Raw genomic sequence first — 72,089 nt, forward strand, 5'->3', positions numbered from 1 at the left:
AATATTTATGCCCTATGGTGTCTCTGAAGCCAGTTGAGCCATGAGTGTCCGGAAGCTAGTCTGTGCCTATTGGAGTGTGTGGGTGTCCATCAGGAAGCACTGCGTAGTGCTACGGGCTCCGTTACACACTTCTAATGCAGCCACTGGAGACGCCAGCTAGTGCCCTTTTCTTTCTGATTACGCTTCACTCCGTTTGATCATTACTTGGCTCACTTCTTCAGATGAGCCTTTTTTAAATGTATTTTTAATGGGAAGGTTATGTTGTTTTAGCATCATTTTATATTTATTGCGTTTTTATAATTAAGTGTTGAAATCGTCATTAGTCATAATTGCGGCAGCAGCAGGGTTGAGTTATTCATTTGGTGTGAGATGCCTACCACCCCCCATATCTCCATAATAAAAAAGACAACAAATGAAAAAAACAACAGATGGGCGATGAGAGTACTCTCAATGTGTGAGTTCTCAGTTGCCATTCGCCCAAGTGCGATTCAGCTCCATGAGTCAGAGAGAGAGAGAGAGAGAGAGAGAGAGAGAGAGAGAGAGAGAGAGAGAAGACATTGGTGGTGAAAAAAAGTCTCACTCTCTCTTTCACTGTCTCTCTACCCCCCACACGTCACCTCCCACCCCCCCAATCCCCCCACCCCCGACCCCTCCAACTGAACAGAAACCAATCTGCTGTTTGGTGTGACAAACCGGATAATAATATCTCAACTGTTGAATCGTCGACATCAGTTACACAAGATATTAATAAAGATATGGAGGTATGACAATTACACCAACCTCCGCCACGTTCCAGATAAAACAAACAGGTTCGGTGGGAAATGAAGCTCTAAATACATGAAAGATAGTCATCATTATATTACAGTGTCACTCAGCCCTCTCTTTTATCGTCTCTCAGATAAAAGACAGTGCTTTGACTTCATAATTGAAAAGAACAGAGTCTGTTATACTGCCAAGTAATTGCAGGTTTTACTGGGGACAAGTAGGAATAATACCACTTAAAATATATATGTATTCTGGTATGGCTAAGTATAATATATATATATATATATATATATATATCACCTTCATTGTAAGTCAATGGAACCACACTTTTTTCCCCCAAGTCATTTATTTATAGCAATTCAATAGAAATTGTATTCCGAATGGCCTCAATCGGACTAGAGCTGTTATTCGGATTATTAACAGATTATTAGGCTATACTAGTGAGCCACATTTACATTAAATGTCTTTAATGAAGTCCAACTTTGTGGAATTTATTTTAGTTTGCACAGTGCTGTGAAGTCCTATAGGCGGTGACTGAATACAACTTAAGCACAACTGAAGTTTTATGTAGTTTTTATTTTCTTTTGTTAACAGATCTGAACTGAGACACAGTAGGATGTGACTACATGTCTTATATTTGAGATGGCAGCTCCCTAATCTGTTATAAATCCAGTTCTGTGTTTTGAAGGTTCAGTATTACTGCCTAGTATGTGAGTGAATAAAACTCCCTTACAGTTTTCTCTCGTCCCAGCAGTTTTTAACATGAGTACATTAAGCATAAAATATGTTCACCATTTTGATTTTAACATTTTACTTAAAAATCCTTATTTTCTATAACATTATAACATTTTCACAGATTAAAAAATGTGATTAATCGCGATTAACTATATGAAATTCTGAGATTAATCGCGATTAAATCTTTTAATGGTGTGACAGCCCTTATATATATATATATACACACACTCACACACACACACACACACGCACGAACACACACACTATATTGCCAAAAGTATTTGCTCGTCTGCCTTCACACACATATGAACTTGAGTGACATCCCATTCCTATTCCATAGGGTTTAATGTTTAATATGATGTCGGCCTACGCTTTGCAGCTATAACAGCTTCAGCTCTTCTGGGAAGGCTTTCCACAAGGGTTAGGAGTGTGTTTATGGGAATTTCTGGCTGTTCTTCCAGAAGCGGATTTGTGAGGTCAGACACTGATGTTAACACTGATGTTATATATGTAGTGTTGATTTTGTTTATTTAATTTGCTATACAATCTTTATAGATTTTATGTATGTTAATGTTTTTTAACTATTTCCAAACTTCTCCTCATAGCAGCCCAGTATTATCTGTAGTGATTATCCAATGCCTTATTTGGCTAATCAAGCCATCACTTAAGTTAAATCAAGCTTGCTGGTGATATTTGACAAATCTATGTGATGGCTGGGGGAAACCTGAATTAAACTTCAAAGTACCTCACAAGATAACTACATTTTTTAAACAATTTCTTGCTACTTTCTACTGTATTTTTGTTCATTTGTAAGCATTCTAATGATATATGGTGTGTTACTAGCATTAAAACTGGTACGTGTTGCCAAGATAAATAAATGCAATAAAAAAGTACAAGATAAATGGTTCTAAACAAGGCCTAGGACTTTTTGTGTCGTAAATATCACTGGATGGATATATACGCATAACAACAACCCCTCCTGCTAGACAGCCCCATGTCTGTCATTAAATGTTAAACTAAACGTGCTTGCTAGTACTACCAGCTGCAAAGCTGAAGCTGCAAAGCTCACTGGCTAACGTCAAATAGTCATTGTTAATAAAAAAATTAAAGCTGTATGTTAGACAATGCAGCCCGTGGCTACTCTTACTCATATTCAATATGCCTCCTTCTTGTTTTACTACATAAATTCTAGTGTCTTTATGTCAGATATGGAGATAAGCTGGCACAGGAGGAATGAAAAAGCTGGAAGAACGAGAGGTGAAATGCAGGCACTAAGCATGGATAGCAGGGATGCCACTACGCCTTGGAGGTGAGAATGTTCTGGATGCTCTCTCTGCATGTGTTCTGCCCTCATGTTCCACCACAGCCTCTGTAGGCAAATCTGACCTCAGATCTGTCCACTGCGGCATCAACACCTTCAAAGTCATTAGCACCATAATCCCTGGGCTCATTAGAGTATTAATCAAGGCCACGAACATCTGTGAGTGCCGCGGATCTGCCTTAACGCAAAGCGCGTGTATGAATGACACTTTCCCTTATTTAGCGACGGCGGCCTCCTCCCTCCAGCGTCCTGTGAACATCACCCGTGACTCCGATTCCCCGCAAGCCAGTGCCTTCCATGCCCCACGTGCGAATCCTGCACAATTAGCAGGGCCTCGCACACCCACAGACATCATCTGATTTCAACCTCCTCCGTCCAATTAACAAAATGTAGGTTGGAAAATAAATGGCAGACGCCGGGGCAAATTAATTATGTGTCCAGCAAGATGTTAGCCAGCGCGCTCCATGCCGAGCTGCCATCGGAGTGCAGGCACTGTGGGCCATATGGCTCGTGTGAAAGCGACTATGGTTTTTCGGGGGGGGGACAGGGGGCACCCCTCGGATTCTCACAGATACTCCAACAGGCATGGACAGGAAGTCTTTAGAGGACAACAATAACGACATGGGATTCTGATGTACGTGTAGGGCTGCTCAAAAAATGTCTTAAGGATTTAAGGAACGAAATCAGAGCACATCATTTTGTTGACATTTCACTGACATTTCTTCCCAAAATGCATTGTTTTTGCTACAGAAAGTAAGCGGTGAATTAAGCCATGCTGATTTATTATGTAACAGCACCCTCCATGGGTCACACTGAGAATAACGTTACACAAACACCACAATCTGGCTGTTTTAGAGGGGCAAATACAATCGAATGTCTCAGTGTGATCTTCTTTGTAAACTGGAAAACGGCTCTGGGACAATTTCAGATGTAGAATGCCCTACAGAAATGGAATTGGGCGGAATTGAATGTAACTGAACTGTATTCATATAAGCTGAAGAATGAATAGCTTGTAACTATAGAAGTATATGCTGTAGAAAGTGTAGTAGTGATGAATAATGATGACATATTCTCTTTACTGTTCATGCTACTGTGTGATGGGTGCTGTCAGGGCAGAAAGTAGTCATTTACAAAATAAAGGTGTGAGTAATGGACTAATCAAGCTGAAATTTTACTGATTTAAAAGTTGCATTACTTTCATAATTAACAAACAGCTGCTTTGAGACACATCTGTTGTAGAAAGCTCTGTACAGACAAAACTGAACTAACTTTAATTAAAGGGCCCATATGTCTCATTTTTCTTGTATTTCAGGTCCACATAATGTTTCTGTGGGTTTATGTAACCAAAATAGTCATTTTCACATCACTATTTTCACTGTTTGCTTTTTATACGCTAGAATTAAACAGACTGTTTTTGGTAGCATGCCTTTTAGACTAATATATGTAAATGATCTCTGTTCTGATTGGCCGCATTGTCATACACCTCATTCAAAAAGCAGTCTGAACCGGAACACTCCTTATAACTTCAGCATGAATGGGTGGGCCAAACTGTTGTAGCGTAAGCAGGCAAATAGATGTAAATAAATAGATTTTATTGACATCACGGAAATATTGAATTCAAAATGTGCTGTTATCAGCTTAGTTGGCGCATATGGACTTCATGGACTGGTATCTTTTTACAGACTTGTTTACAGATTAGATCCTTTTTTATTTAAACAAGTAAGGAAAATTAGTTTTCCATGATGTGGGCTCGCTATATGCATTTAGGACAAAATGCGGATTCCACTGCTTTCTTGAATAAATTTCCGTATAATTTAATGGTTGAGATGTAAACAGAGTGGTTTGATATGAAATGGTTCACAGAAAAACTTACCAGCTCAGATTCCTATACAGGGGTGGTGATGGGAACCAGAGGTCACAATGTTTACAACACAAATATAGCCGTTTTATTTACTATGCATGTTTTGAGTTTTTATGTGTAATGTTGATGATGATCAAATAGTGTTAAATCAGGAGAAAAACAGTTTTGCCTTACAGTGCCCCGAGTTGAATAAAACTAGCTCAGCTGCTTGTTTCTATATCTTTAGGTGGATCTGATGAGCCATTTTTGTAGCATGTAACGTCATGTGATGTAGCTTTTAGAGGCATTAAACTCTCCAGACGTCTGGTTCCTCTTCACCACCTCTTTGAACCAATCTGACCCTGTAAGTTTCTCTAGAACATAGCATATGAAATTACACTGAACCATTTACATATGAGCCATTTCATTATTTTTTAAGAGTGATGGAAAAAAAATATTTAAAAATATTCTTTTAAAAAGGTCTCCTGCATCTTTAAAACGGAATATTTTGTGAATACTGTGAATATATGTGGATAATCTGTATAGATGTACCCTATACATACCCACATGGTCTCAATGTTGCTAAACATATTCTCCTTACTGACCATGTGTGATGGACTCTGGAAAGGCAGGTAGGAGCCTTTTACAAATATTTGTGCATTTAAATGATTTACGAAAAAAAAAAAATCATTCAATTTATTTTCACTAATTAAGATTTTGCCACCCCCCGCGGCCCTGACGGAGAAGCGGCTTGGAAAATGGATGGATGGATGGATGGATGGAAGATTTTGCCAGGAGAGATCTTTGAGGAGCAGGATTTCATTTTATTTTATACAGCGGAGGAATTATCCAAAGGCAGTTGTTCTCCAGTTCGTGGAATTGCCAACACTGGCAGCATTCCCTCATTCTAAATATTCAGTGCTGTTCGCTATTCCAACTTGGCCTTGCATGCATGTGTAAGGTGGCTCAGGTGACGCCTGGATGAACTAGAACTCATGAATGTCACAGCATCCTGGCTTGTACGCCGACCTATACGCTGCTTTATAAACATGACCACTGCCATCTGCCACACACAGACGGAGGAAACAGAACAGGAATCTGTGACTGTGCATGTATGTGTACCAGTGAGCTTTAATCCCTGTCATATACTGGAGGTGGTGGGAACAATTATGCTGACCCGCTGGGCTACATTTATGCTCGCACCCTCTGCAATAAGACTAGAATATTTTAAAGCTTGTGTCTCAGAATACAAGGTCATCATTTTCACACGAATGTTTCTCTTTATCCCTTAGAATTAAACAGACTGCTTTTGTTACTGTGCCTTTAAGACTGGTGTATAAATGACCTCTGTTCTGATTGGCTGCTCTGTACTGTGCATCATTCAAAAAGCAATCTGAACCCACACACTCCTTATAACTTCAGCATGAGTGGGTGGAGCTAAACTGCTGCAGGCTTAAAAGGTGGATGTATGAAAAATAATTGAGTTGTTGTCTGCATATATGGACTGCATGGAATCTTGAATGTGCTAGGTACATTTTAAAAACTACAACTGCTTTGGAGCGGGATTTTGGCCAAACAGCCAATGTTACCACTGGGAAGCTGCATGTTTTTTGCAGCTGTATATTTGTAGTAACTGTCTTTAAATCACCACTGTAACAGAGGTTGTATATAAGATCAGGCTGTATCTCATAAATTCATGTATCATCTAGAATCCCACGTTTACTAGTTGTAAGTACGCTTTGTTGGCCATTCTAGCACAATTTTCCAGCGGGAAAACTGTTTCTGTTCCCGACGCCACTCAAAAGCAGCATTAGTTGACACCACATGGATTCCTAGTGGTTGTATGATATTGATATATTTGAGAGATGCATGCTGGATATGGAAGCGAGAGAATATCAAGGAAAGAAGACACGACAACAAGGCTGAGGGATACAGTGCTGAGGTAGGGAACATTGCAATAACATGACAAATAATATATTGTAGCGTTCACTGCTGTTATTGCACAAGTCATGGTGCTTTATTCGTGAGCTGTCGTTGGCCACAGCTATGGTGCAGATATAAGCAGAGTTTTCTCTGTTCGCTCTCTGACTCCACTCACATCTCTTGTCTCTCTCACTTTCACTGCTCATTACGCTCATGCACACGCAACTCCTAGGCATACTAACCCTGCGCTTCTGTGCTAGTCCTTACAGATTAAAGCCATGCTTAAATGCTGCAGGACAAATAACCCAAAAACAACATGCCAAACATGTCTTGAACAAGTTATGACATTCTAGTTTTAGGCCATTATGCTCCTTTAACTTTAATATACATTAATGTAACAATGCAGCAATTTTATTCCAAGCCTTTTGGGACAATGTTTATCGGTCCATTCTTCACACGGTGGTTGCACAATGTAAATATTAGCTGATATTTTCAAATATTGTAAAAGTGACTGTGACGATATGCCTGGAAATGAAACTGTACAGTTTGGTTGAAACTATGAACATAGTAAGCATAATTAAACATTCATCACTGTCTCTGCCCTCTGATTTTTTCTAATTAGCATATTTAGAACTATTGCTGAAACTGTAAACCCTTAAACATGAATGCATATGGCTTTGATACCTGACCCAGGACTAGTTTTACCTAATTTATGAACATTGGGGTGAAAGGATTTACCCAGCTGTAATTGTTCTCAGGCCAAGCTTGCTCTAAATTCATATGAACTTCGGGCAGGTGTCAGGGCCTTTTAAACCTGACACTGACGGCCTTCAGGGTTTCATTATAATCACCCAGCACGTAGTGGAGACTAAACAGGTGGCAACAGCAGCCATCAAACGTTTGAATGTGTAGGAAAACAAGACACCCTGTAAAGGTCACAGGCAAACAGCAGAAAAAATGGTTATTGTGCCAGCAGTGTATTCATTTCCAACACCTTTTGTGTTAGGCATTTGATTTTTGTGGGGGTTTTTTTCATGGATTTTGTCTCCCTCTTCTGGTGGAGATACTGAACTGCAGCTAGAGGCAAATACAACTTCAATTATAGTAATACAAACACACCACAAAAAAAAAATTACAAAATGAAAAGTAGTACAAAGATAATGCAGGTTGCACAAATGAGAATGATAAACCGAGTATAGAGCTGATCAGGTATTTGTTAATCTATGTTTTTCTTCAGTTGTGCTGCACCACTTCACTTTAAACATGAATTAGCCGATAAGGGATTGAAACATTCATTTGCAATTCAAATCTTGAAGTGCAATTTATATTGATTATCTGCTACAGCTCATCTTTTCAAACGTTAGTTTTTGCTTGAAAGGGTAGAGCTAATGTTTAATGTTGAGAGTAATATTGTTGCTCTTTATTTACACTGTGAGTCCATTACAGCATAAATGAAAATGAAATCTTGTCTAACCTCCATAGAAAAACATTGACAATAGAATGGGATGCTCTGGATCAGCTGCATATGAGCATATCAGCTAGTGGGGTACAAAGCAAAGGAGTTCTAACTGGCATGTTGTTGTCTACAGACCTCAGCGATGTAACGCAGCAGCAATGCAAAGAGTAACAACGACTAATCAGGACTAAACACAACGCAAACTTCCTGTGCTGCCAGTCAAATTTAAGCTAGCTGATTTTAGCTTTGATTAGCACAGAAGCCGGTCCTGGGCTTAAACTACAGGTTTTGCTCTCAGGTGCGGACAAAGGCGAGACTGGTGTCTGGGCAAAAGACGTACTTACAGAGGAGAGCCGATCGAGGAGAGCCGATTCCACCCGTATTGAGGAGAGTCGATTCCACCCGTATTGAGGAGCGCCGATTCCACCCGTATTGAGCTCCGAGCCGTCACCAACGTTTCACCGCGGAGGCGATAACTGCGCTAGAGCCGCTTCTGGAAACTTCGACACAATTCAAAACGCGTTTGGTGAATTATTTAGCAGCAGCTTTTCATTTGAATGTTTATTCAAACCTAATTCTGTAATTTGTGAATGTTGAACTCTTCATATACCAAAACGACAATAAGCATCACTTGCTAACAGTTAACTAAGTTAGCTTACTAGCTTAGCTCGCTAGCGAGTCACCTCTTTTAGTGACTGCTCTCACAAATTATGAGAGGCAATTTTATCTTAATTACAATTTTAAAGTGAGACAGTGTCGATTTCATGGTAACTATAATAAACTAGTGTGTGCACATGTTAGCTAACTAGAGTTACTAGCTAGTGAAATAGCATAGCTAGTTAGCCTAGCTAAGGTACGTATGCGTGAGCTTAGGCTAAGTTAGTAGCTCTGCTGGTCGACCGGTTCACCCCAGCTGACCTGTGCTGACCACGATGGGCTGAAATCTGAGCGGGAGATGTCGAGACACTGACCTGGTGTTTGAATGACAGAAAAGGGGAAACTAGCTAAGCTAGCTTCCCTAGCTAACTAAGGCCTGTGATGTGTGGGGCTGTTAGCTTGGTGGTCCGCAGGCTAACGGCTCACACCACAGAGCAGGTTCGATGCTTCTCTCGCAGGAGTTTAGAGGATAAACCGAAGTCTGAGGGAGAGATGTCGAGTGACTGGTACAGTTAAAGCATTACTCTAATAAGGCCGACTGAGCTTTTATTTGGGAACAAGCTGCCAAGTGATTTTATGTGCTAACAGTCCAATATCACACTAAAGTTTGTGAAATCTGTTCTTTCTCCTCCTCATGTCTCTGTTTTCAGGCTTAACCAGATCTTTTCTTACCTACACGTTTCCTTTACTACCACCAGCATTTCTCAGGTGTGGAAGCAGCTTTTATTTACCTCTCTGTCTCTGGTGTGTTGCTGGTTTGTTTACGCTCATTTTTCTACGTTTGTAATCATCTAAGTTGACTGTGTGTGTCTTTAATTGAACGTTAATTTAATTGGTTAATAGTTAACCAAGAATGTTTCTGCTTTTACTCAAATTACCAACACCTTTCTTACACAACGACTAAGAAGCTGTTTATTTTATCCACCCTGCTTCTCGCTGATTACCAACTCCAGAATAAGCCAGAAAAATATCTCTAAGCTATAAAAGCGGCATGTTTACTAGATTCGAGAGGCTTAAATGCTTCTACAAATGCAGTTAGCCAACATAAATGTGCCTGTGTCTGTTTCAGTTGTTGAAGCGAGTCTTTTAAACCTCTACCTAATGTTTTATCTTTTACAGCCGCCCACTGCTGCTTCTGGTTCTCAGGTGATCAGGAATTGTCCCAGGCACTTTCATTTATAGCATCTTTGTGGTATTGCTCTTTGTAATATCAGTACATATTATATTGTTCACTGTTTGTTTTGTATGGTGAGTATTTATGACTAATGTTGCTCACTTATTTCATCATGTTACATGCAGTCATGAGGAATCCATCTTCATAAACTGCAAGTGACAAAGAAATTGACCAGAGACCTCCACATCTGTCCAGAGCTGAGTATTTTTAACAGGTAGGATTCAGGTGTTCCCTCACTTGCTGTCGCTCTCTCTCTCAAACATACCCCCCATATAAGCTCACTGGTTATTTTACAGTACTCCTGACTTACAGACTGGAGTCCATCTGTTTCTTTGTATACAGTGCCCCCCCTTTCCGTTTTTTACAGTCACCACCAAACTTTGTTTTTTTTACAGTGTAGGTGCACAAGGTGGCTGCCAGGCTTGATGAGGTGAACTACATGGTTGCTAAGATGTATTAGGTGATTTGTTGGCAGTTGTTAAGGTGTTTGTAGGTGATTGCAAGGGTGCACTTGATGGCTGCTAAGCTGTTTCATGGTATATACTAGGATGTACCAATTGACTGCTGGGGTGCTTCTGAGTTGTTGCTAAAGTGTCTGATTGACTGGAGGCATCTGCGCATTTAAGGTTCCTAGTCAACAGAGGAGAAACAAATGCTGATGACGTCATAGTGTTGAAATGTCGTCGTCATCATCGTCGTCATCATTGACTGCTTAATCCAGATATGGTCGCGGTGTTGAAATGTGTTCTTGTTTACTTTTCACTCCCAAACTCTGTCAGTTATAAAAGTGACCTGTAGAGCTATATTGCTGAATTCTGGTTTCTAGTGTATATTTACTACACTGGAGCTCAGTTTAACAGCAGAAGTCCTTGCGTTTATCTTTGTTTATGCATCAATCTAACTCTTACTTTGTTTTCTGACTACAGAGAGGGTCGTGCATGTCCCTACTGGACACGTGATGGACAATATGTGAGTTCTCATGCAGAACTGATGGCAGTACACACACAACTTCCAGTAATCATCATCATGTCCGCGTGAAACTATGCTGAGCATCTTCTTCGGTCAAGTCTGGACTCGGTAACTCGTTAGTCTTGATCAGCCAGGGCAAGTGGCTAATTATTTTCATGATCTTTGTTTAGTCCACTGTAGCTTATCTGTTTTCTGTTTTCTGGTAACCCCAGCTGTCAGTAATTTACTGTAAAGTTGAACTTTGCAATAAAATACTGAAATGTGTCATACAGTTGTACTGGGTTGATCACTCATAGACTCTAGTTATGTTAATAGCATATCTATTGTTTTCAAAATAATTTACTGTATACAGATTTACAGTATATGCTGTTTTCACAGTTGTTAACGGTAAACAAACAAGTTCTCAACAGAGATATTTACAGTTGATAAAAAAGCATACTGTGATGTCTTATATTTTTCCACTGTATATTTTTACTGTGAAGATCTGACAGCCATAGCTGTAGTAAATATAAACCAGTTTTCACCAGATGTTCAGTAAATGTAAATACATTTTCCCCAGTTATTGAGTAAATATAAAGCAATTTTTCTCAGATACTTGGTAGATATTACAAAATTTTCCTTGTTAAATTATTTTTTGTTATTGTATTTACTCAATATTTGTGGGCTACATGAACTCATAATATGGCATACTATTAATAAATATAACATTTAACTGTTGCTTTTATTAACATTTACTTTTTCTTTGTTTAATTCACTTATTTAATGCATTTTAGTCAAAGTTTAGGTAAATAAAATACATTGCTCAAAAAAATAAAGGGAACACTTAAACAACACAATATAACTCCAAGTAAATCAAACTTCTGTGAAATCAAACTGTCCACTTAGGAAGCAACACTGGTTGACAATCAATTTCACAGCTGTTGTGCAAATGGAACAGACAACAGGTGGAAATTATTGGCAATTAGCAAGACACACTCAGTAAAGGAGTGGTTCTGCAGGTGGGGAACCACAGACCACTTCTCAGTACCTTTCTTTTGAATGTTGGTGGTGCTTTCACACTCGTGGTAGCAGGAGACGGACTCTACAACCCACACAAGTGGCTCAGGTAGTGCAGCTCATCCAGGATGGCACATCAATGCGAGCTGTGGCAAGAAGGTTTGCTGTGTCTGTCAGCGTAGTGTCCAGAGGTTGGAGGCGCAACCAGGAGACAGGCCAGTACACCAGGAGACGTGGAGGAGGCCATAGGAGGGCAACAACCCAGCAGCAGCACCGCTACCTCCGCCTTTGTGCAAGGAGGAACAGGAGGAGCTGCCAGAGCCCTGCAAAATGACCTCCAGCAGGCCACAAATGTGCATGTGTCTGCACAAACGGTTAGAAACCGACTCCATGAGGATGGTATGAGGGTTCCCCAGACCTAAGCACATCTGGGACATCATGTCTCGCTCCATCCACCAACGCCACGTTGCACCACAGACTGTCCAGGAGTTGGCGGATGCTTTTGTCCAGATCTGGGAGGAGATCCCTCAGGAGACCATCCGCCACCTCATCAGGAGCTGCCCATGCGTTGTAGGGAGGTCATACAGGCACGTGGAGGCCACACACAATACTGAGCCTCATTTTGACTTGTTTTAAGGACATTACATCAAAGTTGGATCAGCCTGTCGTGTGTTTTTCCACTTTAATTTTGTGTGTGACTCCAAATCCAGGCCTCCACTGGTTAATAAATTTGATTTCCATTGATGATTTTTGTGTGATTTTGTTGTCAGCACATTCAACTTTCAATTCAATGTATTCAATGAGAATATTTCATTCATTCAGATCAAGGATGTGTTATTAGTGTGTTTCCTTTATTTTTTGAGCAGTGTATATTAAATTTTCACTTGTTGCCATAATTTTTTAAAGTAACCATTAGTCACATTTTTTAGTGTGGTGGTCTCACACAGCCGTGCTGCTGGGTTTTTACTATGTGAAAAATGTCCACCACCATTAATGATGTATTCATTAGCGCAGTTGTTATTGCATAGTATAAGGTTTTGGATGTAAGCCAAAGTGATAGGCCACAACCCCAAGAGCAGGTCAGTGGTCAGAAACTACTAAAGTACTAAAGGAGGATGGCTCACACAAATTGTGCAAAAGATGGGCTATAGTCTCTGTACACAACACCTACTTTACATTTACTTTTCAACAAAAAATTTTACAAGATATACAAAGAGTTACATACATAAAATAGGATACAATATAAGTATAGGGAATAAAAAGACATTAAATATCTATATTAAGCTCAAGTTACATTTTGCAAAGGTAGTATTGAGCACAGTTATTTTTTACATGTTCAGGAAAATTATGAAGTGTAAAAATGCACCAACGCTGGTGACTTCAGTTCAGCTTCTTCACAAACAATGAAGTTCCTGCTAAAGCCTGAGTAGACTGATAAATCAATGTGATCAGTTATTAATCTCAGCGTTACTGAGCTCTGCTAAAGCCTGAGTAGACTGATAAATCAATGTGATCAGTTATTAATCTCAGCGTTACTGAGCTCTGCTAAAGCCTGAGTAGACTGATAAATCAATGTGATGATCAGTTATTTACCTTAGTGTTACTGAGCTCTGCTAAAGCCTGAGTAGACTGATAAATCAATGTGATCGGTTATTAATCTCAGCGTTACTGAGCTCTGCTAAAGCCTGAGTAGACTGATAAATCAATATAATGATCAGTTATTAATCTCAGCGTTACTGAGCTCTGCTAAAGCCTGAGTAGACTGATAAATCAATGTGATGATCAGTTATTAATCTCAGTGTTACTGAGCTCTGCTAAAGCCTGAGTAGACTGATAAATCAATGTGATGATCGGTTATTAATCTCAGTGTTACTGAGCTCTGCTAAAGCCTGAGTAGACTGATAAATCAATGTGATCGGTTATTAATCTCAGTGTTACTGAGCTCTGCTAAAGCCTGAGTAGACTGATAAATCAATGTGATCAGTTATTAATCTCAGCGTTACTGAGCTCTGCTAAAGCCTGAGTAGACTGATAAATCAATGTGATCAGTTATTAATCTCAGCGTTACTGAGCTCTGCTAAAGCCTGAGTAGACTGATAAATCAATGTGATCAGTTATTAGTCTCAGCGTTACTGAGCTCTGCTAAAGCCTGAGTAGACTGATAAATCAATGTGATCAGTTATTAGTCTCAGTGTTACTGAGCTCTGCTAAAGCCTGAGTAGACTGATAAATCAATGTGATCAGTTATTAATCTCAGTGTTACTGAGCTCTGCTAATGCCTGAGTAGACTGATAAATCAATGTGATCAGTTATTAATCTGTGTTACTGAGCTCTGCTAAAGCCTGAGTAGACTGATAAATCAATGTGATCAGTTATTAGTCTCAGTGTTACTGAGCTCTGCTAAAGCCTGAGTAGACTGATAAATCAATGTGATCAGTTATTAGTCTCAGTGTTACTGAGCTCTGCTAAAGCCTGAGTAGACTGATAAATCAATGTGATCAGTTATTAGTCTCAGTGTTACTGAGTTCTGCTAAAGCCTGAGTAGACTGATAAATCAATGTGATCAGTTATTAGTCTCAGTGTTACTGAGCTCTGCTAAAGCCTGAGTAGACTGATAAATCAATGTGATCAGTTATTAATCTCAGTGTTACTGAGCTCTGCTAAAGCCTGAGTAGACTGATAAATCAATGTGATCAGTTATTAGTCTCAGTGTTACTGAGCTCTGCTAAAGCCTGAGTAGACTGATAAATCAATGTGATCGGTTATTAATCTCAGCGTTACTGAGCTCTGCTAAAGCCTGAGTAGACTGATAAATCAATGTGATCAGTTATTAATCTCAGTGTTACTGAGCTCTGCTAAAGCCTGAGTAGACTGATAAATCAATGTGATCAGTTATTAATCTCAGTGTTACTGAGCTCTGCTAAAGCCTGAGTAGACTGATAAATCAATGTGATCAGTTATTAGTCTCAGTGTTACTGAGTTCTGCTAAAGCCTGAGTAGACTGATAAATCAATGTGATCGGTTATTAATCTCAGTGTTACTGAGCTCTGCTAAAGCCTGAGTAGACTGATAAATCAATGTGATCAGTTATTAATCTCAGCGTTACTGAGCTCTGCTAAAGCCTGAGTAGACTGATAAATCAATGTGATCAGTTATTAGTCTCAGTGTTACTGAGCTCTGCTAAAGCCTGAGTAGACTGATAAATCAATGTGATCGGTTATTAATCTCAGTGTTACTGAGCTCTGCTAAAGCCTGAGTAGACTGATAAATCAATGTGATCAGTTATTAATCTCAGTGTTACTGAGCTCTGCTAAAGCCTGAGTAGACTGATAAATCAATGTGATCAGTTATTAATCTCAGCGTTACTGAGCTCTGCTAAAGCCTGAGTAGACTGATAAATCAATGTGATCAGTTATTAATCTCAGCGTTACTGAGCTCTGCTAAAGCCTGAGTAGACTGATAGGTCAATGTGATGGTCAGTATTAGTCTCTGAGCTCTTTTGAGGAATTATCAAACTCCTGTTAAGGGGATTAAGATGAACATAAATGTGTTATTTTATTTATTGTAAGGGAATTCATCGATGAATACATTTAGGAATGTGTTTAGTCTTCAGCTGTCATTATTTTTTCAAAGTATTTTTCCAACCCTGCCAATGAGTCAGTATCTCCTCTAATGTAAGTATAATCAGTTTAGATCATTGTAAAATAAATTTTTGAATCCTCATTTTTTTCTGGTTGGTAAACAATCATAGGACATTCAGGGTCACATGTACACCATAATTCTAATGATACATCCTGCTTATGAGAATAATTACAGTTCGATAATGATTTCATACCATTTTTCTGTTTTCAATTTCCCTGTTTTTATTTGTTTGGTTTATCGGCTTTATCTGCTTTTCTGGTACAGCACAACAGAATGTAGCATTTTGAAGGATCATACATTCTGTTTTTACTTGCCTGAGTTGCCATGTACGTGTAGATGCTTATAGAGACTGATTTTTATTTCCATTTTCAAATGAAGTGACTGGACTATGTAAGGGAGAAAGTGTAACAATAGCAAGAAACAGCCAAGACCAATGTACTGTAATGTCAGTCTTCTACCATTGGAGGGCGCTGAGCACAATATTTATAGCTCAACTGTAATTCCACTTTGTCACTGGAGTGCTTGATGAGGTTGTTATCCCCTACTGTGAAAACTGTAACTAATACAAATAAGCCCTGAAGTATGTGTGTGTGTGTGTGTGTGTGTGTGTGTGTGTGTGTGTGTGTATATATATATATATATATATATATATATATATATATATATATATAAAATTGTGCAGTGTGATGTGTCTATATGCATGTGAATGTAAGTACTCAGTATGAGTGACCATAGACATAAGACTGGTAACAATCAAGTGAGCTTAAAAAACAATATGGTCACTTTTATAGTAGTTAGTGGTGTTCCAGGTTAATCATTGTCAGGTCAGATGTGAGACCATGAGAAACAAACACTGTAGTGCATCTATACAGCCTGAGTGTGTGTGTGTGTGTGTGTGTGTGTGTGTGTGTGTGTGTGTGTGTGTGTGTGTGTGTGTGTGTGTGTGTGTGTGTGTGTGTGTGTCATTTATATATACAGTATATACACCCTTCACATTTTTGCAAATATTATATCTTTTCCTGAGACAACACTATAGAAATGAAACTTGGGTCAAATTTAAAGTAGTCGATGTGCAGCTTGTATAGCAGTACAGATTTACTATCCTCTGAAAATAACACACAGCCATTAATGTCTAAATAGCTGGCAACACAAGTGAGTCCACCTCACAGTGAACTTGTCCAAATTATGCTCAACGTGTCAATATTTTATGTGCCCAATCCTCTTGGGCATAGAATTCACCAAAGCTGCACAGGTTGCCACTGGAATCCTCTTCCACTCCTCCATGATGACATCACAGAGTTGGTGGATATTAGACACCTCCTCATCCTTCCACTTGATGTCCCACAGGTGCTGAATTGGGTTTAGGTCTGGACACATGCTTGGCCAGTCCATCACCTTTACCTTCAGCCAGGCAGCTGTCATCTTGGTCTCGTGGTGTTTGGGATCGTTATCATGCTGGAAATCTGCCACTTTCCGAAGGGAGGGGATCATGCTCTGCTTCAGAATGTCACAGTACATGCTGGAATTCTTGTTTCCCTCAATGAACCGCAACTCCACACCATGATGCTACCACCACCATGCTTGACTGTAGGCAAGAGACAGTTGTCTTCGTACTTCTCACCAGGGCGCCACCACACATGCAGACCGAGTTGATGCATAGTGTGGTATATGGTCTGAGCACTCACAGGCTGACCTCTTCTTCTACCTCTGCAGCAATGCTGGTAGCACTCATGCGGCTATTTTTTGAAGGCACCCTCTGGATATGATGCTGAACACATGGACTCGAGGCCTGTTCCGAGTGGAACCTGTCCTGGAAAACCGCTATATGACCTTGACCAGCGTGCTATAGCTCAGTTTCAGGGTGTTAGCAGTCTTCTCATAGCCTAGGCCATCGTTTTGGAGAGCAACAATTCTATTTCTCACATCCTCAGAGAGTTCTTTGCCATGAGAAGCCATGTTAAATATCCAGTGACCAGTATGAATGAATTGTACCCAAAATGCCAAATTTAACAGCCCTGCTCCCCGTTCACACCTGGAACCTTGTAACTCTAATGAGGCCGATGACACCAGGGAGGGACAACGACACAATTGGGCACAATTTGGACACGTTCACTGTGAGGTGGACTCACTTGTGTTGCCAGCTATTTCGACATTAATGGCTATGTGTTGAGTTATTCTCAGGGGATACTTAATCTATACTGCTATACAAGCTGTACACTGACTACTTTAAACTATATCCAAGTTTCATTTCCTTAGTGTTGTCTCCCATGAAAAGATATAATAAAATATTTGCAGAAATGTGAGGGGTGTACTCACTTTTGTGATATATACATATGTATATGTATATATACAGTACTATGCGAAAGTCTTAGGCCCCAAGACACATTTTCAAAATCTGTCACATAATAAGTAGTGATTTTCTGGATATCAGTGTGTTTGTTTAACCATTTCCAAGCCTCTCCTCGAGGAAGCCCAGTATTATATGTAGTAAAAAGCAGCTCCTGGTTTGACCAATCAGTGCTTCAGTAAATTGAGCTCATGATGTAATTGATGATATTAACGAGTCTCTGTGGCGGCTGTGAAGGTGTCCAGGAAAAACATGGACCCAAGAAATTCTTGTTACTTTTTACTGTTTTATGTTTATTTGAATTATGAATATGACTTTTTGTTTAAAAATTTTGCTTAGATGCCTAAAACCTTTGCACAGTACTGTGTGTGTGCATATATACATATACACATATACATATGCATATACACTGCTCAAAAAAATAAAGGGAACACAAACTGTCCACTTAGGAAGCAACACTGATTGACAATCAATCTCACAGCTGTTGTGCAAATGGAACAGACAACAGGTGGAAATTATTGGCAATTAGCAAGACACACTCAGTAAAGGAGTGGTTCTGCAGGTGGGACCACAGACCACTTCTCAGTACCTTTCTGCTTTCTGGCTGATGTTTTGGTCACTTTTGAATGTTGGTGGTGTTTTCACACTCGTGGTAGCAGGAGACGGATTCTACAACCCACACAAGTGGCTCAGGTAGTGCAGCTCATCCAGGATGGCACATCAATGCGAGCTGTGGCAAGAAGGTTTGCTGTGTCTGTCAGCGTAGTGTCCAGAGCCTGGAGGCGCTACCAGGAGACAGGCCAGTACACCAGGAGACGTGGAGGAGGCCGTAGGAGGGCAACAACTCAGCAGCAGCACCGCTACCTCCGCCTTTGTGCAAGGAGGAACAGGAGGAGCTGCCAGAGCCCTGCAGAATGACCTCCAGCAGGCCACAAATGTGCATGTGTCTGCACAAACGGTTAGAAACCGACTCCATGAGGATGGTATGAGGGCCCGACGTCCACAGATGGGGGTCGTGCTCACAGCCCAACACCGTGCAGGACGCTTGGCATTTGCCAGAGAACACCAGGATTGGCAAATTCGCCACTGGCGCCCTGTGATCTTCACAGATGAAAGCAGGTTCACACTGAACACATGTGACAGACATGACAGAGTCTGGAGATCCTGTGGAGAGCGATCTGCTGCCTGCAACATCCTTCAGCATGACCGGTTTGTCAGTAATGGTGTGGGGTGGCATTTCTTTGGAGGGCCGCACAGCCCTCCATGTGCTCGCCAGAGGTAGCCTGACTGCCATCAGGTACCGAGATGAGATCCTCAGACCCCTTGTGAGACCATATGCTGGTGCCGTTGGCCCTGGGTTCCTCCTAATGCAGGACAATGCTAGACCTCATGTGGCTGGAGTGTGTCAGCAGTTCCTGCAAGATGAAGGCATTGAAGCTATGGACTGGCCCGCCCGTTCCCCAGACCTGAATCCGATTGAGCACATCTGGGACATCATGTCCCGCTCCATCCACCAACGCCACGTTGCACCACAGACTGTCCAAGAGTTGGCAGATGCTTTAGTCCAGGTCTGGGAGGAGATCCCTCAGGAGACCATCCGCCACCTCATCAGGAGCATGCCCAGGCGTTGTAGGGAGGTCATACAGGCATGTGTGTGTGACTCCAAATCCAGGCCTCCATTGGTTAATAAATTTGATTTCCATTGATGATGTTTGTGTGATTTTGTTGTCAGCACGTTCAACTTTGTACAGAACAAAGTATTCAATGAGAATATTTCATTCATTCAGATCTAGGATGTGTTATTTGAGTGTTCCCTTTATTTTTTTGAGCAGTGTACATACATACACAGTAAAATACAAAACCCCGGTCAAATGATGTAAAAATAAGTTATCACACCCTCTGTAGAGAACACATCCTGTATATTCTAATGCACACTTTTTTGCATTATTATTTTTTATTATTTTAAACATAAAGGTAAAACATAAAATGTGGCCTGTGCAAAAGTTAAGGCACATTTTAGGTTTTGTGTTGTTTTCCCAATATGTTAAATTCAAATACATAGAAATTGTGCAATACAGCTGTCAGAAAATATATCATGGGCCATATAAATTATTCAACTTGTGTATGTTTGTAAAAGAGAGAGAGAGAGAGCGAGAGCAAGAGAGAGTGATGACACGTGGGCCAGTTTTATCCTCACCACTCAGGTGTAACAGGTCTCTGATGGTTTCGCCCATGTACTGCATGCTGTGTCATGCACATACTTATGTCTCCACCGACATACTTATGTCTCCACCGTCAGAGTGACTGCCAAACTAAACCTGCTCTCACTGTAGGACAGGTGCAAACAGCAGTGACTAATGTTCTCATACCTGACCTATCTGCTTCTGAGTACTCAGGCAGGGCAAATAGAGCCAAAGGAGTGAGGTGGCAATGTCATCTTCAAAGTGACAGAGTCATATATAGTCACATTTAGTCAGCATTTAAAAGGCATCAAATCCTACATTTTGCTTCTATTTCATTTTTTTTCTCATGAGGTGAGGCATTCTTTATGGAATGCCTATGGAATTAAAGAGTTTGTTTTGGTACTGTGCCTTTAAGACTTACCGACATTCATATGCCAAAGTTTGAACGAGCTTTGCTGAGGATTTTAGTGCACAGTTTGTATTACTTGCTGAGTTTAACACACTGGGGGAAAAAATAAAACGTGAGACGTGAAACACAGGAGAAAAAAACCTACTTTACGTTTAACATAAGTCAATGCAACCAGACATTTTTTCAAGTTATTTTAGGTCATTCCTTTCATCAGGAAGTTTACATACAATGTAAAGTGTAATAACACGTATTTTCAAATTATGTCAAGGACTGAAGAGCAAGAGAAATGGAGAATTTTTCTTCTGACAACAGCGATATGTAAGTGATCTCTGTTCTAAATGAGCATTGAATTACAAGCTGCACTTATATTTTATTGTATTGCACTGTGTATTGTAGTGTATTGTATTGTATTTTATTGTGGGGCGGCACGGTGGCGTGGTGGGTAGCGCTGTCACCTCACAGCAAGGAGGGCCTGGGTTCGATTCCCCGGCCGGCGACCAGGGTCCTCTCTGTGTGGAGTTTGCATGTTCTCCCCGTGTCTGCGTGGGTTTCCTCCGGGTTCTCCGGTTTCCTCCCACAGTCCAAAGACATGCAGTCGGGCCAATTGGACATGCTACATTGCCCCTAGGTGTGAGTGTGAGTGAGACACTGTCTGTGTCTGTCTGTCTGCCCTGTGATGGACTGGCGACCTGTCCAGGGTGTATCCTGCCTTCCGCCCGAAGACTGCTGGGATAGGCTCCAGCACCCCCCCGCGACCCTGACGGAGAAGCGGCTTGGAAAATGGATGTATTTTATTGTACTGCATTGTGTAGTGTAGTGTATTGTAGTGTATTGTAGTGTATTTTATTGTATTTCATTGTATTGAATGGCACAGAGTTCTGTGTTAAACTCCATTCCCTTTTCTCTGGATATCTATAGTGACTTTTTGTTTCTAGCAGTATCTGAGCTCAGGACCGTCTTTCTCTCTAACCTATTGGTAACTTTCTCTAGATAGACAAAGCACTTCTTGTAAGTCACTCTGGATAAGAGTGCCTGATAAATGCTGTACATGTAAATGTAAATGGCTGCCATGTCTTGTGCCTCATTCAAAAAGCTGTCCATGTTGAAACACTCCTTATACCTTCAGCATAAATGGGCAAGTTAATGTTCTGTAGATTGAAGAGGTGGATATATGTAAATACACTGTTTTTGGCAACATCACAAAAACAATGAACTCAAAATGAGCTGTTGCAGCCTGGTTTCTGTATGTGAATCATATGCCTGGAGAGCGAGCGGCACACTTTGAAGCTTGAAAATGTTTATATAGTGTGCCAAATTCTTTATTTAAAAAGAAAAAAAAGGAAAATTCAGTTTTCCATTATATGGGACATTTAATGTGCAAAGGTTGCCTCATTAGAGGCAAATGTAGTTAGTAAGCATTGGAAGTACTCCAATTAGCTTCATGCTAGCCTACCTCAAACTGAGTAGAGCGGTTATGTAATCTCACACAGACATGCTTGTGTGTGTCCTGACGCTTTATGTGATACTGTTGTCTATAAACATGGACAAAGCCACAGTACTTCATTATAGCTACTTTAATAGACGACAGTATTTCACGCAGTGTCGTAAACCAGTTTAACTGAATGTATTGAAGAAATATCCTTTGAGGAAAGTGTGTGATGATGTTTCCACAATGCTTCTACCTAAGCTTCCACTGCTTGTTAGCTGAATTTGCCTTAGTATCTCCAGCGCAACGTGGAAGAAGAACTTCAGACACATCTTGGCTGATTCACCCCATTTTGGGAAAGTAGAAAACTGTCAATCTGATTTTTAGCCAAACATTTCCGTTCAACGCAAAGTTCAGTAATTAAGTTCAGAACTGATCCCTCTTACGTTTAAAGAAACAGACCAACCTCGGTAACCTTTCAAGTCTAAGCACACACTAATCTCTTGTTCTAACGTCCAAGCCGGCCCAGAGAGAGCAATGCCATTTCCAAACCCAGGCTAATGTCCAGAGAATTCTGCTGTGTGCATTTTTATAACCTATTAGATGAAAGCCGCAGAAGATTATCACGTCTGATAGAGCAACACGCGGTCTAACACAGGAAGCTCAATTGTTACCACAGGAAGTCTCTGGCTTTCAGCTTCCTTAAGAGCTACTGAGTAAAGAAGCCAGTCGTGGTAACAGAGATTTCAGACGCGGGATCCGTGTCTGGAGCTGAAACCCGAAAACCACAGACAGAGGTGGTAGAAAATAAACAAGATAAACAAGAGTGATGAGGAAATACCACACAGCAGTCTATGGGGCCTACAGCTCAGGCTTTCACCAGTGTATTCAATCGTCTGCATCCAAAACTGCCAACTGCCTTTAAAAAAGCTCTGTCAAACCACCATTAGTAGTGCCTTCATTACTTTAATGCAAAGAACATACTATTTAGTTTTAGGTGCAGCCTGTATTTTCTGCTCGTTTTAGATCTGAGTACATTTCACAAAAGACGATTTCTCAGTGATCACGGGTGACATACGTCAAGATGTATATAAAAAAACGTATATTTTCTAACAAATAAAGATTCGTAAATGATGTTTGGCTTGAACCTACAATTCTAGAAAAAAAAAAATTTTAAACTTTATTTTGCAAAGGTTTGCAAACTTATTTACAACTCAAAAATTTGCAGATGCATTTACATTTACATAGACAATCTATTGAAGAACAATCTCCTGAATGGCTCTTTAGGGAACTAAAAGTGGTTCTTCTATGGCAGTCCTTTAAAGATCTTATTTTGTAACCTTTGTTTTTGAGAGTGTATTAAAAACAGCATTTATTCCTTGTCGGTGAGGTTTCTTTTTGTATTTATTTAATTAGATCAAGCTATGATAGGTCTCATTTAGACCATAATGACAGCTTCTCTGGGTACTTTGTGTTGATTTGGCTTCCAGTGATTCTGCCAACTGATGACATGTCAATTTAAATGTAAATGTAGGTCAAAATCATCTGGCTGGAGAACTAATAAGGGACAATTCCCACTGGACAGTGTTGAAGTAATACATGCAGTCTGTAACTGTTTGAAGACCTCTGGTCAAATCACATGTTTAATTGAATTACTGTATGTTTAGAGTGAGATTTAGTCGAAGTGTAAATAAGTCAACACATCTTCTACAGGGAACAAACTTAAATATATATATATATTTTTTTTTTTTTTGCTTTTTTTTGTACAATTTCTATTTGCTGAGTTTAACATACTGGAATAAAATAAACATAAAACAGAAACTGTACTATAACTTTTGCACAGGCCTCGTTTAGGTTCTGTATTCCACCAAAGTGTTGAATTCAGCAAATAAACAGTAATTGTGCATTAAAATGTGCAAAAAAACATGTACCTTCACCAATGGGGCTCAAACCTTTGCATACAGCTGTAGACCTATAAAGCCTGTCATGGAGAGTTCTTGTACTGTATTTGCTTGTTGTCAGTCGGGCACTTGACAGAGCACAGGGCCACTAATTTGCTGTCTGTCGAGCAGAACGAAGTGACTGCTGTTACTGTACATGCAAATTTTTTACACACACATACTCCCCTTTGTGCCTCTGTATCTTGCTGTGAACAAAGGTAGAGTTGTCTCCCCTGCATCAAAGCCACTTTCCTCTAGTTTCATTAATATAAAGTGACATGTAAATTCATTTTTGAAACCTAAATATTGTGCAACTAATATTTAACCAGGCTATCTATCTCTTAGTCACATTACAGCTTGTGTACTTACAACAATGAAAACCTTCCTCGTCAACAGTTCCAACTATATTTAAAGTGGATGAGCAAAAAGAATAGGTGCTGGATCGCTCCAGCCACGGCTCTGTTATGGCCTTCTCATGTGTCATGGTCAAAATAGTTCATTTACAGATGCTATCAAATTACAGCGAAGCTTTAGAGAATGAGTTGGGGCAGGGCTTTGCCTTCGTGGTGGTCTGGAGTCCTTCATAAAGCACAAGGACCAGCTAAGCTTGTGAACTGTAAATGTTTTGGTGGCATGAGTGAGTGCATTTTAAACGGGGTCTCTTTCTCAAAGACAAAAAAGTACAGAAAGCACAGAACAGTACACACAAATACCGCATATGCTGTGTATGAAGTATGCTGCCTGCCATAAAGTATCCAACATGTTCAGAGGGAATCGAGCTTTTTACACAATACTACTAAAACAAAAGCAAATAATAAAAAATAAAGTAATGTTATAACAGTACCTTTCATACGAAGGTCTTTGAAAGAGCTTTAGAAAAGGAAAATAGTACAAAATAACTAGAATAACAATGTGATTCACATATAATAGTGACCCCCCCCCCCCCAAAAAAAAAAAAAATACTGTGAATACACACACACACACACACACACACACACAACAGAAAAAATAAAAAATAAATTACAAATGAAAAGGTGAAACACTGGATAAAGGTAGTAACAAAAATACTAATAATCATGAAATAAAATGTGAAACAAAGCATAACAGGAATTGGCAAAGATAACAAGAAAGTTCATAAACACTGGACCAGTTAAGTGTAAAATCAGCTTGAATTTGAAATCAATGTATTTTCCTTCCATAAGTGAGAGTGAAGCAGAGCTAGCTGAGTATTCTTGGTTGCTGTGAGATGGAGGTGTTAGAAGGAGGTGAAACATAACTTTGTTGGTTTTCCCCGCCCACTGGTGCACAGTGATGTAATCAAACTTTAAAAGACATTTTAAGAGTCAGCGCTGTCTTTAAAATCATCGAGATGTAAATGAACAAATAAATGATTTTTAGGAAATAATCATCACCGCAACTGTAATGATAACAGCAATAATAATAATAATCATCATCATAACAATAACAACATCAAAACTACTACTATGAACGCGAACACTAAACAACAACAACAGTAATAACAATAATAATAATAATGATAATAATAATAATGGTGATAATAATGATAATGGTGTCAGAAGTGGGTGATGAGTATAGTGATAACTGCGTGCGTAGCAGGGCTGTGTGTGTGGTGGTGATGGGACGGGACGGGGCAGGGCAGGGCTGTTGAAGGTCACTCTAACAGCAGTGAGAGAGGGGGTCACTATTTTCGTCCTGCTCCGTGAACAACTGCACCCCCAGCACACACACGTCACGTGACGGAGTGAGCCGGAGCGGAGCAGCAGCGCGAGCGCAGGAGAGCCGTTTTAAAATATCTGGAGTAAAGTAACGGCTCCGTCTCCAGACCGCAGCCGTTTGAACCGTGGCCCTGACTTTTTAGTGTCTTTTGCTTTTTTGTGATTTTTTTTCCGTCGGAGTGGAAGAATTTACTAAGAAAGTTCAACCGAGGCGCCGCCATGGAGATCGGGGAGTTCAGGCGGAGCGACGGGAAAGTCTTGGAGCCGGTTTTTTAATGACTTTTTAAAGCCGGAGAATATAGAAAGCAGGAGAAACCGCGAGGAGACGCGCTCCGCTGCAGCTCGGCCGTCGCTCGGCCGTCGTCTGCTCTGCTGGCGGCTCGCTGAACTGAATCTGGGAGAGCGAGGAGGAGACGAGGGAGAAGCGCTGGAGCTCGACTCCTCTTCGCCTCCCGCTCGCTTCCCCGATGCTTGGCTGATTTGCTGCAGGACACAGTGAAGGGAATCGGGGGGACGTTGTGGAGGTGGGCTCCTGCTGGCTGCCCGATGTTTTGCTGACCTGTTGGGGGGACAGAGGGACTAATCCTGAGGAGAAGTGTTGGAGTTTGGCTCCCGAGTTTGATTCAAAAGTTGAGGGGGCAAGATGGCGGCCGATTCCGTGCAGGTAAAAACACGAAACTATCGTTAATTCGTCCACCTCTGGCTTTGTCTAACAACACGCATGTACGTTTAAACGTGTTCCGTTTTCACGGAGCCATTTCACGCGTCCTGGAAGCCGCTTTTTGGATACCAAATGGCGAGTTTTCCAGCTCGCTCTTAAAGGGTTAACTGGCCCGGAGGAGCCCAGGCCTAGAAATCATTCACCAGCACAACTGTTGCTTCACTAACTGCAGCGTCCGCTGCCTCAAATGGAGACTGTTCCTCTGCCCGGTCGGTGGTTCTATATAACAGTGAAAATGGTGTGTTGTTATGGACGCAGCAGCTCCAGTTGTGTTAAAGAATGAGAAACTTGGCGTTGAGCAGCACCGACAGGCTTCCAGCTGACACGCTCATACAGAGTTAGACGTATTTTCACTCGGGTCGCTTTCTTTGTCATTTTTGTGTCAGTGTTTAGCCTTTTGGTGAGTGTTCCCGCTGCAGTGTCTCTGGAAAGGGTTTTTTGGACCGAGTCGGTGTGTCAGTGCTGTCACACCCATAGGCTTACTGGCTGATTCTTTAGGTCTGAGGTAATGTTAGAAACAAATAAACCAGCTCGGCCTGCTGCAGCACATGGACCGTCTTTCTGCTTGTTCATATGAACCCGCAAAGCTTCAACTTTCACCAATACATTAATTAATAACACCATTTGGCACTGATTTCAGCCCCATCACATTTTGTAGCGTGCCCCCTGTAGTGCCTGCCAAATCGCATGGCTGAGCTGCAGACTTGGGCTCTCATGCTGTTTTGGAGGATTGAACGCAGGCTTAATGGAGAGCGGGCCTGAAAGTGGAGGGATCTTGGGCTATGTATTGGCGCTGTGTGTTGTAAACGTTCAGCCTCCTGAGGGCTAGGGGCAGGGGGGAAAACTCGAGTCAAAATCTATTATTAGCAGCATATCCTGTACCATACCAGACTGGCAACTCCCTTGTAAACCAACTTGCTGCTGGACAGTGTTCGAATATGTGAGGGGGAATCGGCTCCATGGAAAACTGAGTCATTTGTTTGACTTAAACTGTGCAGTGGTCCTTCACTACCACTGGTTAGCGTTCAAAGGATGTTCACCCTGTGTGTGGTTGCTTTAGAGAACATGCAGCGCTCCTGGACAAAGTGGCATTTGTCATATGTGTGTGTGGTTGGCCAGGCCTTGCAGGTAAGAGTCATTCAGGAAGTTTGTCTTCAGGAGGTGCATAATGTGGCCCTCAGTCTGTTGTAAGATATGCTCACTTCTCAAAACCGACCTGTAATGTTTCTCTTTTCGTTAGCCTGCTCCGTGTCTTCGTTCTGCTGTGGGGTGACGACTTTTTTAAGCTGTAATGATTCTTTTATAATTTTTATAACTTTTTAAGTTTGAACTGTTTTTCCAATAAGGCAGTTTATTAGGTGGCTTGGGTGATTTTTGTGTATTTTTCAATGTCGGCACCACTGGCCCTGCTTGGCTTAGTTTAAAAGCTTGGCAAATTGTTAACCATGTCTAAATGTGGAACTTAAACTGGTCATTAACAACTTACGAGCACTTCAGTGTGATGATTTCAAAAGCTCCTGTCATTTTGTTGGTTTGGGCGGCAGTAATGGCCATGTTTGGGCTCGGGCACAGGCTCCTCCCCTGCCTAATTGTAGTGTGGCACAACTGAAACTCGGCGGGTTAACTGATACGCTGGTGCTGAGTGTTCAGGGTCATACAGGCACCTTGGCTCTGAATGCTGTGTGGGACAGGTATACTCTTTAGTGCCCTTATCTGGACCCAGATCACCTGAGTTACGAAAGGAGAAAGGCTCATTAGCTCAGAGTGACCTCAGCCTCAGGGTGGGAAGTTAGCATAGCACTCATGGATCATGGGCATGGAGTGGGAAAGGGATTGATGCAGAGGCAAGGAAATGAATTGTTAGTTACACGTTTCTTAAAGATGAGATTAGTGTATGGGCATGTGTGGGTGGGTGTGTGTGTGTGTGTGTGTGGGGCTATTATAGAGCTCCAGTCTCCAGGCCGTTGAGTCCGGGCCGTTGCTCTGTAGTATAAGTCAAGTGCTTTTAGTGAGGTCATAAAAACTTATGTAAATCTTAGGCTTCATTCCACTAAGTGTGGGTGATATGGCAAAATGTGAGGGATGATATCAGCATCATGTTTGCATTGGCAGATATTTGGCAAAAAAAGTGTGTGTGTGTGTGTGTGTGTGTGTGTGTGTGTGTGTGTGTGGTATTTCAAACTGATATTTGATAACGTATTTATTGCACTGCAGAAGAGCCCAGTATTTAGGCAAAGCTGGACTACTGTTCTAAAACGTCAGCCGCCGCAAGCGTTACATTTCTCTGTAGTACTAATCCAGTAGTATTTGGTAGTATTTTTACATTTCTACAATGTTTGTGTTGGTATTAGTGTCAGCAGATGCGAACATCAACAGTATTGGCGTTAGACCATAATTTCCATGCTGGTGTATCCCTAAAACATCTTGTGATGCCTGAAGGCCCATTTGCAATATTTTGTTTTCCTGGTTTGAAAAGAAAAAAATGCCCTAGCTGAATTGCTACAGTTGAAAAACTACGATTACAGTGATTTAACTCAGCATTTGCAAAAATAAGCTGTTGAGGAAAGTTCAGGGAAAAAACGTAATTAGAAAATGAAATGAAATTGGCTCACCTTGGTTGTTGTCCTCTTAGTAAGCTCTGAGTAATTGATCTGAATCTGTCTCTTTTATGATCCATGCAATTGTTATCTTTAGAAGAACTAATAATACCCACCATAATCTGAAGAGAACATTGTTTCGGCATTTATGGCAGTAGTTATGGTCTATTGTCATATTACCCAACACTTTGTGACTTTTTATGGGTAGACTTCTGTATGGTAAACAAAGCTCTTCCTTTTTAGTATGATGTAAAGCTATGCAGCATATCCTATATAATATTGACTGAATTAAAGAAACAGTTCAAAGAAAAAGTCAGTAGCCACACAGTGTAGTAACGTGAACTGTGACCCAGTGTGTTAGTTTTTGTATTGCAGTAAAAAATGTGTACCACATTAAGGAGCGGCAGTTTCTCTCAGTGAACACGAACTCGCAGAGCCTTTCTGTCTGTAATGAATGACCCTGAAATGCTACACACTTACATTGTGTGATGTCATGTTGTTATGTGTTGCTGGCTTAAGCTGATAATTGATATTATCGAATATCCTTGTATTTTGTCGAATATCCTTGTACCTGCACTTGTAAACAAGTGCAAATTATTGTTCTTTCGTTCTCTTTCACCCGCCACTTGATTTTATTATTTATTTTTTTTATTGCTTCACCTGGGAAACATGCAAATGAAGCAAAGTATGAGAGATGTACTTTCCTTTAGAGAGTAAAATGGACTGGTTGTTTGCTTCCAACTGAAATAACATGGAGAACCACTGGATGTTACCGCTGGAAGTGTTACATGCGGTCCATGCAGAATATAGAGAATATAGATATAACAATAAATTATTAAGTAATATTTGAAGCTAACTCAACTGATAACTGCAATGTATGGTAATTTTATGACCATTAAGGAAAATGGAAACTATAGGGTAAGGCTCTGTGACGCTCACTGCATTTGGATCACTGTAATATTTTTTAACGTGATAATTCTGCAGAAGATATTTTTCCGTCTAGAATTTACATTGGGGTCCAAGCTTGTGTGTGTTTTTTCCAGTGGGTAGTAGAGCTTTTGAATAGTTTGAGCAAGATGTCCTACTAAGTACTTCAATAAAAAGAGCTCATTTTACAGGTTAATAGCTTTTTTTGAAGGAACGATTGGTAAATTGATGTGAAATGTATCGTGTGTAATTTAGTTTGAAAAACTATCAAGAGTTCATGAGTGAGAAGCTGTTAGTGAGTAAGAAAAGTTCTGTACTTCACTGTCTGGGGTCAGGGAGTTCATAGTAAAAGTAATAGGATGAGTTCTGTGATAAGACAAGAAATCTTCACCTCCAAGCTCATTCACCCATGTGTGTGTCCTGGCTGTTGTTGGGTTTGTCCTTAGACAGCGTGTCCTAATCCACGCTGCTTCATTCATGGGCCTTCACTGCAAGGTGGCTGACAACAAGAGGCTTGTCTGTACTGTAGTCTAAAATATTTGTGCATTCTTTGTGTAAATTGTCAGCTGATCTGTTTTTTTTTTTTTTTAAATCAGTCTGTCTTTGAACCTTCCTCTGCTCTTGCTGGTAGCAGTCAGTTTCTCTGTGTCACTAGCAAGCGTAGCAGTGGTGTAAAGGTCTTTTAACCTGTACGTTTTATAGGGCACGTGGCCACCTGTTATCCGCTGTGTGGGAATTAGTTTGTTATGCAATGTGGCGGCTGTGTGCCCCTGTGAGTGGATTTGTTTCTGAGCCAGTTCCTTGTTGCTGGGTGGAGCATTGAGAAACAGCAGGAGGGAGGCCCAAGCAAGGACTTCCAGGCCGTTCCTGATCGGACGAGGAACTTTTTCCATCCACTTTGGACTTTTTTTTTTTTTGGTAATCAAAGCACCTGTCAGTCCACCTGTTTGTGACTCATCCTCGAGTTTCACAACATGTTACTTTACGCACTGCCTCACCTACTTTCTCTGTCTTGTATACAGAAAGATAACATATTACAGCAGTTAGTGTTTTTTTTACACCTAATTGCTGAATGTGGTAATCTGTATACTACAGAAGCACCAGCACAGGTTGTCAAAAAACCCAAAAACAAAACTTGTTTTTTTTTATTTATTACATTTTATTTATTTATGAATTTAAATAAACACAATAACTGCAGTGGAATAAAGAATGCACAGCACTTTCTTTCACTGTCCATCACAACCGCTTCCCTAGGGTGGGTGGAGACATGCAGGTCAGCTAAATGGAAGAGAACGGAGGAGACTTGGCTACCAAAGTCTGTCTATGCCGACTTGACTCTTATTGTTCTACCATGTAAATCACCCCCAGGCTTTAGCTTCAGTGTAAGCAGCTCTGCTCAGTGTCTTAGCAGGTTTGTGCAGTACTCAGTACTTTTTGAAACTGTCTGTATACAGAGCTGTTTGTAGAGGCTGCGTTTCAGGTATAAATTTTAGGATTTGTTTGTACACAATGCCCTATTGAAACGTTCAGTGTGAGTCACCAAAGAGCAAGGTTTCTGAAATCACACATTGTATGTGTGGCTTTAGTGGACATTTAACTACAGCTCAACCAGCCAAACAGGGTACTCTCAACAAGACATAAAATTCCAAATGTAAGCTCGTCGGATGCAGCAGCCTCAGATATGATTCCTGCTGTCGCTGTGTTAGAGACTGTTGTTGAAAGGGAGAAGTGTGGAGCAAAGTGATGACTTGTACTTTACTTTCAGCTGTACAGAAGCGTTTTTTTCTGCCTGCTGTTCTCTAGTGTGTCTAATGTAGCATAGCTAGCAAATGCACTTTGTTTAAAATCAGCAGGATTTTAATGATTAAATTTGACACCTTGGATTTACACCAACAACTACTTAATTCTAAATAGGTTTCTAAGTAAGGTATCTGACTCCGAATCAGTTAAAACAGAAAATATGGACTTGCAGATCAACACCATATGTTATCACACACACACACACACACACACACACACACACACACACACACACACACACACACACACACACGTGGTTATTAAAACTGTTAACATAGCTGTGGAATACAACAAATAAAGTTTAAGTTTGTAAGGCCAGGATTAATTTTTATTTTTTTTTTGGTTTAAAAATGTGAATATTGCTGTGAATGATTCTACCATTCCAGAATGAATGTAGTTGACTTGCCAGCTTCAACACGATGCATCATGGCAGAATGAATTTCTTTCACCTACCAAGAGGAAGCAGATTCAGTACAGTTATATGACCTCATCTCTAAGGTATTAGTGGAAACGGAAGCACAGCATGCAGTATAACTGCTGTTCTTGTCTTCCTTGTGTTTCTGTTGCTGCTGTTCATTGGTTGTTATGTGTTGCACTGAGTGTTTGGATTAACAGAGGTGACTTGATGGTGTGGATTGCAGTCTGTCTGAGGCCTTGCTGCGCCTTTGTTATTTTAGGATCTCCCAACCAGAGTGGCCGTCACCTGCACTTAACCACAAGATTATCCCACGCCAGGCTTAACAGGACCTGTTTCTGCCAAGGCTAGCTTAGATTCTATTCTGATTTCCATGGGCGAGCCTCTGTTAGAGCAGCACACAGATTAGAGCTAGACTCCTACTGTTTGTGTGGGGATGTCTGCATGTTTTGCTCTGTCTCTGGTTCTTTAAGACCGGCTGATAAGCTGTTTTTGTGGAACGGAGAAGATCCTTTGAAAATGCTGGGATCCTTGTGTCCTGAAGCAGTGGTGGAGGTCTTGGTAAGAAATACTCTGTCATTTCTGGGTTTTTTGCAGCTGAGTACTCTCACTTTTCTTGATGTGTGCTGCACGTATTATAGTTATTATGGTCATTATGTGCTCCCTACTTTATTTGTAAGTGCATTTCTCACTTATAGGCCAGGCTGTTCTTGGGTTTTCATATTGACTGTCCTTGGAAGAGCAGCACGAACGCCAACTTTTTACTGCTAATCTTATGGATTGTTAAAAAAATGGCAGCATGCAGAATTCCTCTCTTACCACAATCTTTACATGACACTATTTTAAGGTGCTTCCAGTTTAAATCATATGGCTTCGCTTGGGGTTTTGGGCTTTGTGTGGCTCTGCCCGGCTGATTTGTAGCAGTTACAGTCCTCAGTTGGCGGCCTGTGTGCGCTCACCCCACCCTGCTGATAGCATAGCCAGTGAAAGGAAGACCCAGTGTCTGCAGTTTGGATATAAATCAGAGAGGCTTTAAAAGGGTCTCCTCTTAGGGTTAGGCTTGTGGGGTACTTTCAGTTCAAGGGAACCATATGTTTGTGTGATCTTTGTCTGACAAGAGCGTGAAAGAGTAAGCAGTGTAGTCTAGCAAGCCTTTGCTTCTGTCAAGATGGGGTTTTACAGGGTTTTTCAAATAGTATGTGTTTATATTTTCAGTCTTGACCAGGTCAAACTGTAACAGCTGCCGTTTTAATTACACATTATTAACAGCGTGATCCTAAGGTTTAAGGGTGGAGATTAATTTGTAGAAAATAATCATAGTGATCGAAACACAGACCGCTATACATTCCCAAAAATGTTCAGTCCTAATCTTGACATCTGTAGTATATCACAAGTGATTACACTTCTTATCACAGCATCAAAAAACACCTTTCCTAGTGATTAGACTGCTACCTGGCAAAAGCTCTGAATGAATGAGTTTTTAGCAAATGCGCTGTATCTGCCTTCCTGATAAAGTCTGTAGGTGGTCTAGCAAATCTGCTCTCACCTAATTTAACGATTGTGAAAGATTTTTTGGTTTTCAGCTTTAGAACCTGGAACTGAATACTGCAGTATTTTACAACTTCATCTCCATCTGCCACATCTGTAGCGTACGATCAGTTGCCCCTCACGAGAAATTCAATATCTTGACTAGAAGCTGTCAACTCGTGATGGAAGCCAATGGACAAATGCTGAGATTAGGCTAAAAAACGCTGGACTGTTCCTTTAAGTCATGTCAAGTAATCAAGCTGTAATAAGCGGTGTAATCACAATATGATATTCTGGCCATGCTGTAAAGTCTCTGTGCTTGGCTTCACTTTAGGCACACTGATGCTGGAGCGGTTAGAGAGCTGGTTTTTTAATGTATCTTGGCATCCCTTAAAAATACTGACAAAATTGTTGTCTTAGAGAGCAATTATTATTTTATGATGGGGCGGATTTGTTGTGTTTGGCTCTTTGTAAATATTAGTGTCACGTTTTATATTTAATCTCATGTTGGGATGCGATTTTTGTATTTATAGCATCTCTGTCTTTGTGTTGCTGTGGCATGGTTTGTCAACATTTCACTGTCTTGTTCATCTGGTTGGCGTTTGTTGAGGTTTTGTTGGGTCCGTTACCTGTCTACGGTGCAACTCTGAGGCTTTTGTGCTTTCCGAGTGAACGCCATGAAGGGCTTAGCTTGTACTTGATGCCATTACGTAATAAACACAATCGGAGAGTGAAATGTGCCCATATAAGAGGGTATTAAAGATTGAGACAGCTGCAACAGCTCATTGATTTTTGAACGGTGTGGTATTTTAAGGTCCTGTTTAGTTCTGAACGGTATTGTTAAAGTTCAGTATCACAATATTTTCCATTTCAATACTGTTCATACTAAAAAAAATAGTTGTGTGATGCCAACTGGTATAGACTGCGATTATACTGGTATAGACAACATATTGCCCAGTGGCAGTTACACTACATTTTAAACATTCTGTAATCTTCTCTATCTTTCTCATCCTTCAGGGTGATGCTCGAGCCCATATGGTGTCAGATCGTCTGGGCCTGGGCCACAATTTGGACTTGTCAGACACCATGGTCCAGCAGAAGCTAGATGAGATCAAGGATCAGATTAAACGCGAGATCCGTAAAGAGCTGAAGATTAAGGAAGGAGCAGAGAACCTGCGGAAAGTCACCACAGACAAGAAGAGCCTGGCCTACGTGGACAACATGCTAAAAAAGTCCAGCAAGAAGGTGGAGGAGCTGCACCAGGAGCTGCAGGAACTGAATGCCCACATTGTAGTGAAGGATCCAGAAGAGCTTCTAGGTACAACTCACTCTCTTCTTTAGCCAATTTAGTAACCCTGCTTTGGTTTTAAACCACTTAGTGTGTAACTGGATGTTTGGGATTCACTATCAGGTACTTAGTATTGTGGGCCACTGTTGCATCTCATTCAGTTCCATCATTTATTCCAAATGTTGCGCTTTGAAGGAAAGAAGGATGTCCGTTTAGTACTGATCCCTAAAGGACTTTGGAGGAAGTGTCTTGAATTCACTGTCATATAATTTTGTCTCGGTTAAATTATTGCAGAAGCAAATTCTCAAAATTATGATTAGCTTCAATTCTAAATATTAAGCCTCCTCAAACAAGTGTCTCTGAGAAGAAGTATGATCTTCAGTTACTTGAAAGAAAACTGAATTAAAATAATTGAAATTATTCCACCTCACAAATGATTTCTGCTGGCCATAGCTGTTCATTGGAGAACTTTCAGCACCGCACAGAACTCTCCATTATATTCCCACAGTTAGTTTCATTATAATGATGATCCAACATGACGTAACCTCACTTAGGCAGATAAAGGGAGTGACTGTGTGTGTGACTGTATCTAGAGGAGAGGTTCATTACAATGGTGGGAATGTCCAGAAACGCTTGAACATTTCTAACGTGGTCATCATGATAATTAACTGCTTTTTCAAACTACGTATTTTAGGTTCATATCATGCAGCCCAAATTGTGAAAGGTTTAGTACTGATCCTGTATATTGGACCGGTCCATCACCACATGCTGCTTTATTTAATGCTTTTTTTTTTTTTTTTGGCGATCTGAAGTTTACTGCTGTTATTTACTACTGTTATTGCTGTCAGGGAGACGGCAGAGCACAGCCGGCTTTCAGACTGTGTTTGAGGGGCCAGGATTGAGAGTGGGATTAGAGAGATGGAGAAATTAAGGCTGGAAGTGTCACTCTAGCCCAGACTCCTACTGGTGTCAGTCACGAAAACCCTTTACGAATCCCATCAATATAAATGATCAGATATACAATTGCATCAGTTTTGGAATGTTATAATTGCTTATAATCGATTATAAGAATATTGACTAGTGATACTGCGTTTTTTTTGTAGTTGAATCGAATCATTATCAAGATCAAATAGAGGACATTTATACAATTACAGTGGGAAAATAAGATATTTGTGTGTGACATTAAACGGGAAGCTCCTTCAGTACACACAGCCTTGCACAAGTGTCGTTAATGACACAGGGATTAAGACTGCAGTGTCAGTGAGAAATTAAAGTGCTACTTATTTATTTATAGTTTTACTGTTACTGTTTACAGTCATCAGTTGCCCAGATAGCAATCATGAATGTTCTCTTCATTTCGAAGGTGTAGCAGTATCACAACGTTTACCAGCAGAGCTAGCTGGGTAATGATGGCGGTGTGCAAGCTGACATCTTCACATGTGGCTCAGTGTTTTGTTTGTTTCCTTCTGTTTATTCATGTTTAACTATGGCTCTTGCCCACATACTAGCGTAGTAACCTGTAACGTGAGAAGACATGGCTCTCTTTTGGCTAAATCTGGAAACAAACTCTTAATCCCTTGTACCTGTGAAATCTTGAGCCTATAAGCACTCTCCGCTCATCAGAGCGATTTCAGACATGCCGTAGTTTGTTGTTGGTTTCGTTTTCTTTCACATGCTGTGGAGATTACAGGAAGGAAATTTACAGTGTTTAGGTTTTTGAGATGGTTTCATGAAGATAATGCTGCACTACATGTACTTTTTTCAGCCAGACCGCTCTGTTCCACACAATTACGCTTTGTAGACATTCTATATTTGGTTTATATATTTCCTGTGACGGTAAAGATAAGTCTCTGTTGGTCAGATGTGTCATGTGTTCCAGTCATGTTCTAGATAGATATAAGCATAGACTAAATGATGCTCAAAGATGTTATACTGAAAATATCTAAATAATACAAATACATACCACTCAGTATCTGTAAGACAATTTGTGCAGCTGCTGTGTTGTTTAAAACCAGCTTTTTTTTGTATAGGAAAGGGTCATAGTTTGTTTATTTATTTATTTATTTATTTATTTATTTGTTATTGGATTTTTTTTTTTTAATAAACATGACTTGGACAGACAGATAACAAATAATGAAGAAAGCTTGTTTTGTAACTAGGACTTTGAAAGAATTAGTACGATTGTTTTTCGGTAATAAGACTCTTAGTTCTAGTAAAACCAAGCATATACTGCCCACTTCGTAACGGGTTGCGAAGACGTGGAGCAGAACATGTTGCCTTTTTGTCTGACACGTGACTCACTTGGCGTTGAGGCAAATAGTGTGTAATGCTCATAAGGAGTTTCCGCTATGAAGCGCTAAAAATCCCAGATGGAATAGGATCAGACTCATTCTCTTTTTTTATGCACTGTGCAGCAAAAACACAGCTTTTGGATGGATGTGAGCTTGAGAAACAGATATTATTCTATTCTGCAGAGAACTGGAGAAGCGTTGTTCTGCGAACTGACAAGCTGTCATGAAACTGTAGAATGAACTTTTGCACTAATCTGTGAATTTCATGTGAAGATTAAGGTGTGTGTGTGTGTCTGTTGGTCATAAATATGTCAACGAAGATAAAGCACAGCATGTGAATGAAGGAGCCAGTCAGTACCTGGTAAAGTTGCTGTTTGGCTTGTGCACTACACATCATGAACTACTCCTAAAACACAAGGCCAACACCTTTGAGTTGTCAGGTTATGAGAATCTGTGGTTTCTGATTCTCTGCAAGACTCAAACAGGAATGTCTAAATGGGTTGGCACACAGAACTGCATTGCACAACAGTAATAGTTCCCTTCTCTCATTGGCTTCGGAGCTTGTTTGGTTAGTAGTGCAATTCGTACATATTTCTTCCTTAAGTGTGTAGATCCCTTCAGTGCTGTGTTTGTTCTTTAATCTACACCACTAGACCAGAGAGATAAAAAGTGGGACACATTTGAGCAACAGTCGGTTTCCTTACAAGCAACTTGCAGGACACTGCTACAAATTAAGAGTGTAATCTGTGTCTTGCAGCTGATATTTGTAAACAGTTCAGCTGGAAATGCAGTGAGTGGAGATAGCTTTCCAACCTATTTACGTCAAAATATATGCATCATAATAATTATGTGAAAAGAGACCAGCAGATATCAGCTTGATAAAATTTAAATCCGTTTTATTTATATGGCTTTAGGGATGTAAACAATTACCCGTTTACCAACGATACACATTGTATTTAAGTTCTTGTAAACAGCCGTTTCTATTTGATTAGGCAGGTTTATCATTCAGGTTGAAGAACGTTTTTATAAATTGTACACGTGAGTGCATTAGGCAGTCGGTTCCATGTAATACACCTACTACTTTTCATGAAGATGATAACCCGACTACAGTGATGTCCCTCATCCACAATGCAAGCAACAGTCCACAAGCAATAAGACCAATAATGAATATAATTGGTAATTGATGTTTAAATGGATTGCTTTCTTGAGCAATGCTGGTTGACAATTAATCTGAAATATGATGTTTTTTATTTATGACATCTGCAGGATGTTTCTGATGTGTTTATATATGTTTTGAGTTTGTATGATCTGACTATGTCCTGCTCTCATCGCTTACGTTGTGCGATTGTAACACTGTGTTTAAACGAACCCCTTTATGTGGAGGCTGTACCGTAACCTGGCTAGTATGCTGTGAGTTGTTTATGTGGACACCAAAAATGGACTGTTATGTGTGCATTCTGTGAGTCATGTACACAACCCAGTAACAGGAAAACACTTATGATGAAACCAGTTACTTCAATACTTCGAGCTTGTTTATCTACATTAAAAACCTCTGTATTTTAGGCTCTGTGTTTGTAAGGCATACAAAAATAGAACGTCGCTGTTACCTTTGCAGGTGTATACGTGTCTTGGCATGAGAGTATGATCTCATCGCTCTGAACTTCAGTTTTGTGTGCGTGGTTGTTTGAGCTGGAATCCGGTGAGAAAATTTGCTAGTCGTCTGTTTTTGTCCCATGCTCTCGCCCAGCTTATAAAGTGTTTGAAAGGGCAATGAATTGTAGGCATGCCACAGTACATTTAACATTTTGCAGTAGGTTTTTTGTATTCTCCAACTTCAATCTCATATTTTCCAGCCTGTCGTCAGCAGGAGTCAAGGTGTTGTCAGGAAAACTCAAGGAAAAACAGCTAGTACCCGTCATTCCTTCAGTTTATTTTGTCCCCTGAAGTCTTCCGTTGCTGTTATTTACCCACTCTGAGGAAGCCAGGCCGTTCTGACAGAGAGGCCTTTTTCCTTTTTTTTTTTTTTCTTGACATCCCAGCTCACGTTTCTACCAGAGAGTATTTACATGTCTACACAAGTCCAGTCTGTCTACCATATCACAATTGGTTCTGTTTATTCCACATTTCAAAATAGCAGTCTGTATGAGTCAGAAGGAAATCCCTACTGCAAGTGAATCCCATTAAAAAAAACCCGAGTAATACTTCATTAGCTTCTTTGGGGAGACATTGTGATTTGCTTGAAGGTAAACGACGACTCGCAAATTGGTCTGTCGAAATGAGATGCCCTAAGCCACTCGTCAGACGTCAGCCCTGGCAGACCACAGCGCTGCAGAGTTTTAGCATTCTGCCCATTAAAACGCACCTAATTGAACGCATCAGCTGATTAACAAGGGCTACATGAGTTAAATTCATAGTGTAAGGCCTGGTTCACCCACATTACCTGTGTGACATGAGTGATGCAGCAGCATGACTGCTACAGCTTGCACACGTTGGCAGTTCCTATATAAAGCTTTTGCACCGTGGAGTGCAACAAGTCTTTTTTTGTGAAAGTTGGATAAGTAGTTGCATCTGTTATTTTACTCGGCTTAATTGAAAAGATCTCATCAGGTTTCAGACTTATTCAATTGGACAGTCATATCAGGTCATTTAAATGTGTGTATTTAGCATGAAAGTTTTAATTAGTATTTCTTTTGACAGTGGTCATTAGTAGTATTCACATTTTGACACTTTTGTTTTATTTATTATCATTGTTTACTTTGCTGTTTTAATGCATGCCGTGTGTGGGATATGGGGAAAAACTCTGTAGATTCTGGGAGGCGGGATGTGTATAAGAGGCCTTAGTAGAATAAAGCAGTGTAGAGCTGTGGCCTGAATTGGTTTGGTATTCCTGCTATTCCTTTTCTCTAAAAGAATTCACAACACTTTTTTTTTTTTTTTTTTTGGAAAAGAGAAAACCTTAGAATGCCTAAGTTTCAAGCCCATCCCCAACTACCTTGTTCTCCTTTCCTATGTTACTGAATAAGACAGAAACATGAAAAACCCTGAGCAAGAATCAACAGTCAACATCGGAAATAAACTATTTAGACCCGTCTGTTCCGTCTGTAATTTTGGTAACCTTTGTTTCTCTGTTGGAGTCACGCACCTCACCAAGTTCTCTAATCTCTTCAGAGGAATTGTTGCTTCTGTGTATTCTGCCCAGCCTTCTAGCATAAGTAATTCTACTTCAACCAGTTTTCCAGTTAAGCCTCATCTTGGACCAAATTATGCTGTCATTGGGGATTTTCAGTTTATAAATGCTTTGTAGTCTGATGCTGAGCTTCAACAGTGTCTGGACATCCAGTTGATGGTTCCCCTGTGCATGTTGCTTGTTATTTATTTATTTATCCCATGTGTCATAAAATGCACCTAATTGACGATCATATAATCAGAGTTTTCAATGCATTCTTTTCCATGCAAAGGCTTTCAAGAGATTCATAAATCTTCTGCTGATAAAAGAAAAAATAGGAAGCCTTTGAAAAGCCTTAAGCTCTAAGCTTTTACAAGATTATCTTTTGTTTGATGGCGTGATAAATGTTTTTGTTTGTGTTTCAGTTTCCGAGTGCCCTCTAACGCCAGACACCCCCAGCAGCGAGGCTCGGGCATGCACCAACGGCAGCCGCCTGGCTGCACTGAAGAAACAGAATGACATCGAGCTCAAAGTCAAACAAGGAGCGGAGAACATGATACAGATGTACTCCAACGGCTCGTACAAGGTAGTCTGCTTCTGAATCCCTCTCAGTCTGTGTGTCAGAATGATGAAGTACACGTGTCTTAATGGTCTTGAGGACTGTGAGTGTAAAGTATCACTTAATTGCCATTTTAGGCCAAAACCCTGAAGCCACAGTACAAAGACATTGTTAAAAATAGTGAGACTAAATTTTTAAGAATGCTTCTTACTCCAGTGCTGTCTCAGAGATGATGCAGTCTTTGATCTCTCTGAGCGAGGTTGTGTTCCATCTTATGAAATGAAAACAGATGTGCGCAAAAACATCCAATAATGGTCTGTAAAATTACTTTAAAACATAAGATGAATGGAAACTGACCAGACCAGCTCATGGGCTACATGTGTACTTTGTGTAATGGTTATTACTTCATGGGAGCAGCTGACGTTAAAGATTTAGAGTAGAGCAGCGTCCAGCTCTTGTTTCAGGATTAGTGGGCTTTGCCACTGTACATATGTAGGTGAAAAGCCCAAATATATGTTCTTTGGACGAAAGGGAAACATTACATTTCATAAATAGTGCATTTCATTGAAGCAGTGTTAGACAGTCCTTTCTCTGGTGTACTGGGCCTTTCACATGCCAACCCAAGCAAGAACACACCCACCACCTGGTGCAGTGCGTGGGGCTTTGAATTTTTTTGTGAGATGGTCACTCTCTGCACGCGAATGTATGCCTGTGTTTCATTTTTACATCATCTTTTCTCTCCTCAAGTACCAGTTTTAACACCCTGTTTTCCAGAGGTTTATGTCTTGGTTGTTTCTCATTGGCTTTACTTTACTGTTCTTTGTGCTGTGCCTGTTTATTACTGTGTGGACATTAGTCTCACAGTTCTTATTTTCCATCTGTATTGTCTTTTTATCAGTGCATTCTCCTCAAAAAAGTCTGTTACCAATACAGACATGTGCATTGTCAAACCATGTTGTCTGTATAGAGCAGGGTTGCCCAAAGTATGGCCTGCCAGAAAGGTACCCTACACTCACCCCGGCACCCAGTGAGAGAACAAATGTTTCTACACTGTGTAATAGGGATGCATCATTGAAAGAGGAAGATGTTTGCTGTGAACACGTAATTTGCAACTGGACTAGGGATGTGTCTAGCATGATTTTTTTTATTTTTTTATTTTAAATTAATTTTTTTTTTTTTTTTTTTTTTTTTTTTTTTTTTGCCAATGCAGATTAAAATTTTTTTTGCAAAGCTTGCATCTGTAAAAAAAAATAATAAATGAATGAAAAATAACATGAGTCATGTACTTGCACTGTATTGGAATGCATCTGCTGCACCTGTGCAAAAAGGTCATAACACAATTATTATACCTTATTATGCTAAATAGCCAGTTGCTTCTTGCTTTCAATGTAGCTCTTTATTTGATTCATGTTATTTAGCTCCCGATTTTCATTTAATTTAATATAATTTAATATGCTGGTTTGCTCAGTTAAAGAGCAAATAATGTTTATGTGCAGTTTTGTCTGATTGCTGATCACTGCAGTACTGGAAATGTGCTACTGTGCTCATTTAGTCAATTTTAAGGGAGAAATATTAAATTAAACTAATTAAAATCAGCCTACAAAATCAACGGTGGTCAGTTTGGCTGTACAAATCTGAATCAGTCTATCCCCATTATGAGTAACTTTTCTATTTCATCTAAGTTTTTTTTTTTTTTTTTCTTCTTTTTTTCTAATCATTATTATTTTGGTTAAAAAATATAGTGCCATGTTGTAAAATACGTTTTTTTAAAACCTACCTCATTTCTTTATTTGTATATTGCCTTCTGATCCCCTAAGCCAAAAAGTTTGGGCACTCCAGTATAGAAACTGTTGTAAATGGGTTTTGCTGATCATAATATTGTCTGCTGAATGATGTGAAGGAATTCCCTTGTAGCTGCCCTTGTAAAGAAAAATGCCAAGTAAAGAAATATGATATTTCATATTCTAATGGCCTGTGACTGCCTCTGTCTGTGATCTGTTTACAAAACATTCTTCAAAGACTTGAAATAACTTTTTGCTTGTAGTGTTTAAGTCGTGGTCTGTGACATGCTGGAGCCTGCATGCAGGTTCCCAGCTGCTGTGAACTTCCCGTGGAAGTGGAAAACACTTCCTGCAGGAAAGGCCTCCGAGGTGACGTCTGCATTTAATGGCTGTCTAGAAGAAGTCCAGCCCTTCACAGGGCTCTGACATATTTACATGATCTGGATGTATATTGTGAGAAGTAAACAGTTAGCAGTGTGATCATTTACTGAGCAACAAAATAAGAACCAGTCAAATAGCTGACCCCAAAAGTAAACAACGTGTTGCAAAGAACGTAGCCTTGCTCTGGACAAGCAGTTTGAAGCACGATGAGTCTGTTGTTGTCTACAGGTGAATTGCTTGTGTTCCAGGTCTAGCATGTAAACGCACATTCAGAGACATTAAAGCCATCTATCTGAATGCTTTATTATGATGTACTTTCCTCTTGTTTTGCTGTGTGCAGGATCGCAAGCTGCTTGCCATGGCCCAGCAAATGCTCCAGGACAGCAAGACAAAAATAGAGTTCATCAGGATGCAGATCCTTAAAGCTAGCCAGACCAATGAGATGACCTATGACAATAATGATGGTAGGGACAGTCTAATGTGTACACTTGAGTTTGCTTTTTGCTTTTTGAGTTTGTTTTATTTAGATTCTGATATTTTGACAAATAATCTCATGTTTCACTTCTGTGGCATGCAATAAATGATGTGCATCAAAAGACTTAAATATGTAGTACCTTCACTGCAGAACGCCTTTACTTTCATTATAATGCATTCCAAAGAGTCTGCCCGAAATTTCAGAGATCCGTTAAGTGTTTGCTATTCGTTTCTCATGTGCATAGATGAGGTGTGTTTTAAAGAGACATCTTTTCACATTGCACACAGCTGTAGTTAATGTAATTACACTCTGGCCCTTCAGTGTCTACAAACAAGTCCATTATCAGTCCCCTGGACTTGCGGCTGGAGGAGCTGCGTCATCACTTCAGGATTGAATCTGCTGTGGCAGAGGGAGCCAAGAATGTGATGAAGCTGCTGGGTTCAGGGAAGGTGACTGAGAAGAAAGCCCATTCAGAGGTGCGTTCCGTTCACCAGCGGTTTTCCTTATGACAATCCAGCATGTGCCTTGCTTTATTTATGTGAGAAACCCAACAAAGCCTTCATGGAATTCTGCTAATTGAGGTATTTAAATCTAATTCAAGCACTTGGGACCAGGAACTGCCATCCAGGCTTGGAGTAATGAAAGAAAATGTTTAGTAACAGGGCAGCGTGAATTCTTACTGAGGGTCTAGCAATGCTAGCAGTAGTGTCACAGCTGTGTGTGGAATGTTTATCAGACTTTATATTCCATAGCATGTAATGTCTCATTCAGACTCCTGTGCTTTTACAGTGAAGCTTCATCTCCGATCTTTCAGCATAAGCAGAGTCATTATGGTTAACTTTGTTAACTTTATTAACTTTGACATTGTACATATACTTAAGCTTATAGATTGCTGAAAGCTAAAGATGGTTCATCAGGATGCCAGTCTCTAAATCTAGTCAGACCAACAATATGAGTTATGAGAGCAATGTGTTCATGTCTTTTTATCCTTGAATTTGCTCTGGGTTTCACAGTATTTATTTATGCCTAGACTTCCACTAATCTCCAAATGCAAAATAAACTAAACATCCATCAAATGATATCGCCTCTGCTAGGTTGAAAAAGTACATCATTGTTAGGCATCAGAGGTTTCATCCATACATTTGGTGCTCTGAAGTATCTGATGATGGTGTAATTCTTTGTGTCTAGGCCCAGGCACGCTTTAATGAATCTAGCCAGAAGCTGGACCTGCTGAGGTTCTCCCTGGAGCATAGGCTAAGCGAGCTGCCTAAGAACCATCCAAAGGCCAGTGTAATCTCAGAAGAGCTGGCCATGGTTGCTTCTCCTCCTCAAAGCCCACGGCAAAGCATCATCTCCTCACAAAACCAGTACAGCACTGTGGCCAAACCTGCTGCTCTCACCGGTAAACATTGCCTTTGACTCCTCCTCTTGACTCCTACTACTCTACAGCCAATCTGGTGGATGTTCTGTTAAGGCTGACAGATTTTACACAGAAAATATGACTTGAAAAGATGTTATTGATGTTTTCCATAATCTTTTACTATTTTAAACATTTTTGCATAGGTGAGTATGTGTGTTCATAAGCTACAAGGGAGTCTGTAGGTTTAATTGCTGTTATTACTATTATTAATATTTCAGGCAATTTTGTTTGCATCTGTTACACATTTGCTAGGTAAGAAGTTGTTTGTCCTCAAGCTACCAGAGAACTTTTAGTACCGTGGTACTGTAACTGTCAGGGTGGGGTGCTGAAGGTGAACACATATTTAGCTAATGTGTCAACCGCAGTCAGGTTTTCAGTTCTGCACGCACATGACTCTTAACCCTTTAAGAGGCCTGTTCCTTCTTTGTGATAGGGCATATCAAAAAAGCCAGCCCAGCTGAAATAAAATGCCCACTTGAAATATTATTTTAAAAAATAATGTTTTTTACTTGAATCTTTAATGCTTCCTTTCAGTGTTTAATATAATCAATTCATTGTAATTCTGAAATATATATATATATATATATATATATATATATATATATATATATATATATATATATATATATATATATATATAGTTTGCTTATATTTTTATGCTACATAGTTTTCTGATGGAGATTTTTCCGTGTGTGTGTGTATGGTGTGCAGGGACGTTAGAGGTGAGACTCATGGGCTGTCAGGATCTGCTGGAAAATGTTCCGGGCCGGTCTAAAGCAGCGTCTGTGTCCCTGCCTGGCTGGAGCCCCAGCGAAACACGCTCCTCCTTCATGAGCCGAACAAACAAGAACCGACCGGGCAGCAGCAAAAACCTCTCCAAAGCAGACGAGCTGTCCAGTTGAGTGCCTTTCATCGTTTCTCCATTTCAAACTAAGATGCTGAATTGTTGGTTTGAAATGTATGTGGGATAAATTACTGACATTCTTGGAGAACTTTGAATCATAGCCATTCATGACTGTTCAAACAAGGTCCTGAATTTAAAAGAAGGCATTTTGGAATCACATTTTCTTGTGATCATCTATATTTCTGCCTGTCTTAGTCATTAGGCTGTTGTAGCCAGAGCTTCAGATCTGACTGTGAAATATTGCTGCGCTGTTTATTAAAACGACAAATCACTATGCATTTGTTTGTCTTCATGGCTAGGACTGAAAAGTGTAGTGTTTGTGTTTTGCATCATCAGATGAGATCAGTGCTGTTTTGAAACTGGACAACACAGTTGTGGGACAAACTACCTGGAAGCCAGTTAGCAATCAGTCCTGGGACCAGAAGTTCACGCTGGAGCTTGATCGGGTAAATGGAGCAATGTTATTATGTCCCTCAAACACACTCACGCACACACATACACAGGCTTAAAACTCATAATCCCCTCAACACAAGTAAATGCCCACCTTCACGCTGACGCCCACATGCTCTCTGCCCTCCGTCACCCCCACCACCTCAAGAACTACCACAATTAAGTGTAAGAATGTTAATCCCAGACTTGGCCCAGTATTTATGAAAACCTGTTCTAGCCTCTGTCTTCTTCCTTAATCTCTTTTGTGCTCTATGATGTGGTTGTTCTTCCTTGATTGGTGGCGGTGTTTAGTCACACTTACATAAACCACCCTGAATGGAATTTCAGCAATTGTGAGGTGACTGACCCACTGTGTGTGTGTGTGTGTGTGTGTGTGTGTGTGTGTGTGTGTGTGTGTGTGTTTATTAATGACTGCTTGAAGAGAACAAGGCAGGCCAAGTTGATTGAGCGCACTCAAGCGGTTCTGGTACTAACATCATGCACATAATCAGAATTGGCCTCTATTGCTTTTATAGTGATTTTCAGGGGCATCTGTATATTTATTGATTTGTTTTTCTTACGTGAGTTTGTGTGTTTCATTAAATTATTGGTTGAAATGATGGTTATGTCACAGCAGGCAACGTGAGGCCAGTAATCTGTAGTTGAGCAATGAAAGGCTGAATGTAACAGCCAGACAGCACTAAAGCTGCTGTTAGTTCACTCTGCCTGTGAAAGTCAGGCTTATGGGTGGATTAGCAGATTTGTTGTTAGTAATAGCTGTGTTGGGCTGCTTTCCTGATCCTCAAGCATGTATTTTGTAGTTAACTACAGAGGCGAATATTTTTTTTTTCTTCCCTTCAGCTAGTCTGGCCTAACCTTGATTTCCTGTGGCTTTTACCTTTTCTTTTTTTTCCATATTTTTTTTCCTTCCTGTCAAAACTGTTACATTATTTACAGTCCGTTGCGTTCCATCTCAAAGTTTCCATCAGCTGCATTTATTTCTGCTGTGTTTTGATAGAAGTTTTTGTTCTCGTTTGTAGTCTCGTGAGTTGGAGATATCTGTGTACTGGAGGGACTGGCGCTCTTTGTGTGCTGTGAAGTTCCTGCGGCTGGAGGACTTCCTGGACAACCAGCGCCATGGCATGTGCCTCTATCTGGAGCCACAAGGAACGCTGTTTGCGGAGGTGCAGTCATGTTTGACTTCTTATACGTGCACATGTGCATCTACAGTAAGGGTGTGAGCTGACAATGAATGTTTGATTCAAAAGCAAGAATTGTTTCATAAATTTTTTCCAGTCAATGTACAATAATAATACTGCATGCTGCTCTTCATATAAGAAAAGGTGCCACAGCCCTCAGCAATTTGTTTCTCTAGTTTGAATTCAGTATAGCTTGTGCACCAATAATTTTTTTCCCAAATTAAGAGCTTTGTTTGGATTCCCTGCAAGTTCTGCCTCATTCTTTACTGTCTAATATGCAAATTATTCGTTCTAAGTGAAAAGATAGGAACTGTCAGGGTAGTTAAAGCAAGAGCATGCTGAGTTGAAGCAAAAAAGTGTCTGACTGGCACTTCTGAGTAGAAACTAGCTTTACTGCCTCGTATCTGTATCAACTCAATGTTGTTATTATTAGCCACCTACTGTACTGAGCATCCGCAAGTCTCCCACTTACCAAATTCTAAAATTAAAACAAAAAAAGATGCCCGTCATTTGGTTTACTTATGATCAGCAATGCATGAGCAGTGGTTTGTACATCTTTCTTTGTGTTAGATTGTGCTACCTGACCCACCCGTGCTGTGAGGCACATAAGAGAAGAGAATTTCACATGTATTTAAAAAGTCTTTGTTAATGCAACATGTTCCGTTCATTTCATAGCATTTATATTCGATTTTTGACTGCAAACAATTCCAGCTTTTTTTTTTTTCTTTCACGATCGATGCAATCGATTCTGGAGGAATATTATGATACATTAAGAAAGCAAATGAATTGTAACACCACTTATCGACAGACAAACTCCTTATATGTGGCACAGTTGGCATTATGTGGTCTTTTCTTTTTGTTATTATTTATTATTATTATTATTTCGTTATTTTTTTGTTTATTTATTCTTCATACAGGTTACGTTTTTCAACCCAGTTATCGAGAGGCGACCAAAACTACAAAGGCAGAAGAAAATCTTCTCAAAACAGCAAGGTAAGTTGAAAATATGTCCCTGTCAGAGAGCTTACTTTGGTCAAGGTATCCTGCCTTATTAAGGAGTCGTGCTTTGTCTTAGAGGCTCCATCACTTTGTTAATCCTTACAAATGAATTCACTGTAATGTGCTTTAAACAGATTAGTTTAAGCATCCAGCGGTTTGGTTGATGACCTAGACATTGTGTAGGAGGCCTGTTCTCCCTCTGCAAGGGGCAAACCTGTAAAGCTTTCAGAAGGGGCCAATTTTGGCCTGTTGATGTCAGGTCTGCAAGCAGGAGTGTCGTTTTTGTGAAATGATTTGTGATGATTTGCTTCTGTAAAGCTGCTTCTCTGTTCCCTCCAGGCAAAACATTTCTGCGCGCCCCTCAGATGAACATAAACATTGCCACGTGGGGTCGTTTGGTAAGGAGAGCCATCCCGTCCGTCAACAACTCCTTCAGTCCTCCCGTGGCAGAGTTGGGGTCAGCACTGAGCCCTGAACCAGGGCCACACCCAGACTCACCCTCTCTGTCCAGGTATATACACAGTGCTACACCCTGTCTAACTCGCCTGTCAAATCAGGTCTCAGTGGTAGTTCAATATGATACTTGATATCTTGATGAATGATTTGAATGTAGATTGCTACCATAAGTACATATCTACTCTACCCATCCATGCTTCTTGCGTTCTTTCGTAACTAATGTTACTGTAACATTTACAAACTTTACAAATCGCTGTCAAAAATGCCATTTAACCTAGTATGAAAATGAACGGCACAATTATGGTGCAGTTTTTGTCAGAACAATTACATTCACAATATGCTATTCATGTTAAATAAGTATTTGAAATACAAGGCCACATAATTAGGAACCAATTGCTGTTGCGCCCAAAATAAATACAAATATTTGAAATTAATAACACATTTTAAATGTGACCATTTGGGGGTGGGGGAGTTGTAAGTTATACACGGTTCCTGCAGACCCTCTAAAAGTCATATGAAGTCTTATAAATATATTTGAAGTCATAAAAGAGTCTGAAAGAGGTATTTAAATTTAGGAACGTCCAGGCATATTTTAATGGATGAATTGTCAGATAAAATAAGTTCAGTCCAGTTCCAGTCCATTGCATTGTTTTGGTTTTTTTTTTTGTGCTCCGTTTTTCTTGGTTGTAGCAGAGGTGTAATAAATGGACATTTAGGCAGTTTTTTAGAAGGTAACAAAGTAGTTTAAATTATTTGGCCCCTCAGGGACAAAGTTTATTCAATTCAAATATTTACAGTACAACACTACTATGAGGTCTTTAAAGATATTAAAAAGAATGTAATTCTAAAACTTGTGCAGCAACCCTGATTGTAATTTCTAATTAAGTTGAATGTGATCTTTGCCAATATAGCAACAGTTGCTGTGAAAGAACCTGTTTGTGGGTAAAGCATGGACATGTCAGTTCCCACAAAGTATTTGGTAACTAAACGTGCTGCATGCTGCCACCAGAACCCCAATGCCAGCCCTTGTTCATTTATACAAATGTTTTTTGCCACTCCCCACCTGAGATTACTTACTTGATAAAAGCCTATTGCAGGTTCACACACCAAGTTTCCTCTTGTGGTCTTCTTTGGGGATGATCTTTGTCTTAATGCGTAATCATCTACAGTATGAAACATCCAGTGGAAACTAGTACTAAAGTTAAGTCATATACAGTTTAAATGCCAGGTTTCAAGCCAGGTTGCAGTGAAGAAGAAATTGAGCCATCAAAACATGCATAGTAACACACACACACACACACACACACACACACACACACACACACACACACACAAAAAACATACATGCTCTGAAAAAACATACAAAAAAATGAAGCAGAACCAAACATGCTCCTATTCTAGAGAGTATAACCTACATTTGACTTGCTGAGTCACAGTAATTAAACTGTCTTGAACAAAATATCCAACTAAATATCTCAGTAATTAGTATTGATTTAAATATAGTAACCACTCACTCAGTGTTTAGAAGTGCTTGTGACTTGTAGATGCCTTACTTTATCTGTACATGAATGCTCTAATGAGACGTCCTTCAGTAAGGAGTCTGGTTTGACTAGAGAGTCCTGGCCCAGACGTGGCCGTAGTCCAGGGCTAAAACGGAAATTGGACCGTTGTCAACAGTGTTGTGATTTGACCCTTTCCTTTAGCGACCCGACTGTGACCAAATTAGACTTTGACAAAGGAGCCACTCCTCCCTCGAACCGCCATTCTAATGCTGTGGAACTAGAAGTGGAGCCACCATCGCAGAACAAAATCCCTGATGGAAATGAAGTGCAGGTACTAATTTAATTTAGGCATATAAATTAGTGCTGGGCGGTATAAAGGTGGCACAATGCAGTTTTTCAGTGTTAGCAGTACTGCTGGATGATAGATAACAGAAGCTTACTTAACTGCAGTGCATGTCATTTGCTTGGTGCTTAAGATTGTTTGTTTGTTTATTTTGAAACAACATTGAAAGGTCTTTAAAACTCCTTTCTGGAAATGTGGTCTGTGTCTGTGTAAGAAAGATCACCAAAACAGTCCAATCTAAATAAGATGCATCAGATCTATAAGATATACTTTTGCATAGTGTAGCAGCACTCTAGAATATTGTTCATTAACTTTATTACACACTTGGAAACTTAAATATCACCTGATACATTGATTGATTTTTAATTTTGAAAAAACTAATACTGAATATTTTCAGTATCACTCAGCACTAGATTATGCCATGTCATGCTACTACTCTACTAGTAGAGTACTTCTAAGTATTTGAACTGTGGTACATATTTACTTTAATTGTAATCATATGTATTAGTTGCTGTGTTTTGGGGGGTTAAGGGGTGTCAACTGAGCTGCATAGTCTTTAGGCCTGTTCTCAAGTGCTTCTTATCCTCAGGATGCATTAGCTACCTTTGACTTCCTGAATGACAGTCGGAACAGTACGGTGACCAAATCAGACTATGACAGTCTGGTAGAAGATGAGATTCAGCAGCCTGATCTGGAGCTCACCAATCTCCAGAAAACTGAAATAAGGTGTTGTACCCATCCTTTCCCTATACACATACTGAAGAGGTAGAGCGAAGAAGCCCTGAATGTTGTTTCAGCTATATGTTTTAATATTGGTGATTTTTTTTTTTTTCACCCACAATCACTGTTACTGCCAGTGCCTGAGAAATGATGTATATATGAAATAACACACATAACAAGATATAACTTTTTGAGTTTTAATCATGTCAGTTTGAAAAATTAGGCTTATTTAATATTGATCTATTTTTAGGGAAGAGCCTGAGGTCCAGTTCAGTCTCAAAGACTTCAAGTGTGTTGCAGTTCTAGGTCGTGGACACTTTGGAAAGGTATGCTCAATTAAGATGTGTTTACAGACTGGGAAAAGGATTGTACATTGTTTGACCGAGTGCGGTATGTCTGAACAGTTTTCAGAGGGAACAACTATTAATCTAGCTTTGTTTCTTCAGCCTTCATTGTCTATCACTGTGGGTTTTGATGTCATTTAGCTACAGTTTCATTGGCTAAGTCTAGTGTCCTCTATAATTCAACAGGTCTTACTAGCTGAATACAAGAGCACTGGAGAAATGTTTGCCATCAAAGCTTTGAAAAAAGGGGATATTGTTGCTCGGGATGAAGTCGACAGGTAAAACATTTTCACAGCTACTTGTGCCTAAGTGTCCTCCAGACAGATCTTGTACAGTCCCAAAAAAGTCCCTGCCAGCAAGTGCTCCTAAGGAAAAAACACTTCTTAGCAGAGCTGAGCCTTTTTTGGCCAGATGTCTTCCAGAACACACTTGACTGCATTGTCTTGGTGAGGGATAGGGGTAGGTAAACAAAGCAGCACTTAATATAATCTGTATATTTAAGGGCTGTCACCATTAATCGATGAACCTGATTTCTTGATTTTTAAAAAGCCATCGATTAATTCTTGATGAATTGGCAAGGATTATGATGTTTGCATGATAACAATGCATATTTTAAATTGATCTATCTTATGATGAGAAATGGAGCCTGACAGTCATAGTGTGCACACAGTGCAACAGGTATTTTTTGGTAGTATTTTTACATGAAATACTGGTCTGTTTTTTTTTTTTTAGCAAAGGCAGAAATGATTTATATTTTTGAATGAGTATTTAAATACTCTCCTTTAATCACCTTTAAAAACAACCTTTATTTTAGTCGTCTGTCAGACAGAACAGATACGCTTCCATTTCAATCAGCCTTTCAGATCACATTGGCTATGCTAGATTCTTGTCTTATATCCATCAGCCTTGAGCATAAACTCAACACTTTGTCAAATCTCAGTGCTTTGAAATATACACTCACCGGCCACTTTATTAGGTACAAGGTTGGACCCCCTTTTACCTTCAGAACTGCCTTAATTCTTCTAACCCTAACCTATTCAATTGCTTGTTAATACAAACAGCTAATCAGCCAATCACACGGCCACAACTCACTGCATTTAGGCATGTAGAGGTGGTCAAGACAACTTGCTGAAGTGCAGACTGAGCATCAGAACGGGGAAGAAAGGGGATTTAAGGGACTTTGAACGTGGCGTGGTTGTTGGTGCCAGACGGGCTGGTCTGAGTATTTCAGAAACTGCTGATCTGCTGGGATTTTCACACACAGCCATCTCTAGGGTTCACAGAGAACGGTCCGAAAAAGAGGAAATATCCAGTGAGCGGTCAGTTGTGTGGACGAAAATGCCTTGTTGATGTGAGAGGTCAGAGGAGAACGGGCAGACTGGTTCCAGATGATAGAAAGACAACAGAAACTCAAATAACCACTTGTTACAACCAAGGAACGCAGAACACCACCTCTGAACGCTCAACACGTCAAACCTTGGAGAAGATGGGCTACAGCAGCAGAAGACCACACCGGGTGCCACTCCTGTCAGCTAAGAACAGGAAACTGAGACTGCAATTTGCACAGGCTCACCGAAATTGGACAATAGAAGATTGGAAAAATGTTGCCTGGTCTGAAGAGTCTCGATTTCAGCTGCGACATTCAGATGGTCGGGTCAGAATTTGGCGTAAACGACATGAAAGCATGGATCCATCCTGCGTTGTATCAGCGGTTCAGGTTGGTGGTGGTGGTCTGATGGTGTGGGGGATATTTTCTTGGCACACTTTGGGCCCCTTAGTACCAATTGAGCATCGTTTAAATGCCGCAGCCTACCTGATTATTGTTGCTGACCATGTCCATCCCTTTATGACCACAGTGTACCCATCTTCTGATGGCTACTTCCAGCAGGATAATGCACCATGTCACAAAGCTCATATCATCTCAAACTGGTTTCTAGAACATGACAATGAGTTTACTATACTCCAATGGCCTCCACAGTCACCAGATCTCAATCCAGTAGAGCACCTTTGGGATGTGGTGGACCTGGAGATTTGCATTATAGATGTGCAGCTGACAAATCTGCAGCAACAATATGGACCAAAATCTCTGAGGAATGTTTCCAACACATTGTTGAAAGTATGCCACAAAGAATTAAGGCAGTTCTGAAGGTAAAAGGGGGTCCCAACCTTTTACTAGCAAGTACCTAATAAAGTGGCTGGTGAGTGTATATTTAAAATAATTTACTAAAATGTAATGATCTTGATTGGGTCATTGCTGAAGAGCAGCTCCTGTGCTGTACTAACAGCATATGGAGGACACTTTTCTGGTACAGTGGTAAATTTTGTGATTGTGATTTTGTTACAGTAATAGGATGTGGTCCTACACATGACTTCTTTCTGAGGCATTGCTGGTCTTTTTGCTCCTATAGACATGTGAAAAGTGGTTTCTTGTGCCGAAGTGAGGCGTGGTGATTTTATAATTAATTATGTTATAGTAGCATAGTAGTACCTAAACTAGCTAGAATTGATTCTTATCATTTATTATTATTATTATTATTTTGCGTATGCTAAAGCTGCACTGAGATTTTATTTGGTTAAAATTTAAAGACGTAGCATTACTGAGCCAGGATAAAAATACACACTGAATTATGGTGTTTGTATGCTTATATAAGTCACCCTGTAAAGCCTGAAAGAGTAAATAAAAAGAAATGGTCCAAAAACTTTACGTATTAATAGAGCAGAGACTAGTGACTGTTGTGCTGATTAGTTCTCTCTGTGTTAATGCGTGGCTGGTAGTTGCCTCACATGGTTTCTTTTACGTTGGACGGTCTGTTTGCTGCGTACCACTTTTTCACTCTAACAATGAGTCTCTGTGCGTTTCCTGCTGACATCCACAGTCTTATGTGTGAGAAGAGGATCTTTGAGACGGTGAACAGTGTTCGGCACCCGTTTCTGGTGAACCTTTTTGCCTGCTTCCAGACCAAGGAGCATGTGTGCTTTGTGATGGAGTATGCTGCTGGAGGTGATCTCATGATGCATATCCATGCCGATGTGTTCTCAGAGCCACGGGCCGTGTGAGTGACCGCATTTACTCTCAGACCTTTTTAGTTACCAAGTAATGAATAGTCTTTGCTAATGCGCACATTTCTTTTCCTTTTATCTCCCCACTGCAGCTTCTATGCTGCCTGTGTAGTCTTGGGCCTGCAGTTTCTGCATGAGCATAAAATAGTGTACAGGTAAGTTTCAGTTTTAGAAAACAAAACCTGCGACTTTTGTTTGCCCTCATACTGAGTTTCAAAAACCTCCCATGTTTAACCCTTGCAGGGACTTGAAGCTAGATAACCTGTTGCTGGATACTGAAGGATATGTAAAGATTGCTGACTTTGGTCTCTGTAAAGAAGGTAAGTGAGCTGCTCTTCTTTCCTTGTTCTGTGGTAAATTGGTACTTAGTACAAATGAATATGTCAGTGGTAATGGTATTGTGGTATTTTAGGATCTGTCTCTGTCAACCTGCCATTTATATCAGTCATTTGGCTCCTGGGCTACATGTCAAGATCTACCCAGACGTGTAGATTGTGTGGCAGTGACTTTTCACATGCCGAGAAGCGAATATCTTTTAAACGTTTTTTAATAAATTTTTTTGGTCCCATTTTATTGTTTTTGTCCTGTTTAGTACTTTGCTGTGCTTCTCTATGCCTCTGTGGTTCTATGCCATCATGACCCTCAGTTTTTGCCACTGAGAAAAACTGGGCGTTAAGGCCTAAGGCAGCTTGTAGTTGTTCTTGACTTCCTGATGGCCTCTCTGATTAGTCCCCTCCTTGCTTGGTGATTCAGTTTGGAAAAATGAATTGTTCTAGGCAGGTCATGGTGAGGGTGGTAGTGGTTTCCATTTATTTTTCAGTAATGCTTTCTGACATTTCCATTAATTTTTTAGCTTTTCAAAGAGTTCTACATCACCTAGATGTACAATCACCTGATTTACACAGCAGTGGGTACTATGACCCATTCATGCTCAGCTTAGCCTGAGTTTAGCCGGACACTAACTTAATTTAAATAATTGTAACTGCTTTATACTTTACTATATATTTTTATATGTTTCATATTACTAGCACAATCACCGCCACCTTACTATATTCTTAAGTACTTAAATCTGGTGTACATACTGTAAATTCTCTATATTGTCTTAAATTATTAGTAAAGTGTTTATTTTTACATAAATGGCTGCAACTGTTAACAACTGCAATTTCCCCCTGGGATCAATAAAGGAATTTGAATCTGAATATCATCTGAATGACTGACTGATTTAATACAGGTTATTCTTAAGCTTTTTTTTGTGGGGTAGTATTTTTATATTGTTCTTCTTATAATCCTTATTATGTTGGATGGTTAATTGTTGTGAGGTAGAAAATAAAAATTAAGATTTGAATAACAAAAGCTGACCATGGGTTAAAAATGGTTAGCTAGCTGGCTGTTTAGGGTCAGACCCAAATCACTGTGTCTGTTACTGTTTGCCTTTTAGGAATGGGTTTCAGAGATCGCACTAGTACCTTCTGTGGCACTCCAGAGTTTCTGGCCCCTGAAGTTCTGACAGAAACCTCATACACACGGGCGGTCGACTGGTGGGGTTTGGGCGTGCTCATCTTTGAGATGTTGGTTGGAGAGGTGAACTTTTAAGTTGAACATTGACCATGAAACTGTTTAGCAGAGCAAAGTCAAGCAGTTATGCTACTGATATAAACATATTAAAGCAGAATGACTTTCCTGACAACATGGTCATAAAACCTGCTCCTGTGTGCTTGTAGTCCCCATTTCCAGGTGATGATGAAGAGGAGGTATTCGATAGTATTGTGAATGATGAAGTTCGTTATCCAAGATTCCTCTCAACTGAGGCCATATCTATAATGAGACGGGTATGTTCCAAATTTCATAAATCCTGTTTACTGTTCTTAGAAAGGCAATGTGTGCATTTAACATGAGTTCATTCTGATTGTGTTCATTCTCTGCAGCTGTTGAGGAGAAATCCAGAGCGGCGCCTCGGTGCAGGGGAGCGAGACGCTGAAGAAGTGAAGAAGCATCCATTTTTCAGAGTATGCTCAAATTCATATTTGACCACTGAGGTGCAGAGATGTATATGAGATGTGAAAGAGGTCAAAACTCTGGTTATAATGTAATTTAAAAGGAAAATGTTAAAAATTCTTTCTTGATGGACATCAAAACAGAGTTTACTTACCAGGAATGTTAAAGGAGCAATCCAGACAAAATTAAAAAATTATGATTACTGCAGCTTTATAAATATGTCTGCTTGCCTCATGCAGCAGTGCCACAGTAGTCTCAAGAACCCAAATGTCCCAAACAGCATGCAGCAGAATCCGGCCCGTGAAATTCTTTACATTTTCTCTTAACATTTTCACAATTTCACAATGCCCTGCACTACAATCCCCAGCATGCACTGCGACATAGTGAATGCTCCCACCTCCTCTCCTCAAACAGAAATCTATGGGGCAGCGCTTACATTTCAATTATACTACACCAGTCAGATCACCGAACTCTAGCTACAGTTCCACCCATATAAACATGTAAACACTTTGCTCAGCAGCTCAGAAAGTCATCCCAAGAATGAATGAACTGATTGAATGAAGCAGCAAAGAAAACATGCCAGGTTACTAGATCAAGCACATATAGTTAGGTTTAAAAGATCTACCTCGTAGGGGACTGCAAGCAATATTTCAAGTTAAAATTTCTAGGTTAAGGACTAAGAAATCTCATTTAGGTTATATCTTGAAGGTGGGAGAAACTTGTGTTTGTTTTTTTTCCTCTTCCCCAAGCTGGGCAGTGCCAAAAGAAGCTAGCTACACAACTCTGTCAATAGACGTTACTGCTAGGACGCTGATATCATGTCAGGATTTATTAACTTCTACGTCAGTGGCTACTCTAGCAGTCTTTATTGTTGTGGTGGATTCACAGAGGTTGTGTGATGTATTTGTCAAATGCATGCTGGGGATTGTAATGAGAGAACACTGATGGATGAAAATACAAAATCCTGAATTCTTTCAAACTAATGAGGCTGAGAGATGCGATGCAATGCTGTGCTGCAAAATATTACACAACATGAGAACATTAAATGCTGGATTTAGGTACAGTGCCCTTTTATTGTTCCTTTCTACTCTCGACCAAACTACATCACTAGATTTCATAGAAAGAATAAAGACATCTACAAACCAATTGCAGCAATTTAAGCGATTGGGGGGGAAAGATGGAAAAAGAGCATAATTTGTCCTGACAAGTTTTTTTTTGATTATCTTTTTCAGAAGGCAAAAGGAAGCAGTGAACTGAAGTTGGCTACTTTAGTCTGCTTAGACAGCCAAACTCCTTGCTAATAGGCCAGATATAGTTCATATCGCCACTATTTTTTCCCCATCGTTTCATTGTGAATAGACCAATAGAAATGATCCACTGGTAATGGTTATACTGGTAATGGTGTATATTGTCTGATGTTTCCATTATTGTTTCGAATCTCTGTTTGTTTCCATAGATGTGCCTCTTATGACCTCCGTTATTCTCTTTCAGAACGTGGACTGGGGGGCGCTGCTGGCAAAGAAGATTCAGCCTCCATTCGTCCCAACCATCAAAGGCCGCGAGGATGTCAGTAACTTTGATGATGAGTTCACCTCAGAGGCGCCAATCCTGACCCCACCCCGTGAGCCCAGGGTTCTGACGGCCAGTGAACAAGAGTTTTTCACAGACTTTGACTACATAGCTGACTGGTGTTAGTCCTTCCACCACAGCCCTTGCCCATACATGTTCAATACTGTGAACCAAACTAAACAACCACAACACTCACTGCCAGTGCAAGCAACTTTCACCTTGAGGACTTACTACAAAACAAAATGTGCTTTTCCTCTCTCTGCTCTAACCTGTGCCATGGAAGGGACTGGCATTGTTGTTTCTTCTCAGCTAAAAATGATCATGTAAAACCAACTCTAATTCGGACAAAAATAGTCAGCGAAGCCCACTGTGGCTTGTTTTTTGTCGGAGCACTGGGAGCTTTGGTAAGTGGACTCTACTTTTACAAGCTCACCTCTTGAACAGGTTTGATGAAGTCTTCTCCCTTCGTTGTTGCTGGCTTCTCAGAGAAGAATGCGGTTTGTCTCCTTTTCCACTTGTTTTCAAGCCTAAAATGTGCTTATTATCAGAAACACACAAGAAGAACTAAATTATAGTTTCTTCAGACTATACAAGAGGTGGCTTTTGCTTGAAGCTCAGACAATCCCCCCACAAATTGTCCCACTTAAGAACACTATCTCTTGATCCGTGTATTTATTTAGTGTTTTCTCCCCATGATGCCTTAAGTTCTTAATAGATAACGGGCTTCCAGACAAGAACTGTCAGGTACTGAAAACCTACCAAAATAGCCTGCCAAACTGGCTTTCTCGTATCCTTTCATTGGATTTGAAGAGTCCTGGCCAAGAACGTACAGTCGGATGAACTTGAACTTTAGAGGCAGACAAAAGATGAAAGAAAATTGCTTTTAATTTTTCATCTTTGGTGGTTTTCAGACTTTTAATTTCTGCTTAAACATGTACTCCTATCATTGAAAACAAAATGTAAGTTATAGTTTTATACTATATTTTTAGGATATTAGCATCTTGGATCTGCTGTATGGTATGCATATGTTGTGTGATTTGTTTTTTTTTTTTTTTTTTTTTTTTTTTTAAATATATGAATTGTATGGTAATCATTAAGGAGAGGGCAGCTCAAACTTGAGAGCAATCATCAACTTCTCAAATGGAATGTAAAAATGTATATTCATAAAAACAAAAATGTATATTTTTTGGCACGTGGATATGCCAAAGCAGGCTGTATTTTTAATAGTCATTTTTTTAAAAGGTGTTCGTAGCGTGACTCTTCCAGAATCTTGTCGGTCTGAGACAGTTTCACACAGTTAAGCCATTTTGTGGGTCTGTGTGCCAACAGCAAGCAAAATTGGGAAGTTTGACATTTGGGAATTGGTGGCACAGTCTGCATTCCTAATGCTTTGACATGGATGTATCCCATGGAAAAATCCAGCTCTTCCCTGGACTCTCACCCACCCCAGCAGAAGGAGCTCTTATGGACTCTTGCCAACAACTTCACTCAGTGTATCACCAAACTTCTTTCAAATACACTCTGTACACACAGTGCGGTCTGGTCTGTCTCTCTTTTCCTCCTGTTGAGGGCTTCACAGGGGAATGTATGCACCAAATAAACCAATGCAGGCCGCTGCTTAGCCCGTGTTTCTTCAAACCACTGCGTTCGGTGCAGTTTGTAGGCTTAAATGAGAGTTTATTCCAGGCTGCGTTTGATTCATGAAGGCAGCTTGTTGCTTCAGGCTGACTGACTACAATCGCACTTGCCTGGCAACACCTGACTAACTAGTTTGGCAATGGTCAGTTTACAAAGAGTTTTTAAACACTAACGGATTGAAAACCAGTTTGAAGCTTTTATGGCTCGTCATGCTGCTGATCCCTTATGCTGTACTTCAAAGGGACAAATTCAAAACGGCACTTGGTTTTTGGACACAGGTTAAGGTAATTCAGGATATTCAGGATTATTCCCATCTGTAAGATCATAGTAAATGGCTTACAGTGGAATTTAGCCCATGGATGGGCTTCAGCTTGAAAAGGATCACGGAGTTGTTTCCTAGCTTTTTTTTTTGAAGAGGCTGTAAAATAGCTGGCTCAACTGGTTGGACTGGTCTTGTAACAGGGTGTTTTATGAAGTAGGAACAGAAATCAATCACAGCGTAGGTGACGAATGAGAATCGTCCTGTACTAGAGTCTGGCCTCACACCCCTTTTCCCTACGTTCTACGTGCAGGACGTGATCAGACAATGACTTCAAGAGTGGTCCATGCACAACTACTTGAAGAGGAATACTGTAGTATGGTTACAGTGGTGGCCCAACACCTTACCAAGACACTTCATGTTGGTTCTTCCTTTTTTTTTTTCATACTAAGGCTTATCAGAGGTGGACAAAGTATACAATCATGTACCTGAGTTAAAGTAGAGACACCCAGGGTAAAATATCACTCCAGTAAAAGTAGAAGTCCTTACTCTAGACCTCAACTCGAGTAAAAGTACTAAAGTATTTACCTTCAAATGTACTTAAGTATAAAGTAAAAGTACTAAAAGAGTAATTCTGGCTCTGATGTCCTGTTATCATTTTTATAACCAGACTGGCTTCATGAACTCATTTCAGGTGAAAGTCCTCCAGCGTCTCTCTTGGTAAACCAGTCTTTTAATAGACCGTCATTAATTAGTGACGCTGACGTCTATTAAAATGATCAGAAGCACAAAACACTGAAGGTAAACAGTTTCCATCAGGGAGAACCGAGTGGCTCTGAAATCCCTTTTTACACACAAGCAAAGTTTCAGTTTCAGATTTATTTACAACTTAGTTCCAAGTTTAAGTTGAATAAAAACTGGCTTTAAACTCAGGATCACAGATGAGCTCCTTTACTATGTTGATCTGTAGGCGTCTGTTCATAAACATAAACCAGTCCAAACTCATTTACTATAAAATGAAATGGTGTTTGTAGAAATTCAGAAAAAAGCCACGTCAGTCTCGACTGCATATGTGGACATATTTCTATATTGTGCTCTATTTACACAAAGTTAGGTTAGTTCATCATTTATGTTGAACAGACTCTCCCAAAGTTTTACGCTGCTGCGCTGACGTTGAACCGCGTGCTGCACTGGGTCGGTATGACCAACAGGTCAAAACCAGCTCTAAACAAAGTGACCGCTGGGCCCTGATTGGTGCTCTGGCTTTGCGCTTCTTTCGTTTTGACATGTAACGTTTTTATACACAGAAACCAAAAGGAACGACAGATTTCTCAAAATGTAGGAGGAAAAAGTCGGATATTAGACTCTGAAATGTAGTGGAGTGAAAGGAGAAAGTCGCCCAGAACGGAGAAACTTCAGTACAGATACACCAAAAATACTTAAGTACAGAAACTAATTACATTTACTCAGTTACTGTCCACCACTGATCAGTAAGAATTTATTCAGTCATAATACAGTATATACATATAATTACTGCTCATTTATTGAGAAGGTATATTTTAACCAAGTAATCATGACGGCCCTAGACCTGGTTCTTGTTGATTAGAGCCTGACCTTTTTCATCCACTGCTGTAAAATCACCTTTTTTCCACCCTTGTTGGAGCCTTTAAGTGTGTCCTCCATTGTGACTTTGTCACACATCCAGCCCACCCACAAGCATCCATGTACATCCAGGCTTAGTGAGTTTTCAGTCTGTTTCTGAATTTATCTGAGTCGACCCCCAGCGCTGAGTGAGCAGACAGGACCCGGTGGGAATGGTCTTTGGGCTGTGTGCTCTCCAGGGGAATGACAGGACATGGGACAGATTTATGGACAGGAAAGGGAAAGGGAAGCTGGGAAATAGGCCGGAGAGGAGCGGCTGCGCCCCACAGCGCCGGGCCTTCAGGGAGCTGCGCTGACTCCATCTTCTATCCTGCCACAGGAAGTGGAGGAATAGCGTGGTCTGCGACGATGATGATTAAAAAAAGAAACTGGAATTAGATGGGCCTGGTGAAAAGTCCTCTGCTTATCTATGGCTGTGATTCCATAGGCCATACCCCCCGTATTTCCACAGGCAAACTGACAGATTAGATGTCTTCAAGCTGAGATGTCTTAGGGATTCACAGTGACATTCGAATCATATCGGTATCAGCATTGGACAGGTGTTTAGATTTGACTATTTCAAACCAATAACTGATGACACGCATTGCACTCTGAAAGAGCAGAACTTTTAGTTGAATTTCTACAATTTACAAATGCGATAATATTGGCATCAGCAGATAAAAATGCACATGAAAATATTGCTTACTGAGAATTAGCCCAGAATTCCCATATCAGTGCACCTGTAGAGGATGCTGAACTTGGTCCTGGAGGGCCGGTGTCCAGAACAGTTTGGTCATTTCCCTGTTCAAACACACCTGATACAACTCGTCTCGGCTGAGTTTCCCGAAGGCATCTTGGCGCAAAGATGATTATCAAATGGTAAGCATGGTGAACAAGCACCACCCTGAACACTCACTACCAGGTAAAATAATCTTAATACTAAGATGTTTTTGAGAAACTGGGTCATGATAAATGGTAGGTTTGGCAGATGTGTTTGTGCAGGGAAATAACACTGCGCTGGACACTGGCCTACAGTAGCCGTGCTTTAAAGGAATGATAAGGTTAGAAATGCTGACATATTTCTGTACCCAGTTATGGATTATATTATAGATTTTAAATCTGAAAACAATAAGACACAAAAAAGTGGTAAAATGGGTAACACAAGTTAGTGTGTTGTTCTTTAACACACTTTTAAGAATATACTGGTGCTGCTCACTCAGACCCTCTAAAAGATGAGCGGCCTTGTTCAAACACAGTAAAAACGTTTGTACAAGTGTGCAAACAAAATTTTGAAATTCACAAATTTCTAATAGAAATCACAGATCAGATCAGACCTCTGCAGCTGCTGAATTGGACCAATGAACACTTATGACGATGATATGCTCTGTGCAAATCATGTTAAATGACTCCATCTAGTGGTTAAAACGAGCATCATATGAAAATGCCAGAAGGACACAAACAGGCACAAACTAATTTTGTCAAGTTGTACTGTAGAAATCTGCTCAGCTTTGTCGTTTTACATTTTTTCTGTTGTCTAAATTTAGTTTACATTGCGCGTTTTTGCTGTGCTGCGCTGACGGATCTTCTGAGATCTTCTGAATCATGTTTTCAGCTTGTGGAATTGAGTGAAACTCAGCAAGAGAAACTGAGCTCAGGCATGCAAAAAACTGCTGTAGTCAGAGCCCCAAGGCAGCCGATTCCTGTCAGTGCTAAATGTTCCATCATACAGATTTCAAAGACATGATCTCCATCTCGCCGTTTTTATTTCACAATTTTAATACTCTGATTACACTGCTTAGTTGTTAAAATTTCATGATAAGCTGACCAACAGAGATGGTCAAAATGACCCAGAACAAATCGTACCATTAACTTCCATCATGATTTAAGTTTCATTTCTCTTCCTCCCTCCTGTAAAGTGATGGAGGGAGTCCAGTGCAGCGCTATGCTGCATCATCCAACATCAAGCTTTGTTCCAGTTCTTCAGTATGGCCTCTGCTGCATCGAGTGTGCTGTCTTGCTGCAGTGAAGAAAAAAAAAACATTCATAAATTTGATTAATGTGCTTTGGTTTGAGCTAAAGCTCCAAACTTGTGAAGAGTACAATAAATCAAGCTCACAATACGTATTTGTTTTTGGATTAACTATAACTTCAGCATTTTGCCTGGCCAGAATATCAGTGTAAAAAGGAATTTGTTTTTAATTGATTCCCCAGGTTCAATAAAGACTAAAGACATTCATTTAACCCAAACAATAACATCACCGCTTCTTTTCCATTTATTCACTATTACGTCATTATCTATAACCCTCTACCTTGATGAAACAGAATCGGATGTATTTCTCAAAGTGTTTTATGGATTCCTCCCCACAGAATGCCGTCACAGGAATGGCAGCCAATTTCTAGAAGAGACAGATTTGCTACTTCAGACAAAACTGGAATCCGCACAGCCTGCTTTATTCGCCAACGTAGACGATGGAAATGATTCGTAGTTCCACTGAAAACAAGATTGGTCTGTCATACCTTCTCCTTTGTCATCCATTTGATAAACTTGTAGTCATATGGCTCATCATCTTCCACATGAGAAAGATGCTGATCTAGAGGAGAGGAGAGGAGAGGAGAGGAGAGAAACCCCACAGAGGTACTAACTGTATAAAGCCAAGTACCATGTAATAACCATATAATGTTCTATAATATTGCATTTTGGAAAACTATAATAAAAGGAATCTGAAGAAGCGTCTCACTGAGAGCCGTGACATCAGCAATCATGAAGTAGCCCCCTTCAGGGATCACTGGATTCATTCCAGCCTGCTTCAGTATGGTCGCAATGCGGTCTCTCTTGCCCTGTAACTCCTCCGCAAGTGAAGAGAAGTAACAATCTGGCTGCCCCATCAGCTCGTAGTCGCGCAGAAGCCCCTGCGCAACGGCCTCCTACCAGCCAATGTACAGAATTATTAAAAAATAATAATAATAAATAAATATTTAATACATCCTCTCCATGGATCACCACCTTATCGTGGTGGAGAGGTTTGTGTGGTTGAATGATCCTAGGAGCTAAGTTGTCTGGAGCAAAGCTCCTGGTAGGGTCTCCCATGGCAAACTGGTCCTAGGTGACAGGTCAGACAAAGTGTGATCCATAATAACCCCTATGAAGACACAAAAACAGGACTTGTGTACCCTGACCGGAACAGGGTTACCGGGGCCCCACCCTGGAGCCAGGCCTGGGGGAGGGGCTCGCCAGCGAGCGTCTGATGGCCGGGCATTTACTCATGGTGCCCGGCCGGGCCCAGCCCGAAGGAGTTACATGAGTCCCCCCTCCCATCGACCCACCACCAATTGGAGGGGCAGTAGTAGGAGTTCGGTGCGTTGTGGATCGGGCAGTGTCCGAAGGCGTGGGCCTTGGCGTTCTGATCCTTGGTTGCTGAAACTGGCTTTTGGAACTTGGAACGTTACCTCACTGGCGGGGAAGGAGCCTGAGTTGGTGCGCGAGGTTGAGAGATACCGGCTAGATATAGTCGGGCTCACCTCAACACACAGCTTGGGCTCTGGGTCCAATCTCCTTGAGAGGGGCTGGACTTTATTCTTTTCTGGAGTTGCCCATGGTGAGAGGCGGCGGGCAGATGTGGGCTTTCTCATAGCCCCTCGACTCGGTGCCTGTATGTTGGGGTTTTCTCCGGTGGACGAGAGGGTAGCTTCCCTACGCCTTCGGGTTGGGGAATGGGTCCCGACTGCTGTCTGTGCTTATGCACCGAACAGCAGTTCAGAGTACCCAGCCTTCTTAGAGTCCTTGGGAAGGGTGCTTGAAAGTGCTCCTCCTGGAGACTCTATTGTCCTACTGGGGGACTTCAACGCTCACGTGGGCAGTGACAGTGAGACCTGGAGGGGTGTGATTGGGAGGAATGGCCTCTCTGATCTGAACCCGAGTGGTGTTCAGTTTTTGGACTTCTGTGAAAACCACAGTTTGTCCATCACGAACACCATGTTTGAACACAAGGATGTCCATAAGTTCACATGGCACCAGGACACCCTAGGCCGCAGTTCAATTATTGACTTTGTAGTCGTGTCATCGGACTTGCGGCCATGTGTTTTGGACACTCGGGTAAAGAGAGGAGCTGAGCTGTCAACTGATCACCACCTGGTGGTGAGTTGGATCAGGTGGTGGGGGAAGATGCCGGTCAGACCAGGCAAGCCCAAACGTATAGTGAGGGTTTGCTGGGAACGTCTAGCAGAAGAACCTGTCAGATTGATCTTCAACTCACACCTCCGTCAGAACTTTGACCAGATATCGGGGGAGGTGGGGGACATTGACTCAGAATGGGCAATGTTCCGTTCCTCCATTGCTGAAGCGGCTGACTGTAGCTGTGGCCGTAAAGTAGTTGGTGCCTGTCGGGGCGGTAATCCTCGAACCCCAGGTGAGAGATGCCGTCAAGCTGAAGAAGGAGTCCTACCGGGCATGGTTGGCCTGTGGGACACCAGAGGCAGCTGGCAGGTATCGACAGGCCAAGCGATCTGCGGCTTCAGTTGTCGCCAAGGCAAAAACCCATGTATGGGAGGAGTTTGGTGAGGCCTTGGAAAGTGACTTTAAGTCGGCTCCAAAAAGATTCTGGCAAACCGTCAGGCAACTCAGAAGAGGAAAGCAGTGTGCCACTAGCACTGTATATAGTGGAGATGGTGTGCTGCTGACTTCGACTGAAGACGTCATTGGGCGGTGGAAGGAATACTTTGAGGACCTTCTCAATCCCACCGACACATTCTCCAGTGAGGAGGCTGAGTCTGGGGACATAGGAATAGGCTTGTCCATTACTGAGGCCGAAGTCGCTAAGGTAGTTAAGAAGCTCCTTGGTGGCAAGGCTCCAGGGGTGGATGAGATCCGCCCTGAGTTCCTCAAGGCTCTGGATGTTGTGGGGCTGTCTTGGCTGACACGCCTTTTCAACATTGCGTGGACATCGGGGGCGGTGCCACTGGATTGGCAGACTGGGGTGGTGGTGCCTCTTTTTAAAAAAGGGGACCGGAGGGTGTGTTCCAACTACAGGGGAATCGCACTCCTCAGCCTCCCTGGCAAGGTCTATGCAGGGGTACTGGAGAAGAGAGTCCGGCTTATAGTCGAACCTCGGATCCAGGAGGAGCAGTGCGGGTTCCGCCCTGGTCGTGGAACACTGGACCAACTCTTCACCCTCTCCAGGATTCTGGAGGGTTCATGGGAGTTTGCCCAACCAGTCCACATGTGCTTTGTGGAGCTGGAGAAGGCATTCAACTGTGTTCCCCGGGGTATTCTGTGGGAGGTGCTTCAGGAGTACGGGGTACATGGCTCTTTGCTACGAGCCATTCAGGCCCTCTACAAACAAAGCTGGAGTTTGGTTCGCATAGCCGGCAGTAAGTCAGACTCATTCCCAGTGAGAGTTGGACTCCGTCGGGGCTGCCCTTTGTCACCGATTCTATTCATAATTTTTATGGATAGAATTTCTAGGCGCAGTCAGGGGATGGAGGGTGTCCGGTTTGGTGACCTCAGGGTCACATCGCTGCTGTTTGCAGATGATGTGGTCCTATTGGGGACATAAGGCCGCGAACTTCAGCTTTCGCTGGATCGGTTTGCAGCCAAGTGTGAAGCGGCTGGGATGAGAATCAGTACCTCTAAATCCGAGACCATGGTTCTCAGGCGGAAAGGGGTGGAGAGCCCTCTCTGGGTCGGGGATAGGCTCTTGCCTGAAGTGGAGGAGTTCAAGTATCTCGGGGTCTTGTTCACGAGTGATGGTACAAGGGAGCGGGAGATTGACAGGCGGATTGGTGCTGGGTCAGCAGTGATGCGGGCTCTTTACCGGTCTGTTGTGGTAAAGAAAGAGCTGAGCCATAAGGCAAGGCTCTCGATTTACCGGTCGATCTACGTTCCCACCCTCACCTATGGTCATGAGCTTTGGGTAATGACCGAAAGAATAAGATTGCGAATACAAGCGGCCGAAATGAGTTTCCTCCGCAGGGTGTCTGGACTCTCCCTTAGAGATAGGGTGAGAAGTTCAGTCATCCGGGAGGGACTCGGAGTAGAGCCGCTGCTTCTTCACTTCGAGAGGAGCCAGCTGAGGTGGTTCGGGCATCTGGTTAGGATGCCTCCTGGACGCCTCCCTCGGGAGGTGTCACAGGCAAGTCCACCTGGGAGGAGACCCCGGGGAAGACCCAGGACACGATGGCGTGACTATATCGCCCAGCTGGCCTGGGAGCGCCTCGGAATCCCCCTTGGAGAGCTAGTGGAAGTGGCTGGGGAAAGGGAGGTCTGGGCTTCATTGCTTAGGATGCTGCCCCCGCGACCCGAACCCCGGAGAAGCGGAAGATGATGGATGGATGGATGGAAATATTTAATACATGCAAGTTTAATACGATGGATTCTCTATAACGTAAGCACATTTTGTGAATACACACTTTGTCTGACTATAAGCTGTGGTTTAAAACCGTTGTGTACTGCCTTTCTGTTTATTGTTGCTAGCTGTGTAGCCTTTAGCGTGCTAACACACAAGCCAGCCGAGTAATGAAGTTTTATCAGCAGTCATGAAGTCACAGGATGGAGATGGAGTAGTTTATTACATACATCATTCTGATCACAGTAAACTGAATGGTACAGTTTTGGTGTATTAAGTATTTAATCAGTATACAAGATGACATCAGAATCAAATGAGCTTTGGTAGATATTCGAGTGGGTGGGTAGGTTGGTAGGTAAGTAAATAAATGACAGATGCTTAGACTTGACTGCTATTCCAAACCAATATCTGATGAAAGAACAGAATGTTTAGGTGATGCTGGGCTTCAGTGCCAAAATGTCTATTTATTTTATTTCTTTTACTGCACCTGTAACTATAAATAAGTGTTATATTTCTCTGTAATGCTAAGCCAGGCAATTCAAATATTGGATAACAGCACGGGCCCACAATTTCCATACGGATGCATCTCTAATATTTTGAAGTATTTTATTGCTATTGCTTGTAAACAGCTTTGCCTGCCATTTGTCAGTGGGGTTGAAAAGCGAAGTGCCTCAGATCTCAATGGATTCTGGGCGAGTGCTACTAAGCTGGAAAGGGCAAGGCCAAGTTAACAAGGGCATGTTAAAAGGAGTAATGGAACAAGCGACTGGAGCATGTCTGCCCTGCACAATTTAGTGTTTTCCTGCTCTACCACTCCTGCCTCAATTCAAAAAGGGCTTAATTAGGTGATCAGTTGGCATCAACACAACTACCATACTGTAACAATACAGTACAGCAGCTGAGAGGGCCTGCTGCTTGCTCCAAGGTCTGACTGATCAATGCTGTTATCACTGGCATTGCATTGCAACAAGGCTTTGATTTGTAAAAAAAAAAAAAAAACTGATCAGCTTCAGTGTCTCATTTAAGAGTTTTTTAAAAGCTTTAAAAACTGACATGGACTTTCACTTTTATTTTTGTTTCACAATGTCAAGATGTAAAGCTAGGCCAAATAAAATGAACACAGGCTAAAGCTGACTAACTAGAGCCATGTCTGATTCTGTGCAAGTTAAGGTGATGTTTGATACAGTGTGAAACAAAACTGGGCAAATCTCCAAAGAATAATTAAAAATTTATTTTAATATTATTCTACTCGCAGTTATTCTTGTAGGGGCCCCTGGTGGCAGCAGTCTTGGGCTGTAGCCCCCAGAGCTCGTTAGATATGAATATGGCCTTTATGAGAGCAAGGAAAACTTCAAAATACGCAGGACAGGGCTCAGTACCACAGTGAGTACTGTGAGTGAGTGTACACATATGATCATGAACAATACATGCCTGTAGTGGTGTTGGGCAGGCATACAAGCTGTTCTGCATAACAGTCTGCAGGTGTTTCACCAAGTGTTCAGGCCCTATTGACCAGCCCAGCTGGAAAACAAAATCAGAAACATTTGCAGTTTAACTAAGAGAATTTATTCAGCCTTATCAACCTTAAAAAAAGAATAAGCAAACAGGCCAGTTCATTTTACCTTCCAGCCAGTCACACTGAAGGTTTTCCCTGCACTGCCAACAGTGATGGTTCGGTCCCACATGCCAGGAAGAGTCGCTATACAAATAAACAGAAACAGAAACTTTGCAGTATTCTTTACATACAAATCATTGCTCTATATGGTGTTATTTAGGAGTGGCTGAAGAGATTGCAATTTATGAATGATAGAAACATAACTACAGGGAAAAACACAGCAACACACAGTGGAGTGGCCTCTAAAACAGCTTATCCAAAGACAAATGGCTTAGTATTTATAAGTTTCATCTTATGGGTCTATTAGAGCAAGGAAAACACTAAACTGTACAGAGCTGGTGATCACTGGGCTACATGGTTCTTAATAAACGGCTCATATCGTACATTTTTCTTGTATTTTATCCCCCCCCCCCCCATAAGATCACCTATACAAATGGGCATGAAATGCTAATTAAAACAGAAAGCAGTAATTAGTCAATTCTGTTTGAACTGTTTTGAATTGAAAACACAAAAACACAATATTTGATGTTTTACGTTAAACCTCCCTGTTTTTGTAAATATAGGCTCATTTCAAGTTTGATGCCTGCAACATGTTCCAAAAAAGTTGACTGAAGACACAAACCGATCTGGTTTTGAAACAATACTTGCCATTTATCTGTCATACAAATCTACAATTGTGCAACCGTACAGGGCGTGTGTTGTGACTTTTCAATGAGAGGCATTTCTGGACAGCAGGCAGGACAGTGCAATACTCTCTGATTATGGGGCCTTGCTGGTGTAGTAACGTGCATAATGTGGCTCGCTGTTGAAATAAGCACAGTTGTCCCTGAAAAAGACGCTGGATGTGTTGCTCCAAAATGTGTTCAGCATCAGTGATACTTTCACTGATGTGCAGGTTATCCACTAATACCCCCAAATATACCATGACAGGCTCTGGTTTTTAACTTCACAGTAGTGACAATCTGGATGGCCCAGAGAACACAACATACATTCCATTCTTCCATCAATGCAATCTTAAAAGTTGACTAATCAAACCACAGTAAATAAACAGCCCAGAGAAGTTGGCAGTGTTATTGCATGCCACGTTTAACAGAGTGCGGTCTGAGGGATCAAAGGCCACAGGCATTCAGTTGTGGTTTTTGGCCTTGTCCTTTGCACACAGACCTTTGCCCCAAAGACCTTTGTCCCAACTTTTCTGAAACCTGGCGCAGGCATCCGTTTCAGAATAAATGTATATTTAAAAAAAACAAACAAAACAACAAAGTTGATAAGATACATTACATATCTTGTCTTTGTAGTGTCTGTTCATGTCTTAGGTCATAATTTAAAAAAATCATTGCTTTGTGTTTATATTTGCATTACCTACTGTCCCAGTGTTTCTGGAATTGGGCTGGTAACATTTGTGTGGTGTACTTGACTGTACTTGGTGTACCAGTACTTGGTGTACTAGTCCCAGCCTTATTTAGCCATGTACCTTTTAGCTGGAGAACAGCACATTTCCAAGGCATATTTGCACAATGTTTATTTTTGTTTATTACCTTTCGTTCATTGCTAGCATAATTTTTTGATTGTGCTACTCCTTTAAATACACTATTACACAAGATGTACTGTCATACCTATCTTCACATGATCATGGCCTTTATATGTAAGCCATTCATAAACCTCATCACTCAAACACAGTGTGTCATGCTTGATGCAAAGGTCCGCAATAGCTTGCAGTTCATTCCTGGTGAAGACCTGTTTAACCAAGCAAAATAAAACACAGTTAACAATAACAGGAAAAACCTTCCTAACTGGAGAAACATTTAGAATGGACTTCTGAAGGAGGTTGGCCTTACTTTCCCAATGGGGTTATTAGGAGTGTTGATAATGATGGCCTTTGTCTTAGAATTAAATTTACTGGCAAGTTCATCCTGGTCCAGAAACCAGTCCGCGCTACTGATGTCTGTCTTCCTATCGGACTTCTACGAAACATGATGGAAAACATTGGATCTTCAATGCATCGTTACGGATTTTTTAAAGAAATAATAAAAGATAGAAACTTACAAGTCGAAGTGGTATAAAAACCGGCTTGGCTCCTGCCATCTTGACCATAGGAACATAGCAGTCAAAAAATGGTTCAATTATTATCACCTAAATTATGAGGGGCACAAAAGAAAATCAGTCAATGTTCTACTCAGTCAATCCACTAGAGGGAGCAATGCGTCT

General features: G+C 40.8%; 2 protein-coding genes across 8 annotated transcripts in view; one reads left to right on the plus strand and one right to left on the minus strand.

Annotated features, from left to right (window-relative positions):
• The first annotated feature begins 25,519 nt into the window (after window positions 1–25,519).
• On the plus strand, window positions 25,520–60,003 carry zgc:153916 (serine/threonine-protein kinase N2). Of its 2 annotated transcripts, none has more exons than XM_017685623.2 (22): window positions 25,520–26,183; window positions 34,524–34,824; window positions 40,677–40,837; window positions 43,313–43,436; window positions 43,769–43,923; window positions 44,636–44,849; window positions 45,579–45,764; window positions 46,108–46,217; window positions 47,241–47,384; window positions 48,317–48,392; window positions 48,738–48,909; window positions 50,558–50,687; window positions 51,289–51,425; window positions 51,670–51,745; window positions 51,950–52,041; window positions 54,640–54,816; window positions 54,916–54,978; window positions 55,067–55,143; window positions 56,262–56,404; window positions 56,545–56,652; window positions 56,749–56,829; window positions 58,310–60,003. In XM_017685623.2, exons 1-22 carry the CDS (start codon window positions 26,163–26,165, stop codon window positions 58,511–58,513), a joined length of 2,952 nt encoding a protein of 983 aa, XP_017541112.1. In that variant the 5' UTR covers window positions 25,520–26,162; the 3' UTR covers window positions 58,514–60,003. The 2 variants fall into 2 exon arrangements, with proteins under 2 accessions (XP_017541112.1, XP_017541111.2); XM_017685622.2 differs by lacking the exon at window positions 25,520–26,183 and adding an exon at window positions 32,426–32,540.
• A 3,001-nt stretch (window positions 60,004–63,004) lies between these two features.
• Window positions 63,005–72,089, minus strand: part of LOC108413224 (kynurenine--oxoglutarate transaminase 3) — a 14,483-nt gene continuing 5,398 nt past the window's right edge. For all 6 annotated transcript variants that reach the window (XM_017685627.2, XM_017685628.2, XM_017685626.2 and 3 more), the window contains exons 6-14: window positions 71,928–72,014; window positions 71,720–71,845; window positions 71,498–71,618; window positions 69,889–69,965; window positions 69,698–69,787; window positions 64,664–64,850; window positions 64,443–64,516; window positions 64,235–64,321; window positions 63,005–63,942 (exon numbers count right to left, since the gene is read on the minus strand). In XM_017685627.2, the coding sequence (XP_017541116.1) occupies window positions 63,886–63,942; window positions 64,235–64,321; window positions 64,443–64,516; window positions 64,664–64,850; window positions 69,698–69,787; window positions 69,889–69,965; window positions 71,498–71,618; window positions 71,720–71,845; window positions 71,928–72,014 (906 nt within the window). In that variant the 3' untranslated portion in view covers window positions 63,005–63,885. The remainder of the gene's footprint in view (window positions 63,943–64,234; window positions 64,322–64,442; window positions 64,517–64,663; window positions 64,851–69,697; window positions 69,788–69,888; window positions 69,966–71,497; window positions 71,619–71,719; window positions 71,846–71,927; window positions 72,015–72,089) is intronic.

Source organism: Pygocentrus nattereri, chromosome 26 (assembly GCF_015220715.1).
Source record: "Pygocentrus nattereri isolate fPygNat1 chromosome 26, fPygNat1.pri, whole genome shotgun sequence".
In the NCBI taxonomy this organism is placed as follows: Eukaryota; Metazoa; Chordata; class Actinopteri; order Characiformes; family Serrasalmidae; genus Pygocentrus; species Pygocentrus nattereri.

Bases quoted from the DNA above. Each gene is read 5' to 3' on its own strand.
- zgc:153916 (XM_017685622.2), top strand. From the start codon at position 32,499: ATGCTGGGATCCTTGTGTCCTGAAGCAGTGGTGGAGGTCTTG. The intron at 32,541-34,523 runs GTAAGAAATACT...CTCATCCTTCAG, and splicing joins AAGCAGTGGTGGAGGTCTTG to GGTGATGCTCGAGCCCATAT. The intron at 51,426-51,669 runs GTGTTGTACCCA...ATCTATTTTTAG, and splicing joins CTCCAGAAAACTGAAATAAG to GGAAGAGCCTGAGGTCCAGT.